This window comes from Sceloporus occidentalis, unplaced genomic scaffold (assembly GCF_023333645.1).
Source record: "Sceloporus occidentalis isolate IW3139 unplaced genomic scaffold, rSceOcc1.0.p SCAF_33, whole genome shotgun sequence".
NCBI lineage: Eukaryota > Metazoa > Chordata > Lepidosauria > Squamata > Phrynosomatidae > Sceloporus > Sceloporus occidentalis.
The window spans coordinates 8,942,519-9,014,607 of NW_028317013.1; the positions used below are offsets into that span (position 1 = coordinate 8,942,519).

Sequence of the window (72,089 nt, forward strand, 5' to 3'; positions counted from 1 at the left end):
TTCTCATATTAATGCATTTTATTTTTTTATTTGATTTATTTTATTCTTTTTGGACTTTTTTTCATTTTGCTGGAACTGGATGGTTCCTCTGATGCACTGTTTTTTAAGCTTTTTTTTTTTCCATATTTTTTTTTTTAAATATTTTACTAATCACATAGCGATTAGAAAGCTGGGCTTCATTGACTTGCATGGTTGAATGCCGTACCTGTATTCAACCTGCAAGTGGAGCCAGAGTTCTCTAGAGGGTCTGGAGACTATCTAGTGAACTTTTTCAACTTTGTCATCGAGGCATTACAGCAACACCATTTAAGCGATGAAAGTGGTCGTTGATTACTTTCTAAGCTTGTTTAATGTCATGATGTGTCAATGGATGTTAAGGGGTTAATTCATAACACTTCCAGTTGACTTAATTACTGCGCTGATGGTGGACATGGGTATTTTTATTGTGTTTGGTATTTTCTTATAGCCGCTTCCCATTTTGTGAAGCTGAACAACACTGCCTCATTTGGGTCTCAAAAAAAAAAAAAAAGGCATGGCTCAGCAGGGGTTAATCTGACTTTTTGTGGTAGGCGTGGAGGACCTTCCATCTCTGGTTCAGCATGTAGAAGTACTTATTTTCTGAGTTCATTGCATGCATTCTTTAGTTATTGGAGTCCATGCAACAGGACTAGACTGAAACCATTTTTTTAACACGTCTTTTTTTATTTCACTTTTTTCATTTAGTTTTCCACATTGAGGATACAGAAAGAAAAAAGGACGGGGGGGGGGGGGGGACATACAATGCATCTCCAAAACCATATCAGATCTTTGTTTACAACTCCATTGTCAGGCTTACAGGATAATGTATAGAGTCATTACACCTCCATAGTATGATCACAACCATGAACATATGGATGTTTAGGAGATATAATAAACTCAACAATGGTGTAATGTGTTTCCCGTGTCATGAGTAATTCTATATATTTGAGAGCGGGCTACATGGTATATGATAAATGCCACCAATCATGTGCAGCAATGAAATTACCGTATTTGCTCGATTAATGCTCTGAAAAATACCCCTCGTCTTATAATCGGGGTCATCTTATAATCAGACCTCAACTAGGTCTGACTATGAGACTAAGATCCAGATCCCCCGCAGCGATGCAGGGGACCTGGATCCTCCTGTCTCCCCCCCCCCCAACTTACCGGTACTTCTGAGTCCCCGGTGCGTAGTCCGGGCAGCGTGTAGCCGGGAGGAGGTGCGGCTAGCGGCAGGGGTTGTCCCCTTCGCACAGACCTTCCCCGGCTGCCAGAGATCACGGGGAACTCTGATCTCTGACAGACGGGAAAGGTCTGTGCGATGGACGCAGACAAGCCCCGCCGCTAGCCGCACCTCCTCCCGGCTGCAGCGCAAGTTGTGTACGCGAATCGCGTAGAGCTCTACACGCTGCCCGGACTAAGCACAGGGGACTCAGAAGCTCCAGTAAGTTTGGAGGAGGGAGGGGGAGTGTTAAATGGGGGGCATAAGGCATTTCTGGAGGCAGAGTGCTCTGTGAAATGCCTTTTAACCCCCTTAATGCCACTCTGCCTCCAGAAATGCCTTTTAACCCTCTATAAGCCACTCTGCTTCCTGAAATGCCTTATACCTCCCTATATGCCACTCTGCCCCATAATATGCCTTTTAACCCCCTAAATGCCAGAGTGGCATATAGGGGTATAAGGCAATTCTGGAGGCAGAGTGGCACATAGGGGGTCAAAAGGCATATCATGGGGCACAGTGGCATTTAGAGGGTTAAAAGGCATATCATGGGGCACAGCGGCATATAGGGGATATAAGGCATTTCTGGGGCAGAGTGGCAAGCCAGGGGGGCAGATGTGCAAAACTTGGGAGGGGCAGGTTGAGGGTGGGGAAAAAAAAAAGGAATTAAAACAATATTTTTCCCAATCATAGCTTTTATTAAAAAAAAAATGTTCACATAGTTTACATGAATTAACATTTACTGGTAAAACTTTTTTCCTATAGGGTCGTCTTATATTCAGGCTTTTTTCATAAATTAATATTCAGAGTTTGGGGGGTCATCTTATAATCGAACAAATACGGTATGTGATGTATCACAAACCGGAAAAAAAACATAGCAATATGTGTTAAGAACATGTGTAAACGTAAAGGCCCTCTTTGTGGCGAAAATAGTCTTCTGTGAATCCTCATTCTTGAGTGTAAAAATGTAGACGCAATCTAACAAACATATTAAACCGTCTGCCTACCCTGCGTGGTGGAAAAAATAAATAAAACTCCTTATAAAAGTAAAAGAATCTGCCCATTTTTAGAGACCCTGGTTTGAAAAGAGTGAGAGTGGGTGGATACAGTAATGGAGTATACATTTACGAGCCACAGCAGTTACAATATGTGTGAGTTTTTGGAGGAGCGATCAATTGGCCCAACCATGCCAATCACCACCACCTCAGGAGATAAACGGCAATGACACAATCTTGTATCTCAAAACAAAATGTATTTGGGACCAAAAATCTCAGAGCTGAGACCATTTTAACCTTTATCTATATGGAGTGTGGGAACAAGATAAAGCCAAGAAATGTTACATATGTAGAATCAAATCCATATTTCTCAAGCATTTTCTGCAGCCTTTTCTTGGTGTCCCAAATGACTGCGTTTTCACCATGACGAAGTTTTGTGGAAAGTGCTATCCATATTTTCTTTCTTTGAATATGTAGTAACCTACAAAAGAGAGGGGACTTCTAACTTGTTGCATTAAACCTCTACCAATATATCTTACATATGGGCATAAATGTAAATGACTTGTAGAAGTTGCTGTCGAGTGTGTTGGGTGAAGGAACAGGGGTACCCTGAGGCAGAGCCCTTTGTGACCTTTCTTGGCTTTTTAAAAAGGCTCCTTGGGTATCTCCCAACACTATTGTGGTCTATTTACCATGTAACCATGTTGAAGAGAAAAACAATATTTGCTGATGAATCTATTATCAAAACTGTTAAGGTACTATAAGTGCGATTCCCATTACTTCTAGCCACGAAGTGTAACAGTAGCAAATATATTAGCAGCATGGCAATAATATAGTAGGTATATATTAATGACGCGATTGTTATACAATTTCATATCGTAAAATTTTATTATTTTTTTTATTTAACACATCATGTACTTTTTTTCTCTCCATATTAATTTCTGTTAAAAATAAAAATGCTTTAACCATTCACTCCGAAAGGTTAGTTCAAATCATATTAGATCATGGATAACAATGCCACTAAAATGGAGGCATAGTCACTCTTTAGGAAAAAGTAAAAATGTATAATAAATTAAAAAAAACAAGACCCACTATTATACAATTTCTTTTTCACAACTCTTTAAAATTGATTCTAAAAAAGCAAATTCAGCGGGCAGATTTATATCTCCCAGATTATGATCATGGACACTATGAACATTATCTATTGCCTTCTGAATCATTTTAACTCCTTTCAGATACTCTTCTTGTGTTTCATCCCCTCCAGTTCCAGACTTCGCATACTGTAAAATGTACCCTCTGATTGTGCTCTCTTTCTCAGAGAAAGTTTTTCTAATACAAGGCAGGTCTTTGAGGTTTGCCATGCTTAGCATATGCATTAAAGCCTGGCAAATTTGTGCACGAAGATTTGAACAATACTTAAACTCCATAAAATCTTCTGTATCTTCACTGTTTTCCAAGGCAGTAACTAAAGAATTCCAGATATCGCAGTACTGTTCAGTGGTTCCATATTGTTCTCGACTCATTGGTATGGAAAGAGCCATTGCTGATTTTATTCTCACTTTGAAATTTTTGCATGATTTCACAACAGAGGTGAGAGCACTATAAGCATCTGCCGTCCATTCAGATTTACCTGTAACCGACACATTTAGGTTAGATTTGGTTTTAAGAAAAACAAGTCAATTGCACAAGGTTCTACATCAAAAACCCACACCCCACAAATGAGGGGAACCCCGTTTGTTTAAATAAGCAGGTGCAGCTTAGTATATAGAAAGACAAAATGAGCAACTGTTTGGTCAAATTTATAATGACACAAGCACTCAAATTAAAATGTTTTCTTTATAAATTGTTCATGGATTTTTGTTGGTTACAACCTGGATATTGAACAAAGAAATGGATGTTTAGGAAATTTTGATTATATATTTTTGTGATAACTGAGAGCGCCATTTTTGTTTTATTAGCGCCCTCTTTCTTCTCACTGATCTAATTTCTTTGTATTCAGAATGGCTGTTGTGGAAAATTTTACAATAAAAATTTTAAAAAAAATAAATTGTTCATGGATTTTTATTTGTATAGGCTGCATCTAATGCTATTCTAAAAAAAACCAATTACTCTATGTTCTTATAGTTATTAACTTAAGGTAAAAACAAAACCAAATATCCAAAATCCAGTAAGGTACATGGGAAAATAGGTTTTACTTAGATCAATTTACAATACAATATTAAGTATATAGTTTGTTACTCACCTAGAGGTAAAGCTGAGTTTTTAAATATATTTCCCAATGCATAGCATGCATTCCACTTCACTTTCATAGTTCCATCTCCAAGCACAGCTGCAATAAGGCACTGAATAGAACTTTGAATTGTTTCATAAAACGTAGGCTTTATGATATGATAAGGTTGCAGAAAATGAAGCAGATTTCCCAAAGCTCGGACAGCATTACTTTTGATCTAGAAATAGAGACAAGTGTTTTGTTTACACCAGTGGAGACTAATTCAATATTTCTGGCTTCATATCCGAAACCTGCCTATTGTGATACTTAAACTACACTGGTTTATTCTAAATTTGGAGAGGCTAAATAATGTGAATGTATAAAGGTATCAGAAAACAAACAAAATAAATGTATTCCCAGAACCCAAAATGGATAATATCAAACTGTCATGGTTACGGGTACACAGGAAAGGACAATTGTTGTTCAATTGGAGACAGAGCTATAGATCACAAGAGAAGAGGATGAATGATACAAGACTCAAAAGATATACCCAGAGTTTTAGATGAGTTGGGCACAGACAAATGATTTAAAGGTGTTATTTCAATATTATTTGGGTTAAACGAGGGTAGTTCTAATATTTCCAGACACATCCAATAAATGCTGGAGGGGCTGTCAGGAAAAAGGCTTTATGTACCATTTCTGGAGGTCACAAAAAGGGACAAGCAAGTGAAATAGCCCAACACAAGGAATGCTTCCAGTGGTTTCCCCAAATTCAACTGAAAATGCAACTAATAATGACTTCTCCAGTATCAAAATTATTATGATTTCACTACCTTATCTTTGTCTTTGGAAGCTTCGGTTGCCGATTTCAACATTTTTAGCAGCAACATGTCAGAAAATTCCTCTTGAAAATTGAGCCCCAAATTATCCCTGCAAAAAAAAGGCTTGTTACTATAACACGTTCACGTTCTCTTTATATAGAGAATCGACAGAGAAAAGCAGGCACATAAGAGGGCTTTGTGTTTAAAAAACACACACAAAATGTAATAATAAGTATTAACTCCTTAATGGCAAAGGCTTGCACATCTTTATACTTAAGGATGCAATCATATTTTGGTATTTTGCAATGACTTTATTCAGATGTAATGTCCCTCTTTTACACTTAGGTTACCAGTGGCATTTGTTTACAACCATATTCATAGACAAATTAAGAAAAAAGTTTAACCCATCATAATGCATGTATATGGCTAATGTAGGTGAAAAAAAATGCTGAAAATGTTTACTTTTCTAGAGTTTGGAAACCTATTTAAATCTTATAAACCTATTTTTTTACCTGTAGTTAGCCAATATTCGAAGGAGCACATTTTGAAAGCTCTGTTTTCAAAATGCTTTTAAATATTCTAGAACTGTAGACCTGACAGTGCTTGCAGATTCCAAAACTATGTGTGTCTGTAAAATAATCAACATAGGGTTATTGAAATGGGTCATTATACCACATTTCATACAGCTATTTCCCCACCAAACGTTTATAATGTACCGTATTTGCTAGATTATAAGACTAGTTTTTTTTTCCCAGAGCAGGTGCTCTGAAAATGGAGGTCTGACTGCAAGACTAAGATCCCCCACGGCGCTGCAGGGGACCTGGATCCTCCTGTCTGGTAACCTCTACCGCTGCCGGCACTTTCGCCGGCGCTCGGTGATAGAAGCCCCGGTGGAAGTGCCGGCAGCAGCGGAGGTTGTCTACGCGCATCGCTGCTGGCACTTCCAACGGGGCTTCTATGACTGAGCACTGCAGTCACATGACCTTCCACCCGCTGCCCCCATTAGACAACAGGGATCCAGAAGCACTGGTAAGTTGGGGGGCGTGTTATATGGGGGGCATAAGGCTTTTCTGGAGGAAGAGTGGCATATAGGGGGTTAAAAGGCATTTCATGGGGCACAGTGGCATATAGGAGGGTATAAGGCATTTCTGGAGGCAGAGTGGCATATAGGGGGTTAAAAGGCATTTCATAGAGCAGAGTGGCATATAGGAGGGTATAAAGCCATATCAGAGAGGCAGCGTGGCATATAGGGGAGTATAAGGCATTTCTGGGGGCAGATGTGCATAACTGAGGGGGGGGAAGGTTGGCAAATACAAGGAAATAAAAAAACAAAACTTTTTTAAATATGAAAAAATAGTTTACATTAATTAATATTTACTAGTAAAACTTTTTTCCTATAGGGTCATCTTATATTCAGGCTTTTTCTTTTTTTTACTAAATATTTAGATTTTGGGGGGGTCGTCTTATAAGCAACCAAATACTGTATTTGGCAAGAACTAGGCTGCATTTTTTGTACACATTTTGCGTTTTTGTGGAAAATTTACACTGATTCAGCCCAGTGGCGTGTAACACAGCAGTTATAAGACTGTCCCTATTGCTATTCACTGCTCCCTGCAATTCTTGCTTTAACTGCTGGCAGGTGAGGAATTGCGGAACACCACTCACGGCCGACAGCAATATTCCCCTGGAACTCTTGGGTGGATTGCGAACCAGCTGCGGTCTGCTAAAACTTCGAGTGGTTGTCCCTCTCCCATAAAGCCTCTGATCAGTAAGATATTTGGAGGCGAAGGGGCAATTGTAAAAGGCTTCAGGGGATTTACGTGGTTCATGGTTGCTCCATTAGGGGGGACGGTATTCCATACACCAGGATGCTTTACTTTTGTTTTCACCCTTCATCAAGTCTCAACTGATATTTGGGTTGGGAGCTGTATATCACTGAACACTTTGTATTGAAGTACTTTAATGTAGTGATGTACACACACCAATATACAAATATGACAATATTTATACATGACGCATGTACTTTTAAATGTATAAGATTTGTAGCACGTAGTTACTACGAGAGGACTGATCCCTTGCTTCATTGTAAGGGGTTAAAGAATAATCTTTGACTGAACTCAGGGATATTGGGAGCTACATTCAGAAAGAAATTCAAATCCCAGTGGTCTTACATGTTTCCTTTTAGATTACATAGCTCTTAATTGTATTATTAAATGGCTTATGCTAATTAAATATAGTACTTACATATTAACAATTAGCGTGTCGGTTAAATTACCCAACGACCAGGCAGCCTTGGCACGAACATTTGGTGATTTGTCATTAAGAGACATCAATATGGCGTTGGCAGTATCTGCCACAAACATTACATCCTAAAACATGAACAAGAGAAATACAAGTATTATGACTTCAGTTCTTTACACATTGGCTGCAAGTCATTTATATGACCTGGTATATAGATATGAAGGACATATATTCTTCATAAAGAGGTTTTATAACTTCATAGCTTTTTATAGTTTTCAGTTAGTATAACTGTTTTGGCAGGACCATTTGAAAGCTGAATTATCATTTTGCTCTACTATTTCAACTTCTCACTAAAAACACTACAGGAGAAGAGGAGAAAGGAAAACTCCTTGACCTTCACTGGATCCCTCCATAACTGTTTTGTTGCTTGAGACCTTCATCAGCCCAGTTTCAGGATTTACCAATGATGGCTTATCTGTAGTCTTGTGCACAGTGAGCAGAACAATTTGAAACAAGTTTTTGTTCTGTTTTTTGCTGCGTTCTTTTTCAAACTAGTTATTTTTCCTGACTTTTCCGTTTGGATGAAATTCGGAGAGGTTTTTTCTTTCAGAGTATTATTTTTAGTGGGGTATTATTAACGGCACAAATTTATTTTGTGCTCTACAAAACTATGTGGAAACAAACAGTATTTCAAGAAAATACACACTGGGAATGCACAGTCCAGTCTCATGTGTGAGTTCATTAGAACCCAGGGAAATATTTGAAGAAATGGCTTCTTCTTGGTACCTTATGTGCCAGAGATTCAATGTATAGGGATATAAAGATATCAGTATTGGAGTGATGACTAAGCAATGATGTTCCTAACAAAGTACAAACCTGTCTGAGGCAAGGGAATAGGATGTATACCCCAAGAGCTCGTGCCGCTGCTGCTTTTACAAGAGGATTCTCACTGTGATTCAGGCCAAGCAACAATGTTATACAAAGGATTTGACGATCATCCTGAAATTTAAGAATCAATAGAGACAGCATTCATTTGACATTAAGATACCTAATGGCAGATCAGATTCAGCATTGATAAATAATGTAACACATTAAGGTAGAAAACAAAAAACTTGTTAGGATCTTAATGACATGAAAGATTTTCTAGAACTGGAGTGACTACAAAACTAAAACATGGAATCCAGTTACATATAAAAATGGAATGTAGTTTTTAATTTATCACAAACCTGACAGATTGATACTAGCTTTGTTTACAACAAAAACCACATAGTAAATCAAAGAACAGAAACAAGTTTAAAGGATTAATGTAAATTACCGGTAGTTTTCATATCAGCTGTGGTTCAAGGATTAACAAGACATTTAAAAAAGGTATAAAAAGTCTATGTCTAAAATGCTATCATCAATATTTACGTCTGTGTATAACGATCTAATTTCATACTTATGGGATTAGTTGAGTAAATCCTAGCCCAAAGTTTAAAGAGGTGTTACAAAGACAAGCAAACAATTATTTGGGGACAGTACTGCCCGCTTATAATCTCACCCAACAAATATTGCTTTAACACATAAATATATACTCACAGGCAAACTACTAAAAGCTTCTGGCAAGACCGTTGACAATGCATCGCAAGCACTTGCTTGAAGGGTAGGATGCTGTTCATTTTGCAGTGCCACTGACAGAGGGCCACTTAGGATCATGTTCCATAACGTTGAAGCCTGCATTAAAAATAGGTTTTCCATCTTTCAATGAACAGATCATTTTAAATATTTCGGTTATACATGTCTAAATCCTACAAGACATACAGATAGAGTTTTACATGTTTAAATGTAATTAACTACTCCAGTGAACCATGTAGTTAAAATAATATATATATATATATACACACACACATACATACAATGCTTTTAATTTTTTTTTTATCATTTAACAAAATGCGAAAAGTGAACAGAAGAGAAATCTATATTTGGTGTATATATATATATATATATATATATATATATATATATATATATATATATATATATATATATATATATATATATATATATATATACATATACATACACACACACACACACACACACACACACACTATATACATCTCTTTTTTGGCAATGCGATAACACACCTGAATGCTCCAGACCGGTTTTTACAGAGGTGGTCACACTTGCTGATGATCAATTAATCATTTGATTACCAGCACATGTCTGCTACATAGCATCAACATTTCTATGCATGCATAAGGTGTACTTAACTTTTCAGTCATGGCTTCTCCATTTTGTCTTTAATTTTTTAAATTATTTTGTTGAATAAATCATGACAGTATTATATGTTACGTTATGGAGGTTGTAGTTACCTAAATTTTAGACCGGCTAATTTTGGTTCTGTACACCACCACAATGGATTTGAAATGAAACAACCAAGATGCAATTGAAGTACAGACGTTAAGCATTAATTCAAGGGGTTAAACAAAAATATCGTTTGTAATGTTTAGGAATTGCAACCATTTTCATACACAGTCACCTTATTTCAGGGACTCACATGTAATTGGACAAATCAACAAAATCATAAATAAAATGTTCATTTTTAATACTAGCTCAAGAATCCTTTGCAGGCAATGACCGCTTGAAGTCTGGAACGCATGGACATCACCAAACACCGGGTTTCCTCATTTGTGGTGTTTTGCCAGGCCTTTACTGCAGTTATCTTTAGTTTTGCCTTACGTTTTGTCTTCAGGAAATTAAATGCATGCTCGATCAGGTTGAGATCAGTTGATTGCACAATATTCCATTCCAGGGTTGCTTTCACAGTTTTTTTTTGGCTAACTGTTCATCTGTGAAGTGCCGTCAAATCAACTTCGCTGATTTAATCTGAATCTAAGTAGGCAATATATCCCTAACAGACTTTAGAAATCACTCTGACGCCGCCTTCTTCCCGTCTTCTGTCACATCATTAATAAACACTAGTGGCCCAGTGCCATTGGAAACATAGAAAGTAAAGGACGATAAGAACCATTCGGCCAATCTAGTCTGCCCAATCTCTGAATACTTTCCTTAGTCCCTGGCCTTATCTTATATCTATCTTAGATTTATGCCTATCCCATGCTTGCTGAAACACCTTCACTGTATTAACATCTACCACTTTTGCTGGAAGGCTATCTCATGTATCCACTACCCTTTCAGTAAAGTAATATTTCCTCATGTTAGTCTTAAACTAGAGGGGTAAAGGTTTAAAATTATGTCCAACTTGTTTTGGTAGTATATTTAAATGCGTCTATTAGGACAAATGTGGTAGGCCTTCTATCATGAGCCATTCCAAGCCTTCTCCATACTTTATTCTTTCCATCATTCTGGTACAGGTTGATCTTAGTTTCATCTGTCCAAAGAATGCTGTTCCAGAATTGGGCTGGTTTGTATAGATGTCTTTTGATAAAGACTAATCTGGCTTTTCTATTCTTGAGGCTTATGAATGGTTTGCATCTTGTGGTGAACCCTCTGTTTCTGCTCTCCTGAAGTCTTCTCTTTATGGTAGACTTGGATAACGATATGGGTAACCCTCGGAGTGTGTTCTTCACTTGGTTGTATGTTGTGAAGAGGCTTTTCTTCACCACGGAAAGCATTCTACGATCTTCCGCCACTGTTGTCTACTGTGGAAGTCCAGGCCTGTTTGTGTTATAGAGCTCATCAGTGCATTTTTTTCTCAGAATGTACCAAACTATTGATTTGGTCACTCCTATTTTTTTTCAGCCTAAGGATAGTCTGTTTCCCTTGCATTGAGAGCTCCTTTGACGGCATGTTGTGGGTTTATAGAAACAACTTCCAAAAGCGAATGCCAGACCGTTTACCTGCTTAATTGATAAGAAATAACTTACACCTGTCCAGGAAACTGCTTTTCAGTTAATTGTCCGATTACTTTTGTCACTTGAAAAAAGCGAGCTACATATTAAAGAGCTGTAATTCCTAAACCCTTCCTTCCTTCCTGAATTTGAAGGTGAATACCTTCAAATTAAAGCTGAGAGACTGCACTTTAAACCCATATTCATTGATTTTGAACTTATTTTGGTAAACAGTCAAAATAACAAAACATGTGTCAGTGTCCAAATATTTCTGGACCCAACTGTATATCCCCAATATTTATGCTTTAGACATGTGCTTTTGATTAGAATTTGCAAGGTGTGCACTGATCTCTTTCTTTGTTGTGTGCGATCACATAAAACCTTGATTCTTTGTAGGGCAACTCACACCAGCTCACCCTAACAAGACACTAATGTGACACAATGAACACTGGACTCTTGACAAAGACAGGTGGGAAGTAAATTTGCAGAGCTTTGGTAAGCAGGGAATCCCTAGTAATACATCCCCCTTCAGCACAACATATTAGCCAAAATGTGTTGTGTGATAAATACAGGGCCGGCCCAAGGCAAAATGCCGCCTGGGGCGAATTTTAAAATGCCGCCCGCCCCCTTATCTACCCTTCCTCTCCCTCCGTCCCTGCCGCCCCCCCATTATCTACCCTTCCTCTCCCTCCATCCCTGCCGCCCCCCCCTTGTACTTACCTTTCAGCAGTCCTGCGGCGAGTCTCCCTGTTCGGTCTCAGTGCCGGATTGTAATGCTGAGTGCCGGAAGATTTCCAGCGCTCAGCATTACAATCCGGCACTGAGACCGAACAGGGAGACTCGCCGCAGAGGAGAGAGAGGGGGCGCCGAGCGGGTACTGACAGCGTGGTAAGCGAAAACCACTCGGTGCCCCTTTCTCTCTCTTTCGCTTTAAAAAAAAAAAAAAAAAAAAAGGGCTTGGGGCGGCAAAGTGCCGCCGCTTCAAAAGTGCCACCTGGAGCGGTTGCCCCACTCGGCTCCATTGTCGGGCCGGCCCTGGATAAATAACATCAGTTTAATTTCTTAAATAATGGTGTCCTAATTAATGGGCTGAAACTGTCCTGGTAGATATAGTCTAGTTTGCTTGAAAGGCAGATGACCAGGTATTCCAAGTTAAACTATACCCTTTTACGCATTGGTAGTATCCTAATTTTGGTATAAGGCTAGGTTTCCACTTGGGTTTTTGTCCTGCGTTATTTTCTTGATGGAAAACGCCAGGAAAAACGCCAAGAAAACTGCAACTGCATTTACCTGCGTTTTGGCGTTTTTTCTGGCGTTTTAGCCTCTCTGTGGAAATTGCTTTTTGGACCTTAGGCAGTTTTTCCAGCCTTTACACGTTAGAATTGTCACCCAGCTAAAAGGGATTAGGATAAATGGCAAGTATCTGCCCCCTCCTGATGTCATTTCCTTGGTAGAGTTCTACTTAAACATGCCCCGGCGGACCCTTTTGTCTCTTTTCTGTGGTTTGTAAGGCATGCTTTATTCCGAATGTCTGCTCCTCTAGGAAGATTGGCCCCAAATGATGGTGCAAATTGTTTGCTGTTGCTTTTGGCATGCAGGATCCAGTTGGGTATGTTTGTTTGTAATGGCACGTTTGTTCCAAATGGTGTAAAATTCAATATGAACTTTGTTCTGTGTGAAACTGTTTGTTTGCAGCCTATTTCTCGTAGGACACACAGATACTCTGCATTGTAACTGTGGAAAAAACGCCATAAAAAACGCAAAGGCAAAACCCACATGGCTTTTTCATGGCGTTTTTTTCTCTCCCATAGACTTCTATTGGAGAAAAACACCAAGATTTCCTTGCAAAAAACGCCAGAGTGTCAACATTCTGCGATTTAGAAAAACTGCCACAGAGCCCAAAAGCAGTAAAACACCAAAGAGGACTGAAAAAACGCCAAACAGAAAAATGCCAAGTGAATATGGCACTGTGCGATTTCCTATTGAAGAACAGCTAACATCTGGCCGCAGCGTTTTCTCACTAATAAAATGGCGTGTGGCTGAATTGGCGTTTTTAGCAAGAAAAACCCAAGTGGAAACTTAGCCTTATGGATTAAGATATATGTGGTTTTTAATGATAAATAAGGTGTCATCAGCATAAGTGTTTAAAAAAAAAAAAAGAGAACCCTGAACCAATGTGTATCAAGGTTAGTTGTAAAGGCATTCAGAAAAGAGTTCAGTGATTATTGGCACCCCTATGAATTCACATGAGAAACATATATTTGAAGTATATTCCCATTGTTCAACCTTGACTTCCTGTTTCACATATTTTAGGCAACACATGGGCCAAAATACCTTAGTCATTCATCACAAGGAATATAATTGATGTACGGTAAAAGGTTGTTGAGCGTCACAAAATAGTAATAGGCAATAAGAAAATAGTAAAAGTATTGAAAATGGCCATTTCCACCATCAGGGCAATAATTCCAGTCAACTGTAAATGTTATGAATCAACCTGGAAGAGGATGTGTGTCTATATTATCTCAAAGCACTGTGAAGAGGATGGTTTGAGTGGCCAAAAAATCTTCAAGGATCACAGCTGGAGAATTGCAGAAGTTAGTTGCATCTTGAGGTCAGAAAGTCTCCAAGACTACAATTCGACAATCCCCACAAGTTGTTTGGATGGATTTCAAGAAAAAAGCCTCCAAAAACTTCAGTATTCAGTTTGCCAGACACTACTGGAACATCAAATGAGATGATGTTCTATGGTCAGATGAAACCAAAATAGAGCTTTTTGGCAGTAAACAGCAGAGGTGGGTTTAGGGCACACAGAGAGATAGCCATATGGAAATGTACCTTGTGTCTAGTGTTAAATATGGTGTTGGCTGTTTAATGTTTTGGGACTGCTTTTCTGCCCGAGGACCTCGACATTTTGTTAGGATACAGGGCATCATGGACTCTCAAATATAAACAGATATTAAATGAACACTTGACTGCCTCTGCCAGAAAGCGTAAAACGGGCCGTGCTTGGATCCTCCAATAGGACAAAGATCCAAAACATACATCAAAATCAACACAAATTGTTTACCGACCACAAAATAAAGGTCCTACCATTATCATCCCAGCCCCCTGACTTGAACTAACAAACTGTTAAGGGGGAACTGAAGAGAAGAGTCTATCAGCCTCAACCTGGAAATTTGAAGGATCTGTATGGAAGAATGGTCTCAGATCCCTTGTCATCCATTCTCTAACCTCATCAGGCATTATAGGAGGGGTATCAGAGCTGTTATCTTGGCAAAGGGAGGTAGCACCATTTTAATTTTAGTACTGACTAAAAGGTTGCCAATAATTGTGCCACACATTTCCCTTTTTTTTTTTTGGATAAACATGTGTATTTTGTGAAAAGATCAATGGGTTAAACAAAGACAATATTTCCACAGCATTATTTGCTTGTATTTACCAAGAGTGCTAGCATTAGTGAAGGGCAATGTACTTGTGTGTCTGTCTTGTAGTGTAGTTGAGTTTGGTAAACTGGTTTACAAACTAATAATAGGTAAGAAGCCTGGCTCACTGTCCTGTACCTAAATGGCCACTTTTAGTAAGCAGAACTGGGGATGCTGGACAAACTCTATGCTGGGTTAAGGGGCCCAATGCAAACACCACTCTTAATTACTGAGTTTGGGTGTTTCAACACATACAAGTGTATAAAATTAAGCACATAGGCATGCCATCTCAATAGTCAAACATTGGTGGTGGAATGGGCCCATACTGAATAGCTTTGAGGCTTTAAACGTGACATAGGATGTATGTTCCTGAAACTTCTGCCCTGCAATATCATTGAAAGTGCTATTATTATGAAGCAGAAGCATTTAGGAGAAACAACAGCTCACCTATGAAGCGGTAGACCACGCACAATCAGAGTGTGGGTGCCGAGAGCTGAAGTGAGTAACACGTAAAAATTGTCTTCCCTCATGGAACATCACTCACTACAGAGTGCCAAACTACTTCTGGAAACACCAGCACAATTACCGTATTTGCTCGATTATAAGACGACCCTGATAATAAGACGACCCCCCAAATCTGAATATTAATTTAGGAAAAAAAAAAGAAAAAGCCTGAATATAAGACGACCCTATAGGAAAAAAGTTTTACCAGTAAATGTTAATTCATCTAAACTATTTTTTTTAAATAAAAGCTATGATTGAGAAAAATATTTTGGTTTTATTTCCTTCTATTTTCTAACCTGCCCCCCAGTTATGCACATCTGCCCCAGAAATGCCTTATACCCCCTATATGCCACTGTGCCCCATGATATGCCTTTTAACCCTCTAAATGCCACTGTGCCCCATGATATGCCTTTTAACCCTATATGCCACTGTGCCCCATGATATGCCTTTTGACCCCCTATGTGCCACTCTGCCTCCAGAAATGCCTTATACCCCTATATGCCACTCTGGCATTTAGAGGGTTAAAGGCATATTATGGGGAAGAGTGGCATATAGGGAGGTTTAAGGCATTCAGGAGGCAGAGTGGCGTATAGAGGGTTAAAACGGCATTTCTGGAGGCAGAGTGGTATTAAGGGGGTTAAAAGGCATTTCACAGAGCACTCTCCCTCCAGAAATGCCTTATGCCCCCCATTTAAACACTCCCCCGTTTAATGGGGAACTTTTCGTCGAAAAACAAGTACATGACCTCACAAATGCTCTTTTGGCTGAATTCATACTTGAGGTTGATGCATCTGAGAGCAATAGACACCCCTTCTGTCTCAACGTCCTACTCCTGAAAGTTGCACCCATCTCTAGATTGTAAGCTCGTTTGAGCAGGGCCCTCTTCACCTGTCGTCTCTGTAATTGTTACGTTACATACTACTTGTTTTGTCCTGTCCACCCATTGTAACATAGTAACATAGTTCATAGGGTTCAAAAAAGACCATCAAGTTCAACCTATATACATATTGTGTCCCTACTGTGTTGATCCAGAGGAAGGCAAAAAACCCTTATGAAGCAGATGCCAATTGCCCCATACCAGGGGGAAAATTCCAGAATAAATCCCTGGATCAACGTTCTGTCCCTATTAATCTAATATTCATAACTTGTAATATTATTGCTTTCAAGAAACACGTCCAGGCTCCTTTTGAACTCTTTTATTGAGTTTACCATTACCACTTCCTCTGGCAGAGAGTTCCATAATCTCACCGCTCTTACTGTAAAGAACCCCCGTCTGTGCTGGTGTAGAAACCTTCTTTCCTCCAGCCGTAGAGGATGTCCCCTTGTTATAGATACAGTCCTGGGTATAAATAGGTCCTGGGAGTGATCTCTGTACTGCCCCCTTATATATTTATACATAGTTATAAAGTCCACCCTAAACCGTCTTTTTTCCAAACTAAATAACCCTAATTCTGATAATCTTTCTGGGTACTGTAGTCCTCCCATTCCCCTTATTACTCTGGTTGCCCAGTGCTATGGAACTTGATGGCGCTATATAAAACAAATAATAATAATGTGGGTATTTCTCCAAAAAGCCAAGTCCTGCGTAATGAAACTATGAAATTGGTGACCGTGAGTTGCTGGCCATAATACTCGCTCTTAAAGAATGGAGGCATTTGCTTGAAGGAACTTCTGTGCTAATCTGATCCTCATGGATCATAAAAACCTCACTTACCTGTCTGAGGCTAAGTGCTTGTCTCCGAGGCAAGCCCGATGGGCCTTATTTCTATCCTGCTTTAATTATGTGATCTCGTACCTGTCGGAGTATTGGCCACCGTACGTACCAGCAAAACATCTCCCGTCAGGGAGAGAATATGGGCCGCTCAAGTAGATGCACCTGCTGAAACTCCCTCAGGGTATCATTATACCAAGCCAACAGGGTATCCCAGAAAAAACACATTCTCTGGCCAGTTTCCCACCAATTCCGGTGGCCAGGACTAGAGATATTGTTGACTAAAATCACCCCGTTACCTTCCAGTGGGCCTTCTCCAACCTATACCCAATGGTGAAAGGCTTTGGTCACACCTTGTCATAGATGTCAACCCAACAGTTCTCACGGTTGTCGACTGGTTTTCTAAGATGATCCACTGCATACCATTCAAAAAGCTCCCACCCACTAAAGATTTAGCTATGGTCTTTATCAAAGAGGTCTATCATCTACATGGTGATCCCAAAGTCCGACTGAGGTAGCCAGTTTGTCTGGTGATTCCGGAAGGCCTTCTGTGCACCACCTGGTATCTAACTCTCCTTTTTCTCGGCCTACTAACCGCAATCGAATGGGGTTGCAGAAAGGGCCAATCAGGCCTCGGACCATCAAAACAAGTGGTCAGATCTGCCATCCTGGGAGGAATTTGCTCATTACAGTGCTGTCTCGGTCTCCACCCAGCTCTCCCCTGTCATGATAATTACAGGATATCAGACTTCCCAAAGGGATTCCGGCGTTGGAGGATCATCTCCAGCATATCCGTTCCACATGGTTGAAGGTTCAAGAGGCACTGCAACGTTTACAGCATTCACAGGATCTCCAGGCCAATTGTAAGCCCCTACCAGGTCGGGGAGAAGGTCTGGTTGTCCTCCAGAAATCTCCACCTCCGCCTATGCCACAGCTTCCTTCCAATATGCGCATACACAATGTGTTCCATGTCTTGCTGCTGAAACACCTGGTTTGTAATCGTTTTACTACAGTCGCTCCTCAACCCTATCCGGTGTACGTAGGAGTTCAAAATCTGCTCCATTGTCGACTCTTGTTTGTTCCATGGGAGGCTTCAATATCTGGTCCATTGTAAGGGGTAAGGCCCAGAGGAAGAGATCTTGGGTACCAGCCCCAGATGTCCATGCTCCCGCCGACCTCTGTGCCTTTCATACACGTTTTTCCGGCAAACCCAAGCCTGCCCCAAGCTCTCTGCCTTTACACTGTGGGAGGTTCTTTGAAGCTCCACCTTGTTCTGCCCTATATAAGCCTGCAGCCTGCATTTGTCCTTGCGTTTTGCTTACCAAGTGCATTTTGTTGTTCCCGAGTTCCTGTGTATGACCCGGCTCGTCTGACTACCCGCTTTGGCTCCTGCCCTGCCTTGTCTTGTCATTTTGGTATATGCTCCTGAATTATGATTTGTCTTAGTTTGCTTGCTTTTTACAAGAAAAGGTGTTTTGTCCCCTAGTCCCTTAGATTAGGCAGGAAGCCTAATTTTTTAAAGCAGCCCTGACTCACCCAGTGAGTGAAAACACAGGTAAAAGCTTGCTTGATGTTCGGTATCAAAGCAGAGCCTGACTTTTTGTGTTTAAAGCCAGAAGTATCAGAAAAGTTACTACAGGGATAACTGTTGCTTTTTGATCCTACGATTGTGAAGCAGAATTCCACTTTGAGCTGTCTGGCAGCTGATAGGGAATTTATGCTGGATTTTGACCATTGTGAGACAGGTTAGTTTTCTTCTACTGATGTTATTGTGGTCACAATAGCAATCCTGCTTAGTATGAGAGAACGAACACGTTCAGATATTTGGTGTGTGCTTGCCTGGGGAATCAATGGGGGAAAGCTACCATCTGTGGGATTATGGCTAAAAGATCCCTAGGTCATAATCCCCATACCACAGCCCTGAGGAGATAGATAGGTGCAAAACAGGTAAATAGAGCTTTTCGGTAGCTCACTGCAAGTTCATGGGAGAATCTATGCTAAATAATTTGTAAACAACCTGATACCGGGTCAATGTTGTGTGTAGCAGAGCAGCTAGCTCGTTGCCATTCATTGAGAGTCATCCTTTGAGCCATGCTTCTTCTTTCAGTTCCTATCTGAGGTGAGGGCAGGGAATCAGAGGCCTCCTTCTGAGGGAGGCTGCAGGAGTGGGATTGTGTAGGAGGGCTTAAGGTGGTCTGTCATGCAGGGGTGCGGGTGTATGAGATATAGCTTAGATGATTTCTGTGTATCAGTACATCCTTAAGTCCTAAGGAACCTATACCAGGGCTTGACAAATTTGTTGTGAATCTAGGCGCTAGGTAAAAAAGTTAGGAGCCAGGATTTTTTTTAAACTAACAGTTGGTCAGGAGTGATCTGATTATCAGCAGCCCACTTACTAAACTCACAGCATTTGACCTGGAAGCACCCTGGACTTTCAGGTCGGTGCTGTTTTTTTTTTATTTATTTATTTATTTATTTATTTATTTTGGGTTTTTTTAACTCTTTCGATGCTGATGTTCCATTGGAGCACAGCATTGACAAGCTTGTGGGGACAAATGTTAACCCCTGCAATGCCACGAATGTGTCATACACAATTGTGGCATTGAAGGGGTTAACGCTGCACTGTCGCTCTCATGGAGCGATCAGGCAGCAGGGGGGTGTTTGGGCTGCTCTCCACACTCATGCTTGTTTTTTCTGTTGCTGGTCTGCCTGGCAGACCACCAGCAGCAGAGCCCCGTACAAAACGGGAATTAACCCCTAAATGCCGCGATCGCGGCATTGAAGGGGTTAACGCTGCACTGTCGCTCTCATGGAGCGATCAGGCAGCTGGGGGGTGTTGGGTCAGGTCCCCACACTTGTGTGGGGAACCAAACAACACACAACCCCCTTCCCTGAAGCTGCCTGTGGCAGCTGAAAACACGATTGCTGGTTTTGCAGCAACCGCGTTTTCAGCCTACAGGATCACTCCGTGGGAGTGATCTCAGGCTCGGGGGCGGGCTCGGAGTGGCTGTGCTGGTCTGCCCAGACTCCTGGGCAGACAGCAGCAGCAGCAGCGCCCCCGTGTGGTGACTCAGCCTCTTACATCCATAATTTTTTCTGGATGTAAGAGGCTGACAAAACCTAGGCGCCAGGACAAAATTCTCTGTCGCCATGGCGACCTGGCGCCTGGGATTTGTCGAGCCCTGACCTATACAACATGACTTAACAGTAAATTCTATGGTTGTGAAGGAGTTAAAGATGACAGGGATTCCAGAAGGCAGGCCATATACAGGACAAACAGTAAAAACAACTATAAATAAAACAAACCATGTATAAAGATCATAAACTTAAAAGAATATTTAACTGTGTGGAGGAGAATCAACCACATCCAAAAACTCATATTCCAATACATAAACATTGATGTCACAATGAATGTTATAGTAATCTGTGGCATTTCGTAACGGGTAACATTTTAAACAGTCATACATTTTGGTAAGATTATAATAAATACCACTTTTTATATTCAACCGTTCATTTTAAAACCATTAAAACAAATACATTACAAATATAAAATCTTTTTAAGTGAGAGTTTAGGCAAAGACTAATTAAAATAATAACAATTAAAAAAGTACACAAAACCAAAGTGAATCCATAAAAAAGAAACAGATCCCAATGTCTACCTTTTAAATTGTTATTTGTAACAGTTATATAACACCACCAACTTTCCAACATATGTTTATGTCTTTAATAAATGAACATAAGAATGTGTTTAAGAAAGTTTATTTATTTTAACTCTAATTTTTTATAAAATTGCTAAATTGCTCTGTTTTGGTTCAACATCAAATATAATTTAATGCTAACAGTATGTCCTAATGCAGATAACCATGTACAATGTAGGGCTGCACTAATTTTATATCTATATACACAATTTATCTTATTTGAGGATAATGAAGAAGATATACGAAAAGCCTACCTGGTCGACATCAACCCTCTCACTTAGTGGGACCGCAGAATCTGCCTTTTGTTGTTGAACTATCCCTGTTCCCAGCTCTTCTAAAAGCTGCATTAAAAGAGACCAATATTATTACTTGAAAATATACATTTATATATACACATATATATAATAAGCCACTTCACCATTTTTGGTGGATCATCCAAGCATAAGTGATGAAGAAAAAGTTCCATCTCCCTTAATCTTCACTTTCATTCATCTTCTCTAGTGCCACCCGTCACCATCACTAGTATCTGTTACAGTTCAAAATGTGATATGTTCACTCTCTCCTTAAAGAAGAAAATGGATTATGGCTACTACAATCATCTCTACTCTGCCCTTTATTAACAACACACTGGAAAAACATCCAAACAAACTTTTTGAAAAAACAATGAGTATGTATGTTGAAAGAATAAACTATATGACTGCCACTGCCCATTGTGTACCTTTTGCATGATGTCATGTGTACAGATGGCCACTGGTGGCGGTCCAGGTTACTGAATAATTAATATGTGTGGCCAGGTTGGCAATCCGTTGGCCACTGTCAAGTAATTTGCCGCCTCCTGTCATGTTTTCAAAATCTAGATTTTTCTCCAGGGTGCTAGTTATTTAAAAAATATCAACAAGCCCAAAAAGCCCCAGCATCTTCCTGTATTTTCTGGTTTTATTGTCTTTCAGAGTCTTGTAGTTTCTCTAGTGTGCCGTTATTATTTTACATTTTAGAAATACCACAGGCTCGGGATGTTGACAACAATGGCCCATTAGTAGGCCCTCTGTTTTCAATAATATTTCAGAACACTGGAACACTCACATATGTTGTGAGGTATGGTATGTATAATAACACTATCTTAGTCTTCCATTTTTTCCCTTTTTCTTTTATAATATCTTGTGGCCTGGATGGCAGCCTGTGTAACTTTTATTCTGGAAGAAGGAGGAGGGACATAATAGTGGATGCTATGCAAGGGAGGAAGGATGATGACTGAACATCTGTCAGTCCCCACTCCAGATCCATCCCAGACACTAGAGACATTATAGTAGTATTGATAGTAGCGGTTAAGGAATTAAATGTATAGCCACGGGCAATTAGACAATTCAGATTTAGAATGCTTGTAAGACTGAGAATAATACACTGTCTTCCTGTGACTTCGGCAGTGATAGATTTGACTTCAAATCTAATAGATATCCACTTTCAAATGGAAGAGTCTTCCATAGTCTATTGTAGCCTATCTATGGTAGTGTCCACTTTGGGTCCATCTTCTTAGCTAACTCATCCAGTACTAGGATATGTTCAATTTTTTGTCAGATTACTTGATGTTGGTAAGCGATTTGTATGCCAGAAATTGAGGAGTAATACGGTTGGAAACCCCAATATTTTAAAGTTGGGCTAGAGCCAGTTCAAGAACTGCTGCATCTGAGGACCACCTCATCAGAGGTACTGCCTCCTCATTAGGTTGCCTGGGACAGCAAGTATAAACCCTTGAACACTTGGGCAGAGAATCCTGTACCTTTTAGAGGACAGGCAGGAGGGGCTGCAGGCTAAGGGATTGTAGTATGAAAACTCAAGAGTGTGAGTATGTTTTACAGTCTGTGAAACCGCATTTACTCTAAAGCTGCCTCCTAACTTTCTTATGAACTAGGGGTTGTAGTAGCCAAGGGTCCAGGGTTTGTTACCTCAGATATCTGTTTATCATGTCTTCACATATATCAGGTGCAAACAGAAAAAATGTAAGTGATCAGAAGACAGGGCTGTGGTAAATGCAGACAAGATGAAGAGGGACCTATCCAACTACTGTTCAGGAAATCCGCAAGACCTAAGCAAAGTCTACACCCTGTCAATAGAAAGGATTCTCAAGATGGAGAAGGAGACGATATAAAGAACTGTCACAATTTGTAGGTGCAAATCTGTTACATAAAGGCTTAGATGGCTCTGCAGTGAGGATAATAAGAAAGGAGAAAATGTATTTTCTTCCATGCTATAATGAAATTGGTCACAAGATGGTGCTCAAACACCATTAAAGAGACCAGAAAGGATGAAGGTGAAATAAAATTAATGGAAAAACACAGCCCAACTCAGGTAGCTAATGGTGTGGGTCCAATAAGAGCTGCATTAACCTTTTTCACTTTATCAGCAAGCTGCAAATGGAGGAAAGAGGTTGCAAATATCTCAGCTTTCTGTAAAAAAGGATTAAACAGGCTCCTCCAAAAATAAAAATCTAGCACTAGCTGAAATTAACAAATGTCATGGCATCCCACCTGCCTCCGGCACACCAAACTATAATCAGGCCTTACCTTTGTACCATGAAGTTGAATTGACGCATCCGCTTCTTGCAGGCACTTGCACACCACCTCGCCAAGCTCAATAAAGTAACTCTGTGCCATATTAAAACATCCTTTTACAAGACGCGAAAGAACCTGGAAAATATTAGCATAAATTGGTTAAATGTATTAGGTCCAGAACTATCTTGCACAATCTAAAACAATCGTAGGTCTAAATATAAAAAAATAAAGCTTTAAAACTTGTTCTTGTCTGTACAAAAACCAATTATAGTTTTCATAGAATTCGGTGGTTCTATCAATACACATACAAGCAACAAGACAAATATACGCTATCATATTGTCATAAGCCTGTAAGCTTGCGAGCAGGGCCCTCTCCACCTAATGTATCAGTTTGTCTTAGTATGTCAATTATAGTCTTGTCATACCCCTTGAATATATGTATTGTAAGAAGCCCTGCGTACATTGTCGGCGCTATATAAATAATAATAATAATAAGCTAAACAATGGAATAAGGACAGGGGAATTACCCCAGTAAATGTAATAATGTAAGAGTCCATGATTCTGTAGTATAATTGCCTTGTTTATTTTTTTTTTATATGGTTTTCCTTTGGTACCTGCAGTGCTTCCAGCCGGACAGGAGAAGGCTCAGTGAGCAATGTACATACAGTTGCTCCATCGTTGTCAGAATAAGTGTCCTCCCTTGGTTTGATTACCAGTGTAATGCATAAACGAATCAACCAGCAAGGCTCAGAGTGGGACTGCTCAGAATGGATGCAGTTTTTCCCATCTAAATCTGGCAATTGTTCTTTTCTCCACCATTCACAATCACAAACACTTCCATTACTTGACAAGAGCAAAAAATCAGGCTGATGTAAAAGTTGTTGTACTTCAGGTAAAGTGATCTGAGCAGAAACAACGGCACCCAGTAAAGTAAGACTGGAAACTCGAACATTGACATCTGTAAAAACAAGGGGGAATATAGACACAAAATAAAAAATCAACTCAGAAAAATATATTCGTATATACCAAAAAAAAAAAAATTGGTAATATGTGAAGTTCACAGTAGAAAGCTTTCAAGATTACTAAAAATATTACATTTATATATATATATTCATTCATTGAAAATGGTTGCACAATTGTAAAAATGAGATCACTGATTATTTAAAGTATATAAACATAAAAAAGCTGAACAGCAGATATACCTACACAAAAACATGTATATGGACTATTTATATCTGGCCACATTCTTTAAAATCAGCATCACAATTTTATATGAAACACATGGCTATAATTCTCAAGTGTTAAAAATTCAAACTAATGTAGCTTTGATGTTGCCCCAACACAGGAAGGCTTAGCCATGAATGTTTGAGAAAATAAAAACAAACACATCAGTGGAGAATTTGCATGTTTTAAAAAAACAGTGCAACCTTCTTCGTAAAGATGTCAATAATATAAAATACTTAAGTTAATAATATACATTATATGGACAAAAGTTTTGTCCTTAATTATTGAATTTGAGTGTTTTAATCAGGCCCCATTGCCACAGGTGTATAAGGCCCTAGCCATGCAGTCTGCATTTACTAGTATTTGTGAGAAAAAAATGGGTCATTCTAAAAAGCTCAATGAATTCAAGCGTGGTACTGTGATAGGATGCCAACTTTACAGTAAGTCAGTTTGTAAAATGTCATCCCTGCTAGATATTCACTGTTAACTGTAAGCAGTATTTTTTTGAAAACTGGAAGCTTTTAGAAACAGCAGCACAGAGCGGGGTCACAGAGTGCTAAAACTTGCCAATGCTTTGCCGATTCCAATGCTCTGGTGATTCCATAGCTCCAAATTTCTATCATCATAAATATCAGCACAAAATTGTGCAGCAGGAGCATGCAAGCCCCATATCACAAAGTACAATGCCAAGCGTTGAATCAAGTGTTGTAAAGCACCCTGCCACTGGACTCTGGAGCAGTGGAACCGCGTTCTATGGAGTGATAAATCACACTTCTCTGTTTGGAAGTCTGACAGGCGAGTCCGAGTTTAGTGGATGCCAGGAGAATGTTAGCTGCCTGACTGCATTGTACCAACTGTAAACTGCCCCCCCCCTTGCTACCTCTCTCTTCCTCTGCAGGAATCGCAAGGAATTATTACCTGGGAATTACTGTTCCTTGTTTCCTTGATGGCACAGACAAAGAGTTAGCTCAACCTGTCAGGTACGGCAGGAGCAAAAAAAAAAAAGTCCCCAAAAAAGTCTTTAATGCCTCGAGAAGGTATGAATATTCTTTCATACAGCCACTTTACAGATAATGCTCAGGTGGACACAAGCGACCTTGGTCCAGAACGAGTGGAGAGAGCCTTTAGACCCAAGGGAGGTTCAACCTTGGCTGCTATATAAGCTTCAATGATGGCTAGCTGGATCCACCGGCTGATGAAGGCCATGGAGACCTTTAAGACCATCCGTGCAAGTTTATGGATAAGCATCTCCTTAGCTCTAAGGTGTGCAGTCTCTTATGTTCAGGAGTTTGAGGATCTGGACAGAAGACTGGAAGGACAATCTCTTGGGATGCATGAAAGTCACAAACCACCTTTGGGGGAAAGTCAAGGAGCAAATGAAGGTCCACCTTGTCTGGAAAAAAACTGCAGAAAGGGCTCCTGAATAGAGAGAGAGATTGAAGTTGTTGACCCTTCTGGCTGATGTAAGGGCAACTAGGAGAATCACCTTGAGGGTGACTCAAGTGACTCAAAAGGATTGCCCATCAACTGTCTGAAGACCGAGTTTAGATCCAAGGGATAAAATGAAGGATGGACCCTAGGCCTCAGTCTGGTGATTGCTCTGCAGAAACTGATGATCCAAGGATGGTCTACCAGATGGAAATTCAGACTAGAGGGCTGAGATCTGAACCTTGAGAGGAGATGAAAGACCTTGGTTCGTCAGAAAGCACCTCTTAATAGCCAAGCTGTCAGTTTCCACGAGACCAGATTTGAGTGCAGGAGGGCACCCTGAGACAGAAGATCCTTCTTGTCTGACAGATGCAGAGAGCTGTCTATCACCAGCCGGTCCAGCTTGGAAAACCATACTCTCTTGGGTCAACAGGGAACAATGATGAAGACTAGGGCTCTCTCCTCCTTCCTGAGAATGTAAGAGATCAGCAGCAGAGAATGGAAGATGTAGGAGAGGAGAAAGTTCCAAGGTTTAGAGAGCATCAAGCCCAAATCATGTCCCCAAACACCCATGTAGTAGGCAAAAACTTTCTTGCAGAGGATAGTCCTTAGCTGAGTAAGTCCTGTAATAAACACTGGGGGGAAGCGCTATAACTAGGAAAGGCAGGGATTGTTTGGTGGAGAATGAATAACGCTAAGGGACTGTTTTTCAGAGGTTGGGCTAAGCCCTTAACAAATCTTAATGCTTCACCATACCGAGACATTTTGGAAAAATGCTATGCTTCCAACCTTGTGGGAACCATTTGGGGAAGGCCCTTTTCTATTCCAGTATGACTGTGCCCCTGAGTACAGAGCAAAGTCCATAAAGACACAGTTAGATGAATTTAGTTAGTAGACGAACTTGATTGACCCGCACAGAGCCCTGACCTCACAAATGCTCTACTGGATGAATGGGCAACAATTCCCACAGAAACAAAATCTTGTGGAAAGCCTTCCCAGAAGAGTGGCAGTTGTTATAGCTGTAAAGGGGGGACCAACTACATACGAATGTATATTTACAATGCAATGACATCAGTCACTATTAGTGTCAGGTTTCCCCAATAATTGTGCCCATATAGTCTATGTTGTTCTACTATGGAAATATTAGAAACATGCACTTCAAGCTGGTATAGACAACCAAAATTAACTTCTTAAAAAAATGCATCAACATTTACTTCCAACCAATTTGTTTCAACTGGTATTACATTTAATTTCAGTGTGGAACATCTCATGCTAAAAATACATTTAGGCCTAAATTGTGATAACAATGTATGTCACACTATGCACACAATGACCTTGTACGTACACACACACACACCAAAAGAGATTGCTGGGCCAAATGTTACATTTCAAGCGAACACACTGAGAAGATACACATTTCCAGTCATTTCCTTTTGAAATCACTACACGAATGTAATCTCAATTCACAATCTTTGACTGTATGCCACAGTATAAATGTGTACATTTCTGATACAAATGTGTACATTTCTGATACAAACGTATAATATGCCAGAAGAAAAGACCTAGATATTCTCAAAAATTTACAATCTATTATACTTCAATTAGCCATTTAATGTATTATTTTTAACAAATTGCTCTTTTACCTTTAAAAACCAACATGGTACAAATCTATATAAGGTATTAAAAGATACATTAAAGGAATATTTTTCAGGAGAGTGGGGGTTTTCAGCTCCTCTATACATTATAAGAGGACAAAACCAACTGACCAGCTTGGAAAGGGAAGAGCTCGACTGACCATGTATAGGTAAAAAAGTGAAATGTCTTAAAATTCTAAAGAATTGCGTCTCTGAAGGCATAAAAATGGGCAACAGAGAATGTATTTTTTTTCTTTTAAAGACAGCTACAGCCACCTTATTTTCAAAATATGCTTTAACTAGACTTGCTCATTTGTTTTCGTTCAAAAATGCGCTTTCGCTCTGAGCTTTGCCCATTTGCCCGTATAACGAACGAAGTAATGCAACAGCGGATGAAAAAAAAAAAACGAAAATTAATGTGCGCAATACGAAAATCTTAGTCCATTTGTTCGTCGCCGCAGCCACAATGTCAACTAAACTAAGAGGAGAAGAACCTTGCCTTTTTAATTCAACTTCTTCTACGCGTTTATTTCTGGTTTCCATGGGAACCCGGATGGAAGAATGTGATTCCTGAAAACAGATGTCGAATACGAAGACGGCGACGGACAAAGCTTGGCTAATAGAAAGTAGTTTTTTTGTAAACCCCTCCCCCCCCCCCCGAAACTGAACTTTTCGCCGGGGCCAAAGTGTAGTTTCAACGATAATAAAAATTAAGGCTATATAAATGTGTACCTTTGTTGCGGATGTACGGTTTGATTTGATTCCAAACTCTAGTAAGAAGCCCAGGTTTCAATCGATGGTAAGGGGCATTTGATACCAAATTCGCAAGGCACTGGAATATAAATGAAAAAAAGGTGAAACAAAAAATACATATTTACCAATTATTCCCCACTCTATAATTAAGCATAAACAAGTAATGAGCAATTACTTACCTTAATGATTTGTGTTAAAGTTTGTGATGAAGACTCCGCAACTATTGATAGCAACAGGCATCGGTGTAGCTCTCTGATACTTGACGCAAGAGTGAGAGAAAAAGGAGTGAAGGCAGTTTTGTGATTACCGACATCATCCGCAACAGATAGAAATAGTTTTGAGCCTTCTAAAATTGCAGAGAGGACTTGAAGGGCACAGGCTCGAGTCTGGTTCACAAAATAAAACACAACCATAAGTGAACTGTGTAGATATCATGCATGAAATTAGAAATAAGGGATTGTTGCAATACAACACACTTAGCTAGTGTACATGTAGAGATCTTTCATTTACATAGCAAGATAGAGAAATTAAACCAGAGGAAAATGTCATCTTCACATAAAGCACCTTTTTATATTTAAAACAAATGAGAGGAGCAGAGGAGACTTGCATTTTTATGCAATAAGAATGGGAAATTGATATGACTTATTTAAAACTAGACCTAGTTCTAGTTTTTGGGTTTCTTTTAATACTGGACCTACTGTATACATTTGCACCTCCATTTATATGTGGCATAAAACTTCTGTATTGTCGGTAATACCTCTTCCATTACGAATAACGTCCAATATCTTTGCATTATTGCACCATAATTATAATTTTATATATATATATATATATATATATATATATATATATATATATAAAAATATATACACACATACTTGCATTTAAAATAGTGCCTCTCTCTCGTGCACTGGGATTGGCAGATTTTATTAGTTGTGTGCGGATTCCTAGTTTATTTGGGGGTGTACATATTGTTTATATCAGCAGAACTGCAAAATCTGTATTCATATGCTTTCGTATGCATCGTGTTCAGTATTGCAGTCGGTAGGGTGACTTTCAAGAAAAAGCTCACTGATTTAAATATGCTTCATATAGGTTCATACAAGCTACATTTGAAGAAGAAACAACTGGAGTTGGTCCTTTAGAAAGCAAAGTGAAATCTTAATGTACAAACTCAAAAATCCTACCTCCTTCACATAACATGTTTGGGAATACTTCCAATTATGTCTGTCCTTAATGCAATTTGTGGCGCAATGCCCATTGTGTCAGCAAAGCATTTTGGCCATTTGTGTGTTAAGAACATTAAACTGGGTTTTAAAACTTACATTTCTTTTGGGAAAACAATACACGATTGTTTTCCTCTTAACTAATTATTTTTGTTCTTAACTGTCTTTTAGGGAATAGATGCTTTTATGTGGGCATATGTAAATCATAAGGTTCATGTTGGTCATGACTACATGTAGAATGCAAATAACGATATAACTGGGAGAAAACCACTAACCTTTGGTGAATGGTCTTTAAGTATAACAGTCATCAAAGATACAGATTGCTTATTTCCTAGGCCTGGCATATCTGGAACAAAAGATGACCAATATCCATAAAAAACTTTCTTATCCATTGACTTTATTGTAGATAGGAAGGTGGATAATGCTCCTTGTCGGACCTTGGCTTGGTAAAACCTAAAATAAAAGGAAATAAAAAATAAAAAAATAAAAAAAAAAAACGGAAATTTTTACTCACCGTAAATTCCTTTTTCCTTAATACAGTGGCAGTACGATGGGTACTGTTCTTTTCTCGGGACAAGATGCATCTAAAGATAACAAAAAACAATGAAATGCCCCGGGACCCCTCCTCCTCACCCATAAAAACCGGGGCCGAACCGGAGGTAGACAGTAAGTAACAAGACAGACACCAAATAGCTTGCCAAACATAATTTATTACATAAGGGAGGGAAACTGGTACTGCCACTGTATTAAGGAAAAAGGAATTTACGGTGAGTAAAAATTTCCGTTTTTCCTAACATACAGTGGCAGTACGATGGGATGTAGCAAGATCCCAGAAATGGGGGGGCCATATCAGGAGACCACCGCCTGGAGCACCTTACGCCCAAAATCCGCCGCAGAGGAGGAAAAGATGTCTAGCCGATAATGGTGCACGAAAGTGGAAAATGAGGACCAGGTAGCAGCCGTACAAATGTCCTCAGGAGAAGCTGCAGCTTTTTCAGCCCAGGAGGCCGCCATAGCCCGAGTGGAATGTGCCCTGATGGGCCATTGTAGAGTGAGACCACTAGAGTGGTAAGCCATGCGGATGGCGTCCACCAGCCAACGAGAAATGGAAGCTTTGGAAACTCCTGTCCCGGCTGACCGCCCAAAAAATTTGATAAAGAGCTGGTCTGAAGAACGGATGGAGGAGGTATGAGCAATATAAATCTCCAAAGCCCTCTTGACATCTAACGTGTGCCAAATCAATTCATCAGGAGAAGAAGGACACGGAAAAAAAGTAGGAAGAACCAAGGGCTGACTAAGACTGGACCGGGAAATGACCTTAGGGAGAAAAGAAGGTTTAACATGGAGAACAACTTTATCGTCATGAAAAATCGTGAACGCCGGAGAGGACGACAGCGCCTGGATTTCCCCAACTCTCCTAGCCGAGGTAATAGCCACTAAAAAAACTGTTTTCAGCGAAAGAAACTTCATGGAAACCTCCTCCAGAGGTTCAAAGGGAGCTGAACACAAGGCTCGAAGCACAATGGCAAGATCCCATGATGGAAACAAGGACCTCCTAGGAGGCCGGCGAATAGTAGCGGCCTTGAAAAAACGTCTAATAAGTACGTGAGAGGCCAGATCTAAAAGAAAAAAATGACTAAGGGCCGAGATCTGCCCTTTAAGGGTCGAGACACTAAGGCCCAAAGTCAGACCTTCCCGTAAGAAACAAATGACGGAATTGATGGCAGGAGGAAAAATGGGAAGGTGCCTAGCGGTGCACCATCGGAGGAACTTGGTCCATACCCGAAAATAAATTTTGGACGTTGAACTCCTGACTGAAGTCAACAGAAAGTCTGCGACGTCTTCGTTCAAACCCCGGTCACTCAAGATCAGCCTTGCAACAGCCAGGCTGTCAAACGGAACATCTTGAGAAGTTCCGGACGAAGGTCGATGTGCTCGAGAAGATGTGGAGAAATAGGAAGCTCCCAAAAGGTGACGGTCAACTGCCGGAGGAGGACAAACCAACCCCTGTTGGGCCAGTATGGAAGGATGGCCAAGACCCTGGCCTTGTCGTTTCGGATTTTCAGCAGAACGCGAGGAATCAATGCCACTGGCGGGAAGATGTAGGCCAACCGGAAATTCCACACCATGGAAAGACCGTCCAAAAATCGAGGAAGATCCCATCGGTGGAGGGACGCGAACACCGGGACCTTGCGGTTCTTGCGAGTCGCCATCAAATCCACTTCCGGAAGACCGAAGAGTGACACCAGAGTGGAGAAGGTTTGAGGGGTCAAAGACCATTCTGTCTGTGACCATTTTGCTCTGCTTAAATCGTCCGCGATTAAATTGTAGCGGCCTCTGATGTGCGTCGCCGAAATATCCGTAAAATGAAGTTGGGACCACTCCATAATAACTGCGCACAGGATCTGAAGACTCCGGATCCGCGTGCCGCCCTGCTTGTTGATATATGCGACGGCCGCTGCGTTGTCTGATTGGATCTTGACAGCTTGACCCTCTATCAATGACCTGAAGGCCAGGAGAGCCTGAAGAATTGCTTTTAGCTCTAGGAAATTTGACGAGCGGACAGCATCTACTGGAGCCCAATCTCCTCTTCGAAAAAGGGAGCCCAAATGGGCTCCCCATCCTCGGCCGGAGGCATCCGTGGTGAGAACAATCCAACTTCTGGGACGGAAAGAGAGTCCTCTGGCGAGATGGGACGACTGCTTCCACCAATTCAACTGGGAGAGAACCTGGCCACTTATAGTGAAGGACGTTTCCAGATCTTCTTCTTGCCTGGACCAGTTCGAGAGGATCTGCCATTGCAAGGGACGAAGCTGACACCTTGCCCAAGGAACCGCCGGGATGGCAGCGGTGAGAAGACCCAGAATGCTCATAGCCTTCCTGACAGAGCAAATCGGATTTCTTTGCAGCGACGAGATCTCCTGTTTTATCTTGAGGCGTTTGGAACGCGGAAGATAAACGCAAAGGGACATTGAGTCCACCAAAAACCCCAGAAAAAGAGTCCTGGAAGCGGGAATGAGGCAAGATGTTTTCTTGTTGATTAACCAGCCGTGGAGTTCTAGGAACTTCATAGTTGCGGAAAGGTCTGACAAAAGTTTCTCCCGGGAAGCCGCCATGATCAGCCAATCGTCCAGGTAAGGAATTATGGAGATATCTCGTTCTCTGAGATGAGCTGTCAAAGGGCAAAGGATCTTTGTAAAAACCCTTGGGGCTGATGCCAGACCGAATGGAAGGGCCTTGAACTGGAAATGATGCACCCTGTGATTGATGTGCAAAGCAAACCTCAGAAACTTTCTGGACGCTTCGGCTATCGGTACATGAAGATAAGAGTCTTTCAGGTCTAAGGTGACCATCAAATCTCCCTTTTTTAGCACCTGAGTGACTGAGGTGATACTCTCCATCCGGAAATGCTGGTAGGGGATACAGCGGTTTACTGACTTCAGGTCCAGAACCGGACGCAAGGAGCCATCCGGCTTTGGTACCAGAAACAACCGGGAATATACTCCTTGAAATCTTTGGCGAACAGGAACCTTCTCTATCACCGCTTTTCCCAGAAGCTTCATGCTTTCGGAAAAAATAGTCCAATTTTTCCTTTCCAAAGGGTAGGACGAAATCAGGAACTGGCGGACCGGAGGCTGAATGAACTCTATCCTGTAACCCTCCGAAATAATCTGACGAACCCACGGATCTTGTGTGGTCTGTTCCCAGGATAGGCTGAAGTGTCGTAGGCGTCCTCCCACCTTGCAGTCAGAACTTTCTTTTATCCTGCCTTTTCGGCCGATCTTGGAATTTTTTATCTCCAAATGGCCCACGAAAATTCTGAGATATGGAGGATCGGAAAACGGGTCTCGGGTTCCTATAAGGATATCTGCGGTTCCACCTTGGCCTTCGATCCTGAGGCAAAGCTCTTTTTGTATCCGAAATCTGCTTAATAAGATCCTCCAACGGAGCACCAAACAACTTCTTACTCTCTAAAGGTAAGTCACAAAGAGCAGATTTAGAAGCTGAATCCGCCGTCCAGGAACGTAACCAAAGGGCTCTGCGTGACACAGACGACAAGGCCATGTTCTTGGCCGAGAGCTTAAGGGACTCCTGAGCTGAATCCACAAAAAAATCGTTGGAAAGCTTTAAATTCTTCAACAGTCTATTAATCTCAGAATCAGCATCATCCGCAATACGATCTTGCAAAAGTTGAACAACTGCTTAAAGCGTTTAGAAATGAAGGCTCTTTTTTCAGGGTGCTTCCATTCCCTGGCGAGAAGGTCATCCACTTTAGGGAGTACAGGAAAACCTTTAACCTTCCCCACATCACCTACTAGGAGCATACGAGTCACCTCCTTCGTGAATTTACGGAGATCCTGGGAGGGGAAAACCATCTCTTCCTCCGAACTATCACTAGAAGAACTAGAGGACCGGGAGACCTCACCCGAGGAAAGGTCTGAATGAGAGGAAGACCTGGATCTCTTGCGCTTGTGTGTGGAATCCAATTTGACTCTCTCCTGAGATTGAGCTGCCGAAAATTGAAATGCTTCAAAAGTTTGCGCCAAATTTTCCTGGAACCACCCGAGGAAAGATTGAAGGTCCTTGCGCTTCTCAGCAGCAAGCTGGTCAGCAGAGCAGGCGTTGCACACCTTTTTCCTGCAGCCATCCGGCAGTGGAGTAGCACATTCAGCACATGACAAATGCTTAGCTTTGGAAGTGGCCTTTTTGGGAGCGGAAGCAGGTCTTTTATCCTTATCCGGATTCTCTGATGGTAACGGACTAGACATCTGATGAAAAGAAAAAAATGTATATTAAAAGAAAAAGAAAATATCTTACCCTAACCTCCTCTGAACCGTGTGGGGGGGCTGGTGACACGGCTGCACTGTACTGACGAAAGCTCCAGCAGTCAGACAGGCAAAGCGCTTAAATGCAATTTTTAAAATTGCCGCCCTCCGGAAGATCCGATTCACGCATGCTCAGTAGCGCGATCGGATCTTCAGTGGAACGCAACGCCACCCGGGCGTGCGTTCCACCTAAACTGCGCATGCTCCCACTTCCTTGCTCAGAAAAGGAAGAACACCATTACATCCTCCGTAACGAGGACCGCTACGGAGGGAAGCCTCTCTCTGCTCACCACCCGGGGAGCAATCGGAGGCAACGAAGACCCCCAGGCAGCAACCGTGCGCCTCACCAGCTAACGAGATGCCGAACTCCTGTCCGGACCGACGATACACCCTGTCCGTCCCTGAAAGGGACAAGAAAAGAACTGTCTACCTCCGGTTCGGCCCCGGTTTTTATGGGTAAGGAGGAGGGGTCCCGGGGCACTTAATTGTTTTTTGTTATCTTTAGATGCATCTTGTCCCGAGAAAAGAACAGTACCCATCGTACTGCCACTGTATGTTGGGAAAAAAATTACAAATGCAAAAATATCCATAAATTTATTTCCCAACAGCATCTCTATATATAAACTGTAAGAGTACTCAATATTCTTTCTTATTATCTCTGCAACTTATTTATCATGTACCAATACATATTGCAGCAATATTAAAATGGGAAGATTAATACTAACGGCACTACCTTTATTGTTCAAAACGTCATATGCGGTCAATATAGGGCTACTGGATACAAGAGGTTAAAGGGTGGCACAAACAAGGACCGTCACATTTAAGTCTCTAAGGAGCCATGTATGTAGGAGATACACAATGGGCAAACTGTGCTCAGAATGTAAACTAGATATATCCTGCGTAAAGATGTTCTCTCTCTCTTGTACTTACCGACCACTAAAAGAAGAGTTGGTCAAGGTTCTAATGGGGAACAGTGTCTGGACCCCTGGGTTTTAATACATATATAAACAACATTTTCTAAGAGTGTATGCTTGTTTAATTTATGGCTTTAGTTCACATTATGTTTTCTCTAAAGTTAATAAGGGACTTACAGAAATGATATGTAGATCTTATAAAGGGCAGACTGTCTGGAAAGCTCCAGGAAAGCAAAGAAAAGATAAAATGCAATAAAACCCTGCAAATCGACTTTACTGACTAAAATGCATTTAAACAGCTTAAGGCAAGTTATGTTTTCAATGTCCCCAAAATTTTGAAAGGGCACTTTGTACTTCAAAAGTTATAGGAGTGACAGGCACTGCTTGCAGACAGCAATCGGGTAACTGACAAAATCAGGTCAGTCTGGTGGGAATATGGTTAGTCAACGCATGCAATCTACACTGCTTGCGCTTATCATTCTCTTATTAAAGCTGGGGAATTCTCCAGTTTCATTACAATTACCATTGGTGTTAAGAGTGCTTATCTGATTAATGCCCTCCTTATATAGTTGCTAAGTGTTGTTGACTAACCTTAGATAATCCATTTGAACAATTTTGTGATGTTTAAGTCTCACTAATGTTATTAGTTATAAAAAAATATATATAAAATTTATTGACAAGGTTGCGTTTGGTAAAAATATACAGAATTCAATACCTTGTTTTGCTCTGCAAGCCACCTTCAGCATCGGAATATTCAGAGTCACTACTGCTTGCATTGAGAAATCTTTGACAAGAAGCACGAGGATCCTTTGTTACAAGGCTAAATTTAGACTTGACAGGAGATTGTTGCGGTCCTAAATATTGGGTGTAAGGTGCATCCTCTGCACTTAACTTCAGTTTTTCTAGATCATGGCTCACTTCTTCCTCAACTTCCACTTCGTTCTTTATCTCTTCTCCCTGTGGTGCCTTTTTGTGTCTGCCTTTGGATTTCTTCTTTTTATTCTGTGTGGAAATTTTTTTTTAAGATATACTTACATGTACATTCTCCTATTTTATGGCACTTCTATAAATAAATATATATGCAAACACCTTGCACCTATAATCTGTATAATTGTGGGGTCAAACATTGGTATTGCACTTCTTGACTAAATTCCTCATTGTATCTATGGATGCTTCTCTGTGTTGCTTTATTGTTTAGGGTGAAATTGCAATTGGTACAGTGGAGTAGCAGATAAGGAATGGGGATAGTCTTGATGCAGTGTTGAGAACGGATTGGAGCAGTGAAAGGGGGAGAGGGAAAGACCAGGATGTAAAATAATCTGAAATAATCCAGACAGGATATTACAAGGGAGTGGATTGATATATTTTGGTTCTTTCTTATGTGACAAATGGGAGAATTAGGGAAATGCTTTTTAGTTAAAGGAAGAAGGATTTGGACAGAGTCAAGTGTGATACCAAGGCATACTCTGTCGGTTAGATAATCTAGTTGTCAGCAGTAAAACATATGTCAGGAATTGTGGACAAAGCAGATGCCTGGATTACCATAAAATTTAGTCTTGGAGATGTTGAGTTTTAGGTAATGGTGCAATTCCTGAAAGACCATTGGTGAGGCGAGAAGAGGGGGTAAAAGGTCAGGAGAAGAAATATAGCTTAGGATGTCATCTGCATGTAGGTGGTACTGGAAGCCAAAGGAAGATACCAGTTGTCCGAGGGAAGAGGTGTAGATGGAGAATAGTAGAGGCCCAAAAATTGAGCCCTAAGGAACACCAACAGATAGTGGTAGGGGGAAGGAGCAAATTCTAGTAAAATAGACAGTGAAAAGTACCTTCAGAAAGGTATGGTTTGAGCCAGGAAAGAGCTGTGTCACGAATGCCATGAAAATGGAGGGTTTGTAGGAGGAGGGGTGGTCAACTGTGTCAAAGGCTGAGAGATCCAAGAGAATAAATAGTTAGAAGTAGCCTTTGGCTTTAGCTGTGAGGCGATTAATAATTTTAGTGAGTACGGTCTCAGTTGAATTCTGTGGACGAAAATGGAAATTTTTTTACTTACCGTAAATTCCTTTTTCCTTAATACAGTGGCAGTACCAGTGGGTAATGTTCTTTCCTAGGGACAAGTAGAATCTAAAGAGAGTAAAGAGTTAAATTGCCCAGAGCCCCTCCTCCTTACCCATAAAACCCGGGACCTCTCGAAGAGAATCAGTAAGTAACAAGACACACACAGAAAGATGCTTGCCAAAATATAAGTTTATTCCACCAAAACAGGGGAGGGAAACCTGTACTGCCACTGTATTAAGGAAAAAGGAATTTACGGTAAGTAAAAAAATTTCCATTTTTCCTGGCATACAGTGGCAGTACCAGTGGGATGTAGCAAGATCCCGGAATTGGGAGGGAAAACGCATCAGGAAACCACAACCTGGAGCACCTTACGCCCAAAATCCGCCGCAGAGGAGGAGAAGATGTCTAGCCGATAATGATGAACGAAGGTGGAGAATGAGGACCAGGTAGCAGCTTTACAGATGTCCTCAGGGGAAGCTGCGGCCTTTTCTGCCCAGGAGGTTGCCATGGCCCTCGTGGAATGGGCCCTGATGGGCCATTGCAGAGTGAGGTTATTGGACTGGTATGCCATCCGGATGGCGTCCACCAACCACCTGGAAATGGATGATTTCGAAGCCGCTCTCCCGGCCGAGCGCCCGAAAAAATTCACAAACAGCTGGTCCGAGGTACGGATGGAGGAGGTACGAGCAATATAAATCTCTAAAGCCCGTTTTACATCCAACGTGTGCCATGCAGACTCTTCAGGAGAGGAAGGAGACGGGAAAAAAGTGGGCAGAATCAAGGGCTGATTGAGACTGGACCTGGAAATCACCTTAGGGAGAAATGAGGGTTTGACATGTAGAACAACCTTATCCTCATGAAAAATGGTGAACTCAGGAGAGGAAGAAAGAGCTTGGATTTCTCCAATTCTCCTAGCCGAGGTAATAGCCACCAGAAAAATCGTCTTCAGCGAAAGCAGCTTAAGGGACACTTCCTCCAGAGGTTCGAAAGGCGCTGAACAGAGAGCATGAAGAACAAGGGAAAGATCCCATGATGGAAAAACAGACCTCCTAGGAGGACGACGAATAAGGGCGGCCTTAAAAAAACGTCTAATAAGCACGTGAGATGCCAAATCCGAGAGAAAAAAATGACTAAGGGACGAAATCTGCCCCTTAAGGGTCGAGACACTAAGGCCCAAAGCCAGACCCTCTTGCAAAAACTGAAGGATGGAGTTGATGGACAGAGGGAAAATCGAACGATTCTTGTCGGAGCACCACAGGAGGAACTTGGTCCACACCCGCAAATAAATTCTGGAAGTAGAAGACCTGACTGAAGACAGAAGAAAATTAGACATATCTTCGTCCAGACCCTGGTAACTCAAAATCAGCCTTGCAACAGCCAGGCTGTCAGACGGAAGACCTGAAGAAGATCCGGAAGGACGACGTTCTCCAGAAGCTGGGACGAAATCGGCAGTTCCCAATAGGAGACGGTCAACTGCCTGAGGAGGACAAACCAACTCCTGTTGGGCCAGTACGGAAGGATGGCCAAAACCCTGGCCTTGTCGAAACGAATCTTCTGCAGCACGCGAGGAATCAGAGCCACCGGCGGGAAGACGTAGGCCAACCGGAAATTCCACACCATGGACAGACCGTCCAGGACATGCGGCGAATCCCATCTGTTGAGAGACGCGAACACCGGAACCTTGCGGTTTAGACGAGTCGCCATCAAATCCACTTCCGGAAGACCGAAACGTGCCACCAACGTGCAGAATGTTTCTGGGGTCAAGGACCACTCCGTCTGAGACCATTTTGACCTGCTTAAATCGTCTGCGATTAAATTGTAGCGGCCTCTGATATGAGTCGCCGAAATATCCGACAAATGAAGTTGGGCCCATTCCATAATCACTGCACACAGAATCTGAAGACTCCGTATCCGCGTCCCACCTTGTTTGTTGACATAGGCGACGGCCGATGCGTTGTCCGATTGGATCTTTACCGCCTGCCCCTCTATGAAGGGCCTGAAGGCCAGGAGTGCCTGAAGAACAGCCTTCAGCTCTCGGAAATTTGAAGAGCGGGCCGCATCCACTGGAGCCCAATCTCCTCTTCGAAAAAGGGAACCTAAATGGGCTCCCCATCCGCGGCCGGAGGCATCTGTAGGGAGAATGATCCAACTTCTGGGACGGAAAGAGAGACCTCTTGTGAGATGGGTCGACTGTTTCCACCAATTTAAGTGGGACAGGACCTGGCCACTTATTGTGAAGGACGAATCCAGGTCCTCTTCTTGCTTGGACCAGCTTGAGAGAATCTGCCACTGCAAGGGACGAAGCTGACACCTTGCCCAAGGTACTGCCGGGATGGAAGCAGTTAGCAGACCCAAGACGCTCATAGCCTTCCTGACCGAGCAAGTTGGACACCTTTGAAGTGCTGCAATTTCCCGTCTTATCTTTATCTGCTTGGGACGTGGAAGATAGACGCAAAGGGACCTTGAGTCCACCAAAAAACCCAGGAACAGAATCTTGGAAGAAGGGATAAGGTAAGATTTTTGCTTGTTTATCAACCAGCCGTGTTGTTCCAAAAAGTTCATTGTTGTGGACAGATCTAGTAACAATTTTTCCCGGGAAGCTGCCATGATCAGCCAGTCGTCCAGGTAAGGAATGATGGAAATATTCTGTTCCCTGAGGTGCGAAGTCAACGGACAAAGAATCTTTGTAAAAACTCGTGGGGCAGATGCCAGACCGAATGGAAGGGCCTTGAATTGATAATGATGCACCCTCTGATTGACCCGTAGAGCAAATCTCAGAAACTTCCTGGATGCCTCGGCTATGGGGACATGAAGATAAGCGTCCTTTAGGTCTAAGGTGACCATCAAATCTCCCTCCTTTAAGACCTGAGTGACTGAGGCGATACTCTCCATCCGAAAATGCTGATAGGGAATGCAGCGGTTGACAGTCTTTAGGTCCAAAACCGGACGAAGGGAGCCGTCCGGCTTCGGCACCAGAAATAACCTGGAATAGACTCCTTGAAACCTGTGGAGAACAGGGACCTGCTCTATAACTCCCTTTTCCAAAAGCTTCATGCTTTCTGAGAACAGCGTCAAATTCTTTGTTACCAAGGGGTAAGATGAAATCTGGAAATGGCGGACCGGAGGACGAAAGAACTCTATCCTGTAACCATGAGAAATAATGCGTTGAATCCACGGATTTTGCGTGGTCTGTTCCCAGGAGAGACTGAAATGCTGCAGGCGACCTCCTACTTTGTCAGAATTTCCTTTTGTCCTGCTTTCTCGGCCGGTCTTGGAATTTCTTATCTCCAAAGGGCCCACGAAAATTCTGAGATCTAGCGGATTGGAGAAAAGGCCTCGGGTTCCTATATGGATATCTACGACTCCACCTAGGTCTTCTATCCTGTGGTAAGGCTCTCTTAGTATCAGAAATCTGTTTTATAAGGTCTTCCAAAGGTGCACCAAACAACTTCTTTTCCAAAGGTAAGTCACAGAGAGCCGCTTTTGAGGCGGAATCAGCCGTCCAAGACCGTAACCACAGGGCTCTGCGCGACACAGAAGACAAAGCCATATTCTTGGCTGATAACTTCAGAGATTCATGCGCCGAATCCACAAAAAAACTGTTAGAGAGCTTTAAGTTCTTTAAAAGCCTAGAAATCTCTGAGTCGGAATCATCCGCAAGACGATCCTGCAAAATCTGAATCCACATGTGCTGGGCTCTAGCCACCGCTGCACTGGATACCGCCACCTTACATTGAGCTCCTGCAGCCTGAAAAATACGCCTGCACGAAGTTTCCGCTCTCCTGTCCATGGGGTCTTTAAGCCCGGACACCTCACCAATAGGGAGAGTAGTCTTTTTAGAGAGCTGGGCCACTTGTACGTCCACTTTGGGGGGCTCATCCCAGGAATATTCCCCTTGAAGCCTGAACAGCTGCTTAAACTGTTTTGAAATGAAAGCTCGCTTCCCAGGGTGCTTCCATTCCCTGGCAATAAGGTCATCCACTTTAGGCAGGACAGGGAAACCCTTAATTCTTCCTATATCATCCTCCAGGAGTAGGCGAGACACCTCCTTGGTGAACTTACGGAGGTCGTGGGGAGGAAAAACCATCTCATCCTCCGAACTGTCACTTGATGAGGACTTAGAGGACCGGGAGATCTCACCCAAGGAAAGGTCAGATGGAGAGGAAGACCTGGACCTCTTGCGCTTGTGAGCTGACCCACTCTTAACTTTCTCCTGGGTCTGAGCCGCGGAGAACTGAAACGCCTCAAATGTCTGCGCCAAATTTTCCTGGAACCACCCAAGGAACGATTGCAGGTCTTTACGCTTCTCAGAAGCAAGCTGTTCAGCAGAGCAGGAGTTACATAATTTTTTCCTGCAGCCATCGGGAAGCGGAGTAGCACATTCAGCACATGTAAAATGCTTAGCTTTAGCAGTGGCTTTTTTGGGAGCTGGAGCAGGTCTCTTATCCTTATCCGGATTTTCTGACGGCACCGGACTAGACATCTGATAAAACAAAAGCAAGTATAAAAGAAATTTTTTTTTTTTTGGAGGGAAGAGGAAAAGAAAGAGCAAAGATAAAAAAAATATCTTACCCTAACCTCCTCTGAACCGTGTGGGGGGGCTGGTGACACGGTTGCACTGTACTGACGAAAGCTCCAGCAGTCAGACAGGCAAAGCGCATTATAAGCAATTTAAAATTGCCGCCCTCCGGAAGATCCGACTCGCGCATGCTCAGTAGCACGATCGGATCTTCGGTGGAACGCAACGACACCCGGGCGTGCGTTCCACCAAACTGCGCATGCTCCCGCTTCCTGAACATCAAAAGGAAGACTCACCACATCCTCCGTAACGCGAACCGCTACGGAGGGACGACCCCTCTCTGCTCACCACCCGGGGAGCAATCGGAGGCAACGAAACCCCCAGGCAGCAACCCGTGCGCCTCACCAGCTTGCCGAAAATGTCCGGACCTGACGATTCCACCTGTCCGTCCCTGAAAGGGACAAGAAAAGAACTGATTCTCTTCGAGAGGTCCCGGGTTTTATGGGTAAGGAGGAGGGGCTCTGGGCAATTTAACTCTTTACTCTCTTTAGATTCTACTTGTCCCTAGGAAAGAACATTACCCACTGGTACTGCCACTGTATGCCAGGAAAAACAAGATTGTAGAAGGTCAATCATAGAGTTCGGACAGAGAAACTTAGTTAATTATTATTTAAGTGGTTCTAAGAGTTTGGATGGTAATGAGAGAAGGGAAACTGGCCGATAGTTTAATAGGGATGTGGGATCAAGGGAAGGTTTCTTTAGGATGGGAGAGGAAAAAAGATTAAAGACATTGGTTAGGGTTGGGGTAAGGACACTAGAAAGGCATGGTAGGCAATGTGAAGGTGCAGGGTGGGATAACGAGAGGACATCAGAAGCTTCAGTGGGTTAGACAGGAGTGAAGCAGGCGAGGGTGGCTTATGGTGAGGAGGGAGATCAAGGTACCATATGATTACCATATGGTACCATTTGGGAGGGTGTTATCCCTGATGGTGTCAATTTTGTTTTTAGTGTAGGTGTATTAATGAATAAATAATAGTTAGACAGGAGGTTGTACACATGCTGTGCGTCCAAGTGGTCCTTCAACGGTACACTTATATCCTTCAGAGCCAGCTCTGCCATTGCACACTCTGTGGCCACCAAAGTCGTCAGTTTTGTATTGTTCCTGAGTTGTGCTGACAATCAAAGTCATACATTTTCAGATCCTAGAGCATCAGTACACTCTTTTCTCCGTGTCCTCTGAGCAGAACATTATGGTATCTGTCTCACGGGGATATGGACATCAATGGTGCAGGGGCAGTCCTGGGACCAACAATTCAGTCTCATATCATGTGGCTGGATGTGTCTGCCAGTCCCTGCCCAGTGCCCTACTGCAGATACTGCAGCAGCTCTATTACCCTCTTAACCTCTTTTTGGGGGGAATTAAGTCCTATGCCATGTGGCTGGATGTGTCTGTCTACGCAGTGCCATTCTGCTTCAGTGCCATCACTTGCCTTACTCTGAGGGATCGATTCTTAAAAAAAAAAAAACAATTGGGGGGGGGGAGAGAATTCAGTCACATAGCATGATGGAAGTGTCTAATCATGTCTAATGTGTAGTGCTGCTGTTCCTGGTGGTAGTGGTGTTACCGCAATGCAAAATTTAGTCTGCATTTTTTCCTAAACCATAATATGCTGCTGTAAGTGAAATGTCCATGATGTGCCAGCCCCTCCCCCCTGAAAATATTGCTCAAAATTTTGTTTCATTCTAACCAAAACTGAATCGACTGTGCTCGTCATGCACAAGTCTAATTGTTAAGATACACATATATATATATATATATATATATATATATGTGTATATATATATATATATATATATATATATATATATATATATATATTATAAGAATACATTTTTGCTTGACTACCCCCACTTTATTTACACTAGTACTGAAAAAGGGAATGAGAAAACAAAGCATTTTCTAAAAATCTACTCCATTAATGATTTATATTAGCTGACAGATTATCGATTATACAAATGTAACGATTTACCCCAGTTGGTCGTACAGCAGTCTCATTTTGCTCTGGCTTTGTATGTGATCTTCCATCATACTGAGGTAGAGGAGCTGGATACAGAACCATAGGCATCTCTATATTGAGTCCTGGAAGCCCATACAACATGTATTTCTATAAATAAAAAAAGGTTTAGATGCAATGTAAGGCAGTTGTACTTTACCAAGAGGGAAGGAACAGCCTCCCATTAGAAGTAGTAGAGGTTAATACAGTGAGTTAACTATAAGATATCCCGAGTCTAACACAAGACCAGGGACTAATTATAGTATTGAGTCTCTCAGTTAGGTAAAATGGGCAGACTAGATTCTTATCTGCCGTCATAATCTATGTTTACTATGCAAGTTAAACTACTCATAGATACCTAGTTTAAGGGAAACTGAGCATCCAATCAAATGATATATAGTTGCAAGTTCCTAACCAAAAAGCAACAGGTAACAGGTAAAAAGGTAGCAGAATTATTTTCTTAAAAGTGAAAAACTACTACAAATTTGGTAACATTTAAAAAATAATTATGCAGTGATGTCACCATCAAGGGAGCAATCTAGCTCCAGTAAAATGTAAAACAATCCAAATATACATGTAAATATACAAAACGCACACCTCCCAAATGTGGCCTTTTAGCCCTCAGTATCATTGTACTCAGATGTTGCTGAATGCATATTGGGTGTTGTTTTGCAGTGACATATACCAGGAGCAGTAAATTTATACCTGAAGTGCAATTTTTGTGAAGAAAAAAAAAATCAACAACTTGTAGTAGAATAAGTGCATGGAACATACCAGCATTTTTATGGTTTGATGGGGTAAATTTAATTGGCTGGCTTCAAAGATGTCCCAAATAAGACATGGGAGCAGGATGACCAAATTTGGAAAAAATTGTTTCGAAATAGCAAAATGCTACTTGTATTTATTGTCCTATAACTCGGGGGAAAGGAAAAAAACAAACACATAAAAGCAGTGGGCATTTCTAAACTCAGGACAAATGACAATACATTGAGCAGGTTTTTTCGTTATCTTTTTATACCAATATCCCTCCAATGTTAAACCTTACAGTAGGTACTATGCATTCCAGTAGAAAGCATTCTCTTGGCATCCGTCCATCAGACTTCCAGAAAGTGAGGCGTGATTCATTAATTCAGAGAATATGTTTCGACTTCTCCAGAGTCCAGAGGCAGCGTGCTTTACACTAGTCTAGCCGACATTTGGCATTACGCAGTGATTTTTGATTTGTGTGCAGCTGCTTGGCGACCAAAATCCATTTCAGGAAGCACTTGACACAGCTGAGGTTGCTTCCAGAGGCAGTTTGGAACCCAGTAATGAGTGATGCTACAGGGAATTTTTTGGCACTTCAGCACTCATCAGCCCTGCTCTGTGAGTGCATGTGGTCTACCGCTTCGTGGCTGAGCTATTTTTACTCCTTGATGCAATAACAGAAATAAAGTGGACTGGGCAGATCTAACAAGGCATACATTTCAGCAACTGACTTGTAGCAAATGTGGTATAATATGACAGAGCCACATTAAAAGTCACTGAGCTCTTCAGTGCGGCCCATTCTACAGCTTTTTGTCTATGGAGATAGCATGCCAATGTGCTTTATTTCTTAAACATGTTAATGTTTCAGGGGCTGAAACACCTAAAATCAATAATTAGGAAAGGGTGCACATACTCTATATGACTTAAACCATCTGCTGACCATAATGTTGACCATTGATATGCTCACGTTTTCTTTCACGGGAAAAGGAAAGATTTTTAGCCACCACTGTAACCTCTGGCCTGCAGATACCAAGCCACATTTTTTTCTCTAGAATGGCTATCCCCTAACTGTGTAATCAAGTCATCCGTATAGTGGGCAAATAACTAAAATAATCTTTAGGGGAAAAAATTAACTTGACAACATGTGTGGATAGGTGGCCAGATCAGAGAACGTATATATATATATATATATATATATATATATATATATATATATGTGTTACAAAAATATGCCAAACAAACACACACAATATAGACTTTACGTAGGAAAAAACCCTGGTCCTGAAGGGGTAAAACCATTATTTGTAATTAATTAACTTTAGAATTACCTTAAGAACAGCAAGTAATGATCCTAGTTGTTCTGCTTCTGTCACCACCATCTTGCTTCCATTTAAAATAGACTGAATTCCCTTTAAAGCATTCTGAAGTAGCTACAAAGAAAATCAAATGTACTGTATTAGGTGGTTAACAGATATCATAAAACATTTTGATTTGATAAAGTTGCAGGAAAAAAATTCAGATACATAAGGGTGAAATCAGGTTTTCTTGTTAAAGAAAAAATAACCTAGCAGGAAACAATTTTGAGTCAAAGGGGGAACAAAAATGGCATAAATGACAGCAAATAATGACTGCTGCAAGCTGCAAGACCAGTGGCAGCTGCCAATGGGAGCCACTTCCATGCATGTGATTGCTCTAACAGTCCATCACACGCACATTGCTAACAGCAATGTGTCAACATTGCTATTGGCAGTGATCGTTGCCCTGCCTCACTGTAATGGTGAAAATGAGAGGCAAATAAGTGAGTGAAAATAATTTTCTCATATTTTTAGCTGCTTGATCACTATAACAGAGTGCAGATTTTGTGCAGCAAAAGAGTTGGTTTTTTTGTTACACTTGGGAAATGTCTTAGTGCAGATCCACAAATTTAGGGGGGGAACCCTAGACCCTTTCAAATATGCTATGATAAAAAACATACCATGGTCTATGGGGTGTTTTTTTCTGAAATCAGGACAAACGCTTAAATATATCGATATATCGATATTCTTCCATCTGCACTTGCTAAATATAATATTTTTTCTACAACTTTTTTTCATACTAATAAATGTTTTCCTATATAAACTATATGAACAAAAGCAAGCGGACACCTGTCCATAACACCTATATGAACTTGTTGGACATCCCATTCCAAAACCACAGACATTAATATGGAGTTGTGCAGACAACCACCCCACTTTGTTTGAGCCTCCACTCTTCTGGGAATGCTCTCCTAAGGGTTTTGGAGTGTGTCTGAGGGAATTTGTGCCCATTCAACCAAAACAGAATTTGTGAGGTCAGGCATGAATGTTGGATGAGATTTAACAATCCAATTCATCTCAAACACGTTCAATGGGGGTAAGGTCTGAGCTCTGTGCAGGCCACTCGAGTTCCTCCACACCAAACTTGTTAAACTATGTCATTATGCACAGTGCTGCATAGAAGAGGGAAGGGCCTTCCCCGAAAAGGTGCCATAAAGTTGGAAGCACACAAATGTCAAACTAAGTGGCCTAGCCCAAAGCCTGAAAAATAGCTCCAACACCAAACTTTACGGTAAGCACTTTACATTTTAGTAGGTAGCATTCTGATTTGACCAGCAGACTTCTAGACAGTGAAGTGTGATTTAACACTCCAGAAGACACTTTTCCACTTACTCATTAAAGAAAATGTATCTTCTCCTTACTTATCCTCTTAGAACTCTCCTAAATCTAAAATCCTTCTTTTATGTCTACAATTTGTCTCTTCAAATGTGATCAATTCTTCCCGCTGGCATCCCCAGGATTTCATCTGTGCTGTACCTGTACTTTCGAATTCCCTACATTATTCTGTCAAGACTCTTCCCTACTTATTCTAACTTTAGCCTGTATTCTGAATGACACGGTATTCTCTCACCTTCAAGACTTCTCCATTTGATCCTAAGCTGTCCCTCACTTTCTAATTCTCCCTCCATCTCCTAAGCACACAAGAACAGGGCCCTTTCTTTCTGTATTACAATGTGCAATAATGCCTGTTAATGTACTTACTGTACAAATTGAAATTTCATCCAAAACATCAGGCTTGGACATCTGTAGCACATGCAGAAAAGTATTAAAACACACTGTGCGGTAAGGTTCTTCCAAATATGGTTGTCCAGGTACACTAAAAGAATAATAAAAAAACATTAAAATAGTGTCTGCAGATTATGTCTGGCTTTCACTGACTAAAATCCCAGCTCAATGAAAGCTTATAATATACACAAGCACTGGCCACTTTATTAGGTAAACCTTGCTAGTACCGTATTAAACCCCCTTTTGCCTTCATTCTTCGTGGCATACTTTATACAAGGTGCTGGAAACATTCCTCAGAGATTTAGGCCCACATGGACATGATGGCATCACACAGTTGCTGCAGATTTGTCAGCTGCACATTCATGACACGAATCTCCACCCCATCCCAAAGGTGCTCTATTGGATTGAGATCTGGTGACTGTGGGGACCATTGGGGTACAGTGAACTCATTGTCATGTTCAAGAAACCAGTTTGAGATGATGTGAGCTTTGTGACATGGTGCATTATCCTACTGGAAGTTGCCATCAGAAGGGATAGACATGGTCAGCAACAATACTCATGTAGGCTGTTTAAATGATGCTCAATTGGTACTAAGGAGCCCAAACTGTGCCAAGAAAGTGTCCCCCACACCATTACACCTCCAGCTTGAACCTTTTATACAAGGCAGGATGGATCCATGCTTTCATGTTTACACCAAAGTCTGACCCTGCCATCTGAATGTCGCAGCTGGAATCCAGACTCAAACTGAGCCATGTTCTTCCAGTCTTCCGTTGTCCAATTTTAGTGAGCCTGTGCGAATCGTAGCCTCAGCTTCCTGTTCTTAGTTGACAGGAGTGGCACCCGGTGTGGTCTTCTGCTTCAAGGTCTGACATGTTGTGCGTTTAGAGATGGTATTCTGGATGCCATGGTTGTAACGAGTGGTTATTTGAGTTACTGTTGCCTGTCAACTCGAACCAGGCTGCCCATTCTCCTCTGACATCAACAAGGTACTTTCGTTCACACAACTGCCGCTCACTGGATATTTTCTCTTTTTCGGACCATTCTCTGTAAACCCTAGAGATGGTTGTGCAAAGAAAAATCCCAGTAGATCAGCAGTTTCTGAAATACTCAGACCAGCCCATCTGGCAACCATGCCACATTCAAAGTCACTTAAATCCCCTTTCTTTCCCAATCTGATGCTCGGTTTGAACTTCAGCAAGTTGTCTTGACCATGTCTACATGCCTAAATGCAGTGAGTTACTGCCATGTGATTGGCTGATTGGCTATTTGTGTTAACACACAATTGAACAGGTGTACCTAATAAAGTGGCCTGTGTGTATATTATAATATATATATATATATATATATATATATATATATATATATATATATATATATATATATATATATATATATATATATATATATATATATATATATATATATATATATCTTACACACACACACACATCATACCCACTTTTTATGCATATGCTGGGTGTAGCCTTTACCTTTCTTTTCTGGTACAAATGCATGAAGTTAATTGCCACGATTCCCTCTATGCATCTGCATCGCTTCCACCATCCTAGCCCCTTGGCTTGCAGGAGATGTGTGACCAAGGTAGTAGAGGACTGCATTGGGAGGCGGGTCCCGCCAAAAAACTTCCGGGCGGGAGCGGGCGGTCAGGCACTGTGCCTGTGGGTCCCGGTAATCCCGCGCAGTCCCGCAAGGCTGCCTTCTCGCTGCTCCCTTACAGTGTCTCCTCTCTTGCTCCGCCCAGGAACAAAACGGAGTCATGTGATGTCACTTCCCATGACTCTTCCTTGTTCCTGGGCGGAGCAAGAGAAGAGACGCTGTGAGGGAGCAACTCGAGGGCAGCCTTGCGAGACTGCGCGGGAAATCTGCAGTTCAGGTAAGGAGGTGGGCGTGATTGACCTGCAGGAGCGGGCGGGAGTGGAACACCCACATTGCGGGATTGGGCAAAAAAATCAGCGGGAGCGGGATTGAAAAAACAGTCCCACGCAGGGCTCTACAAGGTAGCTTGAAGCAGCCAAAGCACTGCCACTAAAATCAACACTTACCTAGCCAGGGCTAAAGCTGACCGTCGGTAGGTATACCACATTAACATTAACAGAGTTTGTATTCTACCCACGAAAGCACAAGGTGGAGATTAGAAATGGATGATCTATGACTGCCATCAGTATCCCTACCTCATGAACCACAGGTAAATAATCTTTTCTGAAAACTGAATTTTATCACCACCTTCTGTGACAGAACATCAGTACTCCACTCACAATATATTTCTGTCTCGACAGCATTTATCCAGCTTTGCATGCACAGGAAAATGCACTTACCTGATACACAGATTAGCCATGCAGTGCAGACAAGCTCTCCATAACTCTAGGTCACACTTACTGGAATCGCTTATCTGTATTAGGATGCCAGACTTCCCCAATAAATCAGGAAGATACTGTAAAAGAAGTCAGTTGTTTCATTGTAACAAAATGTTAAAAAATACATTTTAGGAAGAGTATCTTATCATAGTGTAATGACGCATGTTCAATTCAGTAAACGTTTACTGATATACACACAGAGAGGGCCATCATTATCTAAATCAACAGTTAACTTTTCTCTCCTCCCCCACCTTGACGAAGTCTGCCCGAACTAGTCAACGAATGTAGTGCCCAGAAGAGAATTGTGATGCAAAGGGGTAAATATTGTGATGAAGGCATGTCGGTGTAAGGGTTGTTATGAAAAGGGTTAATATGTTGTTTTTATTGTATTCTCTTTGTAAAAGCATAATAGGATATTTAAACCAAAGTGATGTCATGTGGAATGTTCTAGTGGGATTGGACAAGGAGAACAGGAAGAAGAAAAAGAAAGCATGAGGATCAGAAAGAGGGCAAGAGGTAGAGCTGGAAGAAAGTGGGCGAGGAGAGACTGAAGAGTGGTGAAAACAGAAAAGAACGATAAAGAATAGAATACAGAAAAAGGGGGTAAGAGGAAAGATAGGAGAGAAGAAAAAAAGTGCATGTCATTCTTATGATGTGTACATACACATGTAAATAAAGTATATTTTTTATTGACACATTTATTTAAAGACTGGCATTATTAGCGTCTAGAATGAAAAATGTTCTCAATTACAACAGTAGCAATATTTTGTTAAATGTATTACCTTCTGGCATTTATGTCCATTATTGTACACTAAAGCTGCTAAAGCATGGAGGATATCCACATGGGTCCATGAGCTGCAATGTTTTAATGCAGAAATGCAAAACACAAGAAGAAAATCCAAGTTTTTCTCATCAACTATAATCTGTCAAAGGCAAAAATAACAATCAATCAGATGTGTAAAATAGTAAATTGTATACATTATAATTATACTTCCAACAGAAGTGCTACTTTGTCCTATAATGCATGTAAGTAAAAGTAGCTGAATGCCTTACTAACAATATATAATTTGAACCCAGGTGCTAATCGGCTAGCATACGAACAAGTCCAAATAGTAATCGATGTTCCAGTCCCTCACAGGAGACTTATCAAACCCAGAGAGTGATGATTACTATTTGGAGTGTGTGTATATATTTGGAACATTAATTAAATTAACTTTTTTGGTTACAATCACTGCAATATCTGCTTCAAGCAAACTGAGAAGTACATTAAATTGCAGGTAAATGTTTGGCTTCTGATGAATATCCTCATATCCATTTGTCTCTTTGCCCATCACCCAGCTTTGTACAGGAGATGAGCCAGCCAGTCAACTCCAGCGCTGGTTAGGCAAACACTGTACATGGAAAAGCACTCCCATTGATTTGTTGCTTTCCTGACACTCTATGGCTGCTTCAAGCAGTCAATTATTGACAAGAAGAGGAGAGCATCTGCAGCTCTGTAGGTGCAAATTTCACCTCAGGTAAATGCTTTAATATGTATTCTTTACAAAAAAAACATTAATAGGAATAACTGTATTTACTCGATTATAAGACGACCCCTGAAAATTTTAATACTAATTTTGAAAAGAAAAAGCTTGAATATAAGACTACCCTATAGGAACAGTTTTACTAGTAAATATTAATTCACATGTAAACAATTTTTTCATATTTAATTAACCCCTTCAATACCAGGGGTTTTTGGTACCTCAAAGCCCGGAGCAATTTAGCAATTTTTGCGCTGTCGGTTCAGCGATGATTCTCTTTTCCTGTGAATAGTGTACCCATATAAACTATATATTGTTTTTTCAAGGAGAGATAGAGCTTTCTTTTGATACCATAGTTGGATGATTAGCTGAAAATTTAGAATTAGAAATTTAGTAAAGACTAGCAAAAATTAGAAAAAAACATCTAAGTTTTTTTACATTTTCCCTCTGAATCCTCACAAAATTAGGTAAAGAGACAGAAAATTCCATCCAGATTTATCAATTCAGGTGTCCTGATTTCAGAAATACCTAATTTATATAGATTTTCCATATTTTCCCAGCACATATAGGCAACATACTATAAGGTGTACATTACTTTATACAAAGCCGTTACATTTTTTCATTAGGTATGATGGGACTGCAACTCTAATAAATAAAACAAAAACACCCACAAAGGTATATATTTCTGTAATGCAGACAATCCAGGCTATCCTATCAGGGGTATTTGGGCACTCTACATGCAGGTATTTGGCCACCAATCACTGTCAAAGGTGGCCACAGAAATTAGTTCCTGCACTTTTTTCACCAACGCGTCTTAGTATTTTGTAGTATTCTTAGGATTTTTTGTACAGGGTATGTATCCTAAATTGTTCAGCCGCCTCTCCTGATTACGGAAATACCCCACATGCCTAATTTTTTTGTGGTTTTCTGGACTTTACAGGGCACAAACAGGACCATGCGCGTTATAGATTCCAAACGTGAAATTTTCACATTTTGCTTTAGTAGACCAATGTTTCATTTTGGGCTGCTTAGCACCCCCCTAATTCTAAATACCCCCATAAAAGTATATATTTATGTAAAGCAGACAACCCAGAGAATCTCATCAAGAGCATTTGGACAATTTCCATGCAACCATTTGGCCGCTAATCACTGTCAAAGTCAGCCGTTGCTCTAATTTTGTGCACTTTTTTCACCAACACTTCTGTGTTTCTGAGGATATTTTGTACAGGGTATGTGTTACGGCAGAGAAATACAGCCTAAAGTGTACAGCCGCCTCTCCTGATTTCGAAAATACCCCACATGCCTAGTTTTTTTGTGGTTTTCTGGAAATTACAGGGCATAAGTTGTAACGTGCCGGCAAACTGGATCACGGTGTGTGCTAAGCCAATGCTATCTATGAAGCAGCTTAGCAGTCCCACAGGAGAACATGTTCCCATATAAGTATACATTTTTGGAAAGCGGTCTACCAGAGTATTTCACCAGTAGCATTTGGACAATTTTCATGCAACCATTTGGCCACCAATCACTGCCAAAGTCAGCCGTTGCTCTAATTTTGTGCACTTTTTCCACCGACACTTCTATGTTGCTGAGGACTTTTGGCACAGGGTATGTGTTACGGCAGAGAAATACAGCCTAAAGTGTACAGCCGCCTCTCCTGATTACGGAAATACCCCACATGCCTAGTTTTTTGTGGTTTTCTGGGCATTACAGGGCACCCACCACCTAAACCCAAATTTTTTTTTTTATTATTTTTATTTATGGTTTTTTTTTTAGTTTTTTTTTTTGAAGATCGTGAGGAGTAAAGGGTTAATTTAGGGTTAGGGTTATGTACTGATTTTTTTTTATTTTTTTTCTGCAACTCTGCACGATGCTCTGTCTCTCTCTCTCATCACAGTGATCATGTGACATTGCTGCCGGATGTGTGGCTAATAACATACCGGAGGGAATGCCCGATCGGGCATAGATCTGTAACAGTTTACCGGCATTCATGCCGATAACTGTTACAGCTCCCTCATCGGAGCTATCGGGTAGCCCAGCAGGGTCTAGACAGACCCTGCAGGGGATACCCTGCACTCCTGAGTAGTTCTGGGTGACGTCAGTAGTGACGTCACCCGGAAGGGAAAGCCTGATCACGCGATCGGGCATTTCCAACCTCATCTGAGTGAAAGGGTAGGCCAGCAGGGTCTAGACAGACCCTGCAGGGATACCCTGTCCTCCTGTGAACTTCCAGGTCACATCAGTAGCGACGTGACCTGGAAGGGAAAGCCTGATCGCGCGATCGGGCATTTCCAGCTGTAACAGTTTACCGGCATTAGTGCCGGAAACTGTTACAGCTCCTCATCTGAGTGATCGGGTAGCCCAGTAGGGTCTAAACAGACCCTGCTGGGCTACCCGATCCTCCCGTGAACTTCCAGGTCACGTCAGTAGTGATCGCGCATTTCTATCTGTAACAGCTTTCCGGCTTCGCGCCGGAAGCTGTTACAGGAGATCGGGCAGCAGAAAGCCAGCGACGCTGGCTTCTGCTGCCAGGGGGGAGTCCAGGCTGTCAAACGACAGCCAGGTCTCCCGTGCAGCGGCAGGGATGTGACCCTGACGCTGCACGAAGGGCTAGACGTACCGGTACCCCCCACTTATGCACATCAGCCCCCCCCCTGGCTTGCCAATTATACCCCCTAATTGTCATGTCATTATTCATGTCACACTGGCGCTTCGTCATAGAAGCCCCGACGGAAGTGCCAGAGGTTGTCTGCACGCATCACGCAGATGTTCACCGGCGGCCAGAGAGGAGGATCCAGGTCCCCTCCAGCATTGCTGGGGATCTGGTCTTAGACTTATAGTCAGACCTCTATTTCATTAATTAAAATAAAAGTAAACTTGAGTGTTACCAATAAATATCACATTTCTAACTACTGGCTTTGGACTAAACTACCATTACACTCAACATTCACACCAAATAATCACACTTTCTTGTCAAGACTTAAACACTAAGTTTATTTCACAGAACTTTGTTAACAATAATAATAATATATTGGGATATACAATTAACTAGGCTGGGTTTTTTTCCCTTTTATAACCTTCCTGAACGAGGTGGTTTTAACATTTTGTGGTGCTCATGCTTCTCTCTCTCCTATAGTGTACCCACACAAGTTACCTATTGTTTCTGGACAAGAAGGGCGTGGTTTAGATTATTATTATTTAGCCTTATTTTGATATCATCCAATTTACTATAAAAAAAAACAAAAAACCCAAAAGAAATACCCAATGTTTTCATGTTGGTGTGCAATTTATAGAGCAGTAAGTACAAATAGCATTTTGCCATTTCAGAATATTTTTTTCCCCCAAATCCTGTAATCCTGCCTCATGTCTAGGTATGAAATTACATGTCGCTTCAAACCCAATATGTGTTCAGCAACATCTATCAAGTACAGTGATGCCACCCATGCATAGGTGTGTTAGGTTGTTTGGGGGCTAAGGACATATACAAATTCCAGGTTGAGAAATGGAATTTTGTATCTGGTCATTCTGCCCCATGTCCTATTTGGGATATCTTTGAAGCAGGGTTTTTTTTTGGGGGGGGGGGGTTTAAACTAGGCTCCCCAGGGTTTTTCAAATGCTGTTTTTTTTTAACACTTGCCATGCACTAATTCATTCATCAGCCTTTGCCAAAATTTGTGGTATTCACATTTTGTGTTGTTTCACACAAATTGTATTTTAGTTATAAATTGGTATGTGTCACTGTTGAACACCACTTCATTATGTGTCCAGCAACATCTCCTGAGTACAGTGATACCACCAATGCATAAATCAGGATGTTTGGGGCTTTTTAGAAGTGGATAGTTCCCTTAATGGTGACATCACTGGGGAATTGTTATTACATGTTATCACATTTTAATTTATTTTAACTCCTTCAAGACAGGGACATACCTGGTACTTCCGGGTCATAGGTCACCGCCAGACCGGGACGTACCAGGTACGTCATCAATGATGCGCGATCCAGCGTCGCTATGAATGCTGGGATCGCGAGTGGCGGCTGCTACTGACCGCTGGGTGTCCCCAGTGATCCGTAGCAGCCGCTCCCCCACAATTTGGTTCACGTGATCGCTTTGAAGCGAATCACGAGCACGGATTCAAAATATTTTTTTAAAAACTGTGGTCTTCAAGGGAAGACGCAGTACGCAAACACCGGTCCTGAAGGGGTTAAACACTAATATAAATTTTTTACTAATTGCATTGTAATTGTAAGCTGGGCTCCATTGACTTGCATTGTTGAATGCAGTACCCTCTTGGGAAACTTTTTTTTATTTTTGAGTGGGCACAACCATCTTGCGAGAAGCAAAATATTTCGCTATGGTGAATTACAGTGAATCCCAACTTTAACCTAATATCACACCCAAACAAATTTTGCTATCTTTTAATACATATACTTAGCAGCAGCCTGCCTTTCTAAATTATTACCAAAAAAGTATGCATGTGTTAGGTAAGTTATTTCTACCAATACAAACCCTTTTTAAATTTGGCCAAACTGGTTTACTTTCTTTCTTTAAGGGCCTATTATTTTGTTTGCCTAACCCCCTCGAGACTGATGACATAACAGGTACGTCACAAAAACTGCATTTGTCCATGTTCTCTGCCTCTCTCCTTATCACTGTGATGGTGAGTTGGAGACAGAGAATTGTAAGGAAACAGTGCACCCCAGTGTGCCAAGCCTCAAATGTATTAACCCCTTAAAGACCAGGGATATTTTGCACTACAAGACCAGAGCATTTTTATTGTTTTTGAAATGTCTTTCTCTAACTGTAACCCCTCTCTCTCGAATTTTATACATTTTTTGGTTCAAATAGGGCTTTCTTTTAAAACCATTATTTATATACGACACTTGTAGAGAAGAGAATTTATCACGTGGCAGGAGATGCATACATTAGAACACATCTCCTGCATAGCAAATAGATGGTGGCAGCCAGGCCCGGACTGGCCGTCGGGCATTTGCCCCTTAAGCCCGCAGAAACTGTGACCGGGCCCGCTACTACAGCTACTTACCTGGCAGACGCGCGTGAGCAGCATCTCTTCTATTGCCAGGGGGACGCAGGAATCCAACGGAGTCACGTGACATACGTCACGTACGTCACATGACCCTGCTGCGCGTCTGCTTCCCCTGTGCAGTAGTAGAGCAGGTTGTCTGCGGAAGTCTCCAAGCGGCGCGTACATCATCAGTTCAGGTAAGGGGGTGAGGGAGGCTTTATGAAGGAATATGTGAGATTGAGTGAATGAGTATCTGTGAAGGAGTGAGTGAATTAATGCATTCTAATTCTGTCTAATTCTGGGACTATACATTATGTATTTATGTATGAGTATATGTCTAGTGGCATGTGTATATGTGTTTATGTATTCCTTAGGGCAGTTTTTAAACCCAGTTCTTAAAGGACACCAATGGTCCAGGTATTATGAATCTCACAATTTCAATAGATTGTAATAGTTAGAAAATTCTGCACTGTTGGTCTGTCTAAAGGTTGAAAACTACTGCCTTAAGTATATTGTGCAAAGATGCCACAGGCAGGCTGTTTTGGGGGCAAAGATGCCACAGGCAGGCTGTTTTGGGGGCAAAGATGCCACAGGCAGGCTGTTTTGGGGGCAAAGATGCCACAGGCAGGCTGTTTTTGGGGCAAAGATGCCACAGGCAGGCTGTTTTGGGGGCAAAGATGCCACAGGCAGGCTGTTTTGGGGGCAGCGACCATCACATAAATCAATACCAAAGTGAAAGCGTCCGTGGAAACCCTCCGGATGCGGGTGTCAGTGTGGCAGAGCCTGTCCTGGTGTTTGGGTGTTAGTGTGGCAGAGCCTGTCCTGGTGTGTGTGTGTTTGGGTGTCGGTGTGGCAGAGCCTGTCCTGCTGTGTGTGTAGGTGTCAGTGTAGCAGAGCCTGTCCTGGTGTGTGTTTGTGTATGAGTGTTGGTGTAACAGAGCCTGTCCTGGTGTGTGTGTGTGTGTGTGTATATGGGTGTTGGTGTGACAGAGCCTGTCCTGGTGTGTGTACGAACACAGAAAAAACCCCAGCACTCCAATCAGCTTCCAATCCTTAGGTAACTTTATTCAGAGAAAGCTCAAAAGGCCCTGTTTGGCCAAAATGTTGCTTTTTTTGTTTTGCTTTCTCTGAATAAAGTAACCTAAGGATTGGAAGCTGATTGGAGTGCTGGGATTCTTTTCTGTGTTCGTATACTTCAAGAGGGTTTATGCTGTCCCTTTTTTGCTGCTAGTACCCAGCTTCCTGGGAGTTGAGTGTTGAACCATTTTTTCTTTTTTTAACTGTCCTGGTGTGTGTGTCTGGTGTTGGTGTGGCAGAGCCTGTCCTGGTGTGTGTTTGGGTGTCGGTGTCGCAGAGCCTGTCCTGGGGTGTGTGTCTGGGTGTCGGTGTGGAAAAGCCTGTCCTGGTGTGTGTGTTAGGTTATGCGTTTCCTTAATTTACAGTAGGAACTATTTCATTTATACTTATCCAGAGATAAAACGCCCTCCTGAATTTGTAGTGACTTCAGGGGACAAAACATTCAAGGCCCTGAAATCATTTAGTGGAAAAGATAAGGTACTGTGTTATTTACTGTATAATATTTATTTCAAGGATTAGTCGCACTAAATTGTGGCTTCAGGCTTCCCGTGTTGAATGACCAAGTATTATGCATGTGTATGTACATATATATGTTTTTTTCATAAAAATGGGCTGCTCAGTCTGAAATGCCCGGGCCTATTTTTTGTCCCAGTCCGGGCCTGGTGGCAGCTAAAGGGGCTAAATTAATATGTGGGGGATTCAGCAGAACCCACCCCCATGCATTTGCACGTTAAAGTACATGATGCCTGGAGCGTCTATTTAACACACATGTGGCAATAGGGTAACTGTGTATCATTTCCAACTTTTCACCTTTGTGTTTCTCTGTATCCATCCTGACCCTGACAGAATAAGATTGTTGCCTTAATGTAGGCCTTCTGTCCATTCCACTAATAAGTGCACATCCCCCCCCAAATTAGAACAATCTGGACCATTACCATGGCTACTACACGGGTGACTAGGAAATCCAGTGTGAACAAATACAGATTTGCAGATCTAAAAATCTAAAGAGCTACTGTACCTGTAGCCTATTTAGCAAATAGTGGATTAGCCGGCATACTTTGCTGACAAGATGTTCTTGACTGAGCTGAATTAGACGACAAGCTTGAGATAGCAGTTTGCAAACCTCCTGGAACAACAATGAAAATTATGATCTACTGACAAATATAAAGCGCTATAAAACCAACACAAATAAGTCAAACTGAAGGCAATGTTCCGCACCTCCTCTCTTATCCACTTGACCCCGTACGTGAAATCCTGCGAGATGAGCTGATCCAGAAGGAGGTTTATCTCTGTGCGAAAGCTCTCGGTGTCAGAAGGCGTGAGGCTACATAGTTTAGTTAAATACACCTGAAAGACTTTCGCCTCGTCGGGCTCAATACTGAAGTTCACGCCGACATGAGTAACTTGCAAATCGCTAAGAGGAGCAGGCGACTCTTTTCCACGCGGCATCTCCACGAAATCTTCCGTTGCTTCTTGAGACGCCATTTTCTTCTAGGGCGACAGGTTACTAAGGAAACCAAAGGTCACTTCCGTAATTTGCTGCGACGGCGGGAACGTCAACGAAATTCCTGTCACATGAACGTTGCATCCTGCAACATTACGTCATTGTACACTGTTATAGATGTAGGAGGGTTATTGGTCTTTCACATTCTTTTGTGGCAAAACAATATAGACTTTAGCTACTGTCTGCTCAATGTTGAACACTTATGAAAATTGTATATATATATATATATATATATATATATATATATATATATATATATATATATATATATATATAATCTCATAGGCGCACCCTCAGATCTAATAGTCATTGAATGACCTGACACCCCTAGGAGAGATCCGTGTCTTTTTTTCACCCATATTTTATTCAAGATAATATAATGATTATAATTTAAAAAATAAACTAACAGATATTTAAACTGACATCTGCAATTCCATCAGCCTACCATTAGGGGGCACACTCTACTTAAAAATGTATACTAGTGGAGAGATTTAGGAATCTGTAAATGCTCTGAGTATTGCCACATAAGAAGATGTATGCCTTTATATAGGCTTATCGTCCATTTCTTTATTAAGTGCACCGGCCCTAAATAAGAATGATCTGGACCATTACAAAAAATATCACATCAAATTGAAAAATCACATTGGAAACAGTGATGCACATCTTTAATATCTGTCTAGTAATTACCATAAATCCTAGGCTTCACAGGATCTTTAGACCTCCATGACAACATTTGGAAAGCCACTTAAGACTCCTTTAGTTTCCCTATAGCGTCCCCATTGAATCATTGTACTCTGGAACAAACCGCTGATTATGGTCTCCTGCCTACTAAACAACTATAGGCCGCAAGTAGCCAACCCCCTTCCCTCCCCTCTTCCCTCCTTTCTAGACCAACTTTATCCTCTCTCCTTCCTACAATTTTTCCACAATACACAATTAAGACCTCAAGCTATTATACCATTCCACACATATGAATTATGACTGTAGCCATTAAGTTGATCCCAGCAGAAACTAATGTAGCTGTTTGTCACGGACAGGGCTATCGGCTGAGCCGTGACGTTGGAGTATGGGTGTACAAAGGATTGAACGCCAACCAGACTTCCGGTGCGCTTGTCACTTTCCCCGCAGGGCACAAAGCAAACATCACCAGCCCCAACGAGTTACCCCCAAAACTCCCAGGGTAAAACACGCTGCCACCACCAAGAACTTTAAAACCGTGCGTCTTAGGTTACCCAAAAAACAATAGGACTGCGATATACACACAATCCTCTAACTGACTAAGATATCAATATAGTTGACCCCTTAGTAACGTGATATATCTATATATATATATATATATATATATATATATATATATATATAAAAGGCTATCTCTAGGCTGAATTTAATTAGAGAACAAAAGACAGAAGTGATTAAAAATACTTAATCTCAGTATAAAATAGGTCACAGTGCTGTTACATAAAAATGCATATAAAAAGAGACATAGACAGGACTCCCCGCTGACGTCAGTAGGAGTAAGTTCCCGCTGATGTCGGCCGGAAACACCCCCATTTAAAGGGCAAATGGAGGAGGATTCAAGTGTTGACCAATTACCCACCTTTTTATCCCCCCAAGACCGTCCCTGTTCTGTCATGTGAGCAAGGGGATGGGACTAGGGGGTTCAGCAGCTTAACATTCAACTTTTGCCTGGGATCACGTAATACCAAATATGATGCCCAATGAGCTTGGCATAATTATGACACCAGGATCATCATAATTATCTGGTCCTAGTGAACATTTTCATACCAAACTCCACACTCTTATCAGGTGGCAAAAGGAAACCTTTGCATAACTTGTGTTATGGTCATGTCTGCATGGCATGTTTGGGCTCTCTGAAACCAGCACATCGCAGGCATAGTGATGTAATGTTTGGTGGGGCCCAAAGTTATGCAACCATCATATTTTAGACATTATGTCTTCAATAATTCTACCCTGTGTCTATTGATACTCTGTCTCCACCCCCAGGGAGATGTAGCCAGGATGTCTGGCCCTTCACCCTTTCACAGGTAACATCTTCCTGTCAAAAGTGGCAATACCCAGCATGTGTCATCAAGATGTATATTGGGCTCTGGCTCCAAAATGGAAAGGTGAGAAAAAAATGTTAATGAACTGAGTATTACAGTCAAATCCCTTAACCCATTCTATGCCAAGCCCAAGTTAACTCATGTAGTGGCATGACACTGTTAATCAATTTATTCACGCTTGGCATTGATAGTGGGCTATCAAGTGCGATAAAGGTTGAGTAATAATAGTGTAAGTGTATGTATATTGGTCTTTATATCAATGTTTACTATGCATCATGCTCTCTTTGCACGTTTTAATTTTTCAATAATATATCAATACTAAAAAATGACCAATCAGTTACTCTGTAAGGCCACATATATCTGTGGGTTTCTGGTAGATCAGACATTTTCAACATGCAAGGGGCCTTCACTCCTGAAGCATCCTGCAAGGTTTGTCTGGCCACCTTATCTGCAACTTGGCATTCATTTGCTCTTAGCCCGGTGCCTCCTATGTGTTTTAAGCCTACTACCTGTTCCTTACATCCTACCCAATCCCTCATGACCCTTACTTTGACCTGTACTGTTTGGCTATTTTTCCGTTTCATGTGTTGTTTCCTACTAGGCCTGTTTGGTGGACTAATATTCTGGCCCCTGACCTAGGTTTCTCCTCAGATCCTGCTTCCTGTGTGGACCTCTGGCTCTTCCACTTGGATTTTTTCTCAGGCTCCTGACCTTGACTTTGTCTGTGGCCTTTTTTTGCTGGGTTATCAAATGGCACATGAAGCTACCAATTCTGACATTGTTCCAGACCCTGCTTCTACTCTCTGTGCATACCACATGTTTGCCTTGTCCTTGACTTACTTTGTTTCTCTGTGATCGGGCCTATTCACCTTAACCTTTGCCATGGGACATCTTCTATGCAATAGGACTGCAATCTGATTCTAGTACAGATGTTTTCACAACATAAACATAAAAATACATGTAAATAAAATATTACATATGTTTTTTTAAAATACAGCCAGATACAAATTTCTGTTTAATTATTTAGGGATCAGGGGAGGTCTGGCACCTTCTGACAGGTTAGCTGGTACACGCCTGAGTGTCAGCCCAGCACCTTGCCCGCTCCCCAGTAACTAACTTATATTCTAGCAGGGCCAGACTGGTGATGACAGGCCAGAGCTAGCACTTGATGACGCTCTTTTTTATGCTCACGTACACACTTCCTCTCACACACATTTACAAACATACTCAGTCTTTCATACCTCACTCTATCAATGGCACCTTCCACAACATGCCCTTACTTTGCCTCAAGCCTTTCTATAAACAACAGTAAAAAATATATAAAATACACAAAGCATTTTTTTTTTAAAGTATTTGTTTTTACCACAAAAAAGTCATATAGTTCCAATTGCTGTCTCCTTATATTATTGTGATTATCTGTTACTACATGGACACTCAAGCCATTATATGTACTTTAATGTAAATGATAGCTGAGCTGTCCCTTTAATTTTTTGTGGTGTCCCCCTTGTAAATGCGTTTGCCCCCTTCCTTGCCCTCTCTCTATTTGCTGTGCAGGAGATGTTCACCCAACCACATCTCCTGGCACATGGTATACTAACTGCCAGTCAGCTTGAATGCTAGCTTGAGTGCTAGCTCAGCGAGCATTCTGGGGGTCTAACAAGGTCCCCCTGGTTAGCATGCACAGAAATTCATTAAGAAGTGTTCTGCTGCAGATCTGCTAATTAATATATTTATTTAATGGATTAACCCTTAGAGTGCCCGGAGCTGGGCCGCTTCATAATTTGTGTGGTTTTTGAGACACAAAAAAATAACCCCAAACCAAGCTAAGGAACTTCAGCAAACACCATGCCATGTGTTTAAGTAAAAAACAAAAGACTCCAGCCTGTATCATTCATCCTGATGCATGCAAACATGTGAAAGCGTAAAAGAAAAAACCTCAATATCCTATTTTCCTGTTAGTGGTTTTGGTGGTTCACTTAGAAAGGTAAGAGGGGTGTATTTGAGGTATTTGGGACATGTGCTTTCAGATCATATATAGTTTATGGGAGTGATTTTGATATTAAGAGGTAGTTTTACCCCTTTTTAGTAATGCTCCTTTTGAGTTGACCTGTAAAAAAAAGTGAAATCGCTTTGCACTTTCATGATTTGGGTTTAAGAATCTGCTCACATTACACCAGGAAGAACCAATTTGCAGAAATAAGCACACTTGAGATGGTAACAGAATGCTCTTGTGGGTATCCATAAGCACGGGTGAATAGATGAGCAGCTGATGATCAGAGTACTACAGACAGCAAGATGTGTGATTGCTGTGGGGCACCTAGAAAGGTAAGTGGGGTGTCTTTGAAATCCACAAGAGGTGTGTTATTGTAATGTTTAGGATTAGTTATCCCCTTCAAGGCATGGGTTTTTGATTCAACCATGACTATTTCTTGACTTAAAACTAGGGTGACCACATGTCCTGGATTGCCTAAAGATGAGAGCTCTGAAAATAATGGAGCGGACGGGCTCAATTCGTAAACTTTATGTCCATCTGAAAAAGAATTGAGTCTGCCCACTCAATAATCTTTTTGGGGGCGGCGCCGGCCTGGCAGCATGAGCCACAAAAACCAGCAAGGCTCAGTCAGGTATGCTGGTAAACTGGGGTGGCACTGGCAAACTGTTAAGGGACACTGGGAAGCTGGTTTTTGTGACAACATGGCCTGACAACTCTCTCTCTCCTCTTTTCTATTTTTGTGTTAAAGAGACAGCATGAGCATAAGGTAACGGAAGTGACACTATCCATAAGTAAAGAAACCAAATGTAGAAGAGAAAGCACAGATGTATTGACTTGAGTAGGTAGACACAACATGTAAATGCTAATCCCCTTATCTCACCACATGTATGCTTATATTGAAATGTCTCGTTAATCTGTTCATTTACAGAAAATGACCAATGCTAGCACATAATGCATATCTCTTCTAAGATATAATACTACTTCTTCCTGTGATTCTTGCCACTTGTATATCTTTTAATAGAGGAGAACTTTCCATGTTCTCAGAAGTTTTCCATCTTGCTTGTAATAAAGGCTAGCCATCCCCTCCACTATTTTATGTATTTGTATGTGTTTGTGTATGTTAGTTTGTAGGTATCCGATTCTAACCAAATTAGACCATATATAGTCACGGTGTTGGTCAAAGTGTAGTACCTATGTGTCTATGCTCTTCCAGTGTTTTGGGAACCCTCAACCACATTCCCTGAAACTTTTGTCCAAATATGTCCCATGCTACCTATGAAATCACACCTTCTCCAGCATTTTGACGATGTTTCTAGAAACATTTCAGCTATGCACTGTAGGGTAAAATACCAACGCCATATCATCATTTTTCCGCTACGGTGGTACATTGGATTACTCATCTGATGTTTTCTTTTGCTTCTAGCAATTGAGATTGTAAGAAATGATATTTTAATTCTCTTTTCCAGATCGATATATGCAGAAATTTTGAAGTATAAAAGGGTTCAATTAAACTATTGTTTTTTGGTAAACTCTTTCATAATGTTCAAACCTATTCATCAGTTCCAATAAAGATGATTCTGGGTTGGTGATGTCCAGAATGTATATAGCCTTAAAGTAATTTATCTACAGTCTTCTATATACAGATATTCTTGGGTCAGATCTAATTTCCACTACTAAGGGTTCAAGAGCCAAAGTATAAATTAAAGGGAAATCCCTGCCTCATCCCATTTCTTATGTGAGTTTTATCATTCTAACCGGGAAATTTTATTTTTTTCAAGACCTTCTCTAAGTGTCCAATGTATATGACTTAGAAGATCTTGATGCATGCACTATTACATTTATAGTTTTACATGTGTTGTCTGATGGTTGTCGACCTCACACAAACCCTACTTGATCCTTGTGAAGCGGCTTTGGCGGGATCAAGGTAAGCCTATTTGCCCATACTTTTGCATACATTTTATATTACAATTCAACACAGAAATTGATCTAACATTGAAACACTTATCTGGTGTTTTTTTCCTGGTTTGAGTTACATCAGTTTACCAGATTTTCTTCTGGTACTGTACCTTCCTGAATTATCCCAGTGAAGAACAGCCTGGGACTCCGTTGCTCTGAAAATATTTTATGATATAAGTTAGTAACGGCACCTGGTCCCGGAGGAAAATGCAGTTTTCATTGTTTGATGACTTTAGTGAACTCATTAAGCCTCAACAGGGCTTCCAATGCTTCTCTCATCAAGGAAGACATCTTCGGCAAGGAAAGGGAACCTACAAATTTATCAATTGCCTCCACCCTAGGTCCTCTTTCAAATTGTATAACTGCATATTATATTATACAGCTAACTGAGCCAACATTTTAACTTGATGGATTCTATGTCTTTTCAAATAAAGTTTTACCTGGGGTCTAATCTGGGAAGATTTCACTTATCTTATTTGCCAGAAGGTAATCAGCTTTATACTTGTTTGTGTAATAACATTATTTAAGGTAGGGGCGGACTGAGACGATCCAAGGCAACAAAAAGTCACGGGCTCCCTGTGGTGAAGCCCCTCCCTTAGCCAAACCCTATCATGATCGTGCCGCTTCCTTATTATGTCCCTCCCATGTGGTTACACCCCCTCATATCTATTTTTCAGTATTTGCAGTAATTAGTAACTTTTATTTTTTTTTAATTTTTGAACCAGCCTTGCTTCTGCAGACCCATCCATGCCCGAGTGCCCAATGGGTCAACCCATCCTTGACTTAAGGCATCTAAGCATGAATTCTATTTTTCTTAGCTGAATACCTGCTAACTCAGCTTTATTTTTTTAATTTGGTGACCAGAAAGATGGTGTTTATTCAAAGTCTGTAACTGCTTTAACTTAGCCTGGGGCCTGAGATATTGTTCTTACCGATTTCTCTTGAAGTGGAAGTTAGCTTTATTATATGCCATCTTAATACTCCTTTATGTGCATTCTATTCATCTCTGGGGAGCTATTCAACTCAAAATAGTCTCTTATACGTGAAGCAATAAAAGATGTATGGGTGTCCTTTTTTAAGAAACTATTGTTAAGATGCCATTCCCCTGATGAGCAAGTTTTATACCTTCACAAGCAAGTTTAAGACATATTCTGCAAATGTGTGCTCGCATTCATAAGGGAGACTGCACATATGTGAGCACAAACAGAAAAAAAGATCCAATATGTTTTTGATGCAATGCACTCATCAAAATAAAACCCTGAATGGCAGTTAGGAAATATGGTCATCCTACTCTTGACCAGTACCCCCACTTCTCCTTACCTCTTTTGCAAGAGTCTGAAGGATTTGTTCACAACCCTCAGCACCCAAAAGTCATGCACTAGATTTCAATTCCTTCCTCATCCCATGAGAGGATTAGCTTCACTCATTTACCATGAATTCCAGTGGTCTAAGGAATAGTTCTTATATAGTACACTCATATAGTCATAGGTAGGTATTAGTTTCACTTAATCTCATTTGTAAATTCAGGTTTTAATATCCTGTGTGCCACTTAATGTAATAAATTATATGGTTATGTGTTCCCTGTCTTGTACCCATTTTCTGTTCTTCAAAAAATTATGCTTGGCCTCCATATCTGTCCATTCTCATTTCCATACTAGCCTATATCATCTCAATTTCAAAATCTTCCCATATCCCTTCCCACATGCCAACAATCTCAGACTTTTTCCTATGTCTCTTCCTATATCCCAACTCATTTTACCATAGTCTATGTGGTACCCCCTTATATTTGTAGGGACATAATCATAGGCAATATATCAACTTAATTGCCCTGCTAGTAGGTACCCAAGACAAAAACTATATGAAGAAATGTGGCAATATGTCTGTTAAGGTCAATATTACTCTCCAAGAAGCTTCCCATGTCCACTACTTGTTCAATGTAGTTAGACCTTGGCTATTAAATTTGGTGTCTGATTACCACAGCTCCTTCTTAGCAGCAGCTCAATTCAGTTGGGTGATTGACTGGAACATCCTAAATATAAAATCAATTTTCTGCAGGCTTTTGGCAGGGCTCAAAGCTCTACCAATCTCCTTCTAATTCCTCCAACCTATGTCCCTCTGCTTCCCCTACCCTTCCACATCTCCTATACTCCCTATTTCTCCCTCCACTTTGTCCCTCTCCCTTCTTTCCAAGTTAACTTAGGTAGAACCTTTCCTTCCTGGTGAACTTCCATATTTTGCATTCCAAATGTTATTTCTATAGCACGTTCTGTTTTATTCCAGCTTCCTCCATCTGTTGCAAAGTCCACTCCACAGCTATTTGTCCTAAAAAATACCTACCGTAATAAATAACTAACCTTAAAATAGTTGACTAGCACCAGTAAACACCTTGCCAGAACCTTGTTCGTTATCTAATCTCAATTTACCATACAAGCACCATTATCTATTTTAGTATACTCTCTCTGGCTAAAGAGCCATTGACAATTTTGTTATGGGCTCATCACCTACATTCCCTAACTCTTCTCTCCCTTCCCAATTTGGAAGGTCAGTCACACATTACATTGAACCTTCCTATTCCACACCCTTAAGTCTCTCCAAACTTCTATTTCTGTCCTATAACCTTTGCATTTCCAAAACCCTGCTATAGGGAATAGCAGTTTAGGGAACCCTGCAACTAGCCTCACCAAAAACATCCTTCGTTCAAAGACCTGATTATGCCCTAAACTGCCACCTTACCAAGGTGAACTCCATCATCCATAACACACTAGGCTCAAACACCAAAAACTCCCACGAGTCTTGGAGTTCATTCAATAATTTCCTCCTCATCACCAAACCTTTACACCCGATCTATAAATGTCTTCAAGTTTTCAGGAAATATACACTTTATTTTTACATTTTATACCAGTTTGCCCATGGACTTTATCACTTCTACATTTTCATTTTAAAAAATCATATCATTTTAGTGCACACTTACAAAAAATATACTAGTCAATAAAAGTGTATTCACTGATTGTTACAAATTTTATTGTACTTAAGACATCATAGCGTATCATCTACCAATAGAAATCTAAACAATATATAGTTTTCCTTAGGTAAACTGAAAGGTTTTCCCAGGAATCACACTTATACAAGCAAATAATGTCAAGTCCCATAGTAAGACTCCTATCGAGATACAAATAAAGCTTTTTACTCAGCATTCAGTAATGTAGTATATTTTATTTCACCTCAAATGGCAACGTTTCAATCCTACACAGAGATCTTTGCCAAGCCAACAAAGAGTGTAAAAAGTGCAGTTTTATAAGCAAAAGCGTTTTCACACATGACAATAGGGGTGAGACTACAGCTAAATTGCTATACTCAAGAGTGAAACGTTGATGAGGGGTGGTGATAGGAAGAAGTCGCTGAAAAGTCTGGTGCATCCATGAATTGGATTACTTTGGTCCTCTACATGTAGTTATATATCCAAATATAATTCATCTATTACTTTTATTAACCCATTATGTTCTGACGTGCTTGAATAAGAATGTCCTCCTCCCATAAAAAATATCTACAATGAGTAGCTGTAGCCTTTATACTGAAAGTATATCCAGAGCTTTTTTTTATTAAACTATATAAGTAAATTTATGCCAAGAGGGGCTTTTGTTACCTAATTTACCATTTACCAGAATATCTGCTGTGGTGTAACCTGTTGGGATCTGAGCATTGAGAAATGGATTTTTGCAAATGTCTTGTTTTTAATATGTGCTTTCAACAAATGTGCATTTTATTGGATGCGTGGTTATGAGATGGATATTAAACAAAGGGGTAAAAGGTAAGATTTCCCCCCCCCGTTCCCTTCAGGAATCTTTTGGAATCTCTACCAGTTGTTTTTTTTTCTATATAGTAATCATGGCAGCAACTTTCTTTTAGAAACATACAGCAGAGAAGCCATAATTTATTTTTTATATAGCGCCATCATATTCTGTAGCACTGTACAATGGATAGACAGGAAATTACAAGTAAAATAACAATTTGACTTACAGAAACAAAAATGTAAAACTAGATGTGTAACCCAACTTTTCATTCTGTCAGTGGTATTATCAGTTTGGGTACCTGCCTGAGCTTTCTTCCTTTATTCTACCATACCTTTCCCATCAATCCAGTGACAGACTGATCTAACATTCTAGGAAGGCAGAGCACCCGCCTTAGTTTTCATCATGAAATCTGTCAGGGTTCTACCTGTCTTATCCCTCAACATTGGACAGTAGTCCTCAGATGGCAACTGGTCTCCTATGGCTGTCTTCAGTGAGGCTTTGTGGAGCTGTGTGAAAACACTGCACAAGCATGCAGACTATTCTTACAGTGCCCACATACGGATTAACTTTGAACAAAGACTGAGGCACACTATTTTAATCTGGACATTTTTCTTGTTTAAGCATGGTCAGTTTGATTCTAGCCTCAACCTTTGGCCCATAGCTTACTCCTCAGCCCATGCCTGAACACAGTCCTCTCCCCTCTTGTTGCCTTCATGGAGCTCATAGGGCATAAATTAAAAAATAAGCAGACTATAATTTAGAGGATTTAAGCAGGTATAAACAAAGCGGTATTGTACATTGTGAAATTAAAAAATAAAACAGAAGATCTCTATGTGGAAGTGAACATCATGACTAAAAATTACAGCTAGCTACAGAAGTAGGGAGATGTTAATGGAATGTACACAAATCAGAACATAAAAATACAAACATACAGAAAGCCAAGGGCAGGAGAGCCGTCATATTTAAACAAAATTGGAATAAAGCCAATAACTAGCAATTGCACAGGATTTACACTTTGAAATTAAAGACAAGAAATTAGATTTAGATACATATCTTTAGAACCAAGTCCACATTAAAAGAAAATAAAGGCAAAAAGATCCATTATATAAGGCAATGATCCAGAACGCGTAACAGATGGCTGGAATCAAATAATGTTTGAATATTTTGGCTATTGAGGAAGAATAGTCTATGAAAAGAAAAACAAAAAAAAAAATAAAAAAAAAATCTTTATATATGTAGGAGAAAAATTTGAGTAAACATGCGTTATATTTAAAAATGTAATGTTACACATTTAACTATTACAAGTTAGTGCATGGCCCTCTTGTGTACATTTTAAATACATTCATTCCCATTTAAAAGTATGGTAGCCATTTAAAAAAAATTAAAAAAAAAATACCCGCTGTCCTGTTGTCTCTGGCTAGAATCATCTCACTAGACGTTTCTGTTGCAAAGATCTCCCTGCTCAGTGTCATTTGACACTAGGAGAGTAAACCTTAACTTCGGTTTATGGAGAAAGCATCAATCTCCAAAGGGCTAAACACTCAGGCAAGGAAGAAAAGGAGCATACCTTCTAACATGCTTTACTTATAGTGTAATTTAATAGCAATGAGAAAGCAGTTGATGTTGGATCATAAAACCCACTTTAAGCTCAAAATCATGTTGCAATTACTCACAATGACTGCTGTGGGTAAAACTAGAAGGACTTTGTTCACTGAATATAAGCATGAGATATTGAAGGTGTTGGTTAAGACTAACAGACAATACCAAAAATATTCTAAAGGCAGGTAAAATATTCTGAAATAGTAACTCCTGCAACCAGCTATATTTTAGAAGGTAGTATCCCAGTTTGCATGGCATTCCAGTGTACTTTGTTGACCTATTACAGAACGAGGGGAAAAAGAAAATCCACACAAAGTATTTTTGTTTTTGTTTAATTACTTTTCCCAACTTAAACGCCATTGTAAAGCATTTACAGATTCCCCAAGTGCAATACTACATAAAGGGGAAAAAACCAAAACAAAACCAAAGCAGTAACAAAATGAAGCTGCCTTATCTCCAGGCAACTGGAAAAAAGTCAAATTTACACTGCAACATATACACATTAAATATAGAATACAGTCCATGCAGCTGCACAGCCGTGTTTGAAGGGATTCTGGCTCCAGCCATCAGTGCATTACAGTCCATAATTTATCCTGTGTCTAGCCAGATTTGAAGAGGAGAATTGCAACCTGGCCCAAATAAAAATAGATGAAGTGCTTTGTCTCATGTGTTACATAGCTGCCAAAGTTTCTGCCAACAATGCAGTGCCAAGTTGGATTGTATTTCTTGTCAAATTCCTAAAAAGTAAAAAAAAAAAAAAAAAAAAAAAGTTATACAGTTTGTAATATATATAGAGAAGTACAGGCATACCGCACATTTATGTACACAATCAGGTCCAGCACATGTGGGGGGGAAAATAAATAAATAAGCTTTTCACTTATTGCATGTACTGCAGTGCAACTGTCACCACAAAACAGTCTAAGTAGGAACTGACGTGCTGGCGTCATGCCGTTACGTGGCCGCAAAGCAAATGGTTGTGCTGCAACTACACCCTTAAAGTGTGGTATGCCTGTACTTAAAATACAAACCACTCTTAAGAAAGATCCAAATCGACAGTACCTTCTTGATATAGGCTGCAATGTCTTTCTCAATGTTATACTTTTCCATAGCTTGAGTGGCACAGTCTACAGCATCTTGCTGCATGTCTTCAGACATGTCAGCATTCTTGATAACAGCTTTCCTGTCAGACATGGTGTTCCTGTTATGGTTGAGAAAGTACATAAATTAACATCAACGAACAAAATTATTCAGTCTTGTGCTTTTAAAAAAGTGTTCATATGCTCCTGTAAGATCTACATTGCTTGCTTAAATGTTATACAGACTGCTACCAAACGTAGTAAATGTTTTATGGTACTTAGCAACCTTTATACACCAAAGATTACAGAATAGAGCTTGCTTAAAAAGGACATAAAAAAGGTAATCAGGTGTTAAAGTATGGCAAACTACGCATAATTGTAAAAACTCCAATGCTTCTTAAACAAGATATGTTTATATAGAATAAAATGCTAAGGACAAT

At 40.9% G+C, this 72,089-nt stretch overlaps 2 protein-coding genes across 2 annotated transcripts; both read right to left on the bottom strand.

The window, feature by feature from the left end:
- Window positions 1-3,326: 3,326 nt before the first annotated feature.
- On the bottom strand, window positions 3,327-59,152 carry LOC149298400 (HEAT repeat-containing protein 6-like). The gene is made up of 20 exons (XM_089487570.1): window positions 58,886-59,152; window positions 58,686-58,793; window positions 50,834-50,974; window positions 50,013-50,128; window positions 47,656-47,770; window positions 45,928-46,029; window positions 43,829-43,963; window positions 35,941-36,227; window positions 29,761-29,938; window positions 28,439-28,645; window positions 28,239-28,338; window positions 23,835-24,178; window positions 23,233-23,355; window positions 20,926-21,012; window positions 9,082-9,216; window positions 8,380-8,502; window positions 7,507-7,631; window positions 5,275-5,371; window positions 4,475-4,679; window positions 3,327-3,862 (listed from the first exon to the last, which is right to left on the bottom strand). The coding sequence occupies exons 1-20, from the start codon at window positions 59,150-59,152 to the stop codon at window positions 3,327-3,329; spliced, it is 3,531 nt and encodes a 1,176-aa protein (XP_089343696.1).
- A 12,020-nt stretch (window positions 59,153-71,172) lies between these two features.
- LOC149298401 (dynein light chain 2, cytoplasmic) lies at window positions 71,173-71,764 on the bottom strand. The gene is made up of 2 exons (XM_089487536.1): window positions 71,633-71,764; window positions 71,173-71,310 (listed from the first exon to the last, which is right to left on the bottom strand). Exons 1-2 carry the CDS (start codon window positions 71,762-71,764, stop codon window positions 71,173-71,175), a joined length of 270 nt encoding a protein of 89 aa, XP_089343662.1.
- Window positions 71,765-72,089: the final 325 nt, after the last annotated feature.

Coding starts and splice junctions, on each gene's coding strand:
- LOC149298400 (XM_089487570.1), bottom strand. CDS start 59,152: ATGGCGTCTCAAGAAGCAACGGAAGATTTCGTGGAGATGCCGCGTGGA. Junction 29,939..35,940: donor GGCTTGCAGAGCAAAACAAG/GTATTGAATTCT, acceptor CTTTTATTTTAG/GTTTTACCAAGCCAAGGTCC. Junction 3,863..4,474: donor AAACTCAGCTTTACCTCTAG/GTGAGTAACAAA, acceptor TGTCGGTTACAG/GTAAATCTGAATGGACGGCA.
- LOC149298401 (XM_089487536.1), bottom strand. CDS start 71,764: ATGTCTGACAGGAAAGCTGTTATCAAGAATGCTGACATGTCTGAAGAC. Junction 71,311..71,632: donor TTGCAGCCTATATCAAGAAG/GTACTGTCGATT, acceptor TTTACTTTTTAG/GAATTTGACAAGAAATACAA.